At 41.5% G+C, this 71,359-nt stretch overlaps 2 long non-coding RNA genes across 2 annotated transcripts; both read right to left on the reverse strand.

Annotated features, from left to right (window-relative positions):
• Nucleotides 1–5,959: 5,959 nt before the first annotated feature.
• LOC140614410 (uncharacterized) lies at nucleotides 5,960–30,685 on the reverse strand. The gene is made up of 8 exons (XR_012015274.1): nucleotides 29,568–30,685; nucleotides 28,894–28,989; nucleotides 27,731–27,784; nucleotides 19,692–19,752; nucleotides 19,078–19,159; nucleotides 17,018–17,245; nucleotides 13,159–13,336; nucleotides 5,960–6,080 (listed from the first exon to the last, which is right to left on the reverse strand). It is a non-coding gene; the product is annotated as an uncharacterized lncRNA (long non-coding RNA).
• Nucleotides 30,686–32,883: 2,198 nt separating this feature from the next.
• LOC140613787 (uncharacterized) lies at nucleotides 32,884–48,230 on the reverse strand. Its single transcript, XR_012014664.1, has 3 exons — nucleotides 41,756–48,230; nucleotides 37,478–37,549; nucleotides 32,884–35,515 (listed from the first exon to the last, which is right to left on the reverse strand). It is a non-coding gene; the product is annotated as an uncharacterized lncRNA (long non-coding RNA).
• Between the last annotated feature and the right edge of the window lie 23,129 nt (nucleotides 48,231–71,359).

Here is a 71,359-nt window from a genome sequence, read left to right on the forward strand (position 1 = left end):
TAGAAGGTAAGTTCCAGGAATTGCCGGCATCCGGTTGGGTTGTTATACATGGGTAAGAAGGTGGCAGGTGAACAAATGTTGAAAATAGAAGATGAGAAATAGTTTGTAGGGCCTTCAATGTAGCTGGACTCACACTGCAGAGAGTTGAGGAGCCATGGGAGCTGATCAACAGGGAAGAGGTGAGATTAGATTTGTGTTTTTAGGAAATTAATCTGGCTGTTGGGATCTCTTTCCCTTTTTGATAATATATTCACTGTCTATCAAGAATTTTCTTTGCCTTAACCCAAACAATCAATCTTATGGTGTAGGTTTGAGTAGCCCCGATAGACATTTCTTTTTCCAAAAGAGCTCAAACCTGCACATGTCTAGATCAGCCTTGAATGTTGTTTTGTAATTTTTTTCAAATAATTAGTCTTTATGCTGCTCCTCAAGCCAGTAACCACATTATTTTGATGCAACACCCTGAAATTAATTCTGAACTGCTCCCCAAGGCCCAGCATGTGGTTACCAGCAAATGTTCACCCACAGCAGGGAGCGTCACTAGTGACTTCTATATGAGATTCTCTTATAAGACAACATTTGCTGATAGGAATTCCAGTCATATTTTTTACTAGAAATAATTTTTAAATGACACATTCGAATGAAATCTTGCCATTTGCAACAACATGGCTGGAGCTAGAGAGTATAATGCTAAGCAAAATAAGTCAGCCAGAGAAAGACAATTACCATATGATCTCACTCATATGTGGAATTTAAGACACAAAACAAATGAGCAAAAGTTAAAAAAGAGAGAGGAAAACCAAGAAACAGACTCTTAACTATAGAGAACAAACTGATGGTCATCAGAGGGGAGTTGTGGGGGCGGGGGGGGCCGGGAAGGGTGAAATAGGTGACGGGGATTAAGGAGGGCACTTGTTATGGTGAGCACTGGGTATTGTATAGAATTTTTGAATCACTATATTATACACCTGAAACTAATATTACATTTGATGTCTCTAAGTGGAGTGTGAATTAGATAGATGATAGAGAGAGAGAGAGAGAATACATTTGCCCAAAGAGAAAAATTATCTTTCAATGTTATAAGAACCATTTTAATACTTGATAAGTAATTGAATAGATCAACAATAAAAATTAGACCATCATCTTTGACAATTACGTATTATTCAACTCATCTGCCATAAGCCAGTCTCTGTGACAATGCATGCGTGCCAGATCAACAAGCAATAACTTCAGATAATTTTAGATAAAAGTTGTATCTTAAAATGTTAAAGTTTTACAAGTAAACATTAAAGTTAAGCATGCAAATTCGGTTGATACTTTGTTTTTAATAACATTTATTTTCTCTGGTTTCCCAAACTTATTGCTGATCTGAAAAATAAATAATTACAAAGAACATAAGTCCAATAAGGCAGCATTACTGAGCCATGTGGTATGAAAGGAGATAATGAAGCCTTTGATATTGCCCAGATGTACCTCTGGAGGCAACTTTTTAGATGTCTTATATTCAGTCATCAACATTTCAGAAAAGAAATGGATTACTCTGAGATTGAAATATTTTGAATTTGAAGTAAGGCAAATCACTAGACTTCAGTGATCTTTCAGCATTTTTTAAAACTCCAAGATGGAACATTGAAAAGACTCAAGTTGCATGATAACTGAACAAGAAGTCAACTCAGATTCTCATTTTCCTATTGATACTTGTATAAAAAACCATCCTCTCTTTTCCAAAGTCCATTCCTGGGTCAAGTAGAGGGCAAAGAAACAATCTCCCCACTCTTCATGCTGTGATATGGGCTCTTCTCTAAGAATCCAAGCGCTGTGACACAAAGCACTGTAGAAGTTTTGGAGATGGGTGGGTGAATAGATGCTAACCCACAAAGCACTGGGGTACCATTAGCCCTCCAGGAAATGAGCTCATTTTTGAGGCTTGCTGGACCTTGGTATAAACTTCCTATTTAAATTACAGGAAGTTCATCCCCTTCATCTGGTCTGGAATCATCTTTACTTAAAAATAAATCAATAAATTCCTGACAGATCTGTCCTGCTAAACTAGCCATCATGGTTTCACTTTTTGCTCCAACCTGTGTGCATCTCTCTGCCCAGTTTGGTTAATTGATATTCACAAGTTCTCTTAAATCAAGAGCTCTTTCTGATCTTGCTGGTGTCCTAGAGTCAAGTATGCACATGGGTATCTGGTTTATCAGTATTTCTACAAATTCTGTTTTTCCACACATTTCATTCATATGCACATAAATCTATGTAGCTCATTTTTAAAGTTTTGTACCTGGAAGAAGATTGAACCTATTTTTATAACAATCCAGTTAACTCTGGATAATGAAAGAGTAAATATCTATCATTTAATTTATTCTAAAAAATCTTGCATTCTAAGGTATAAGAGCAGGTATACTCTAGTTCATGTTGCTATTGGGTATTCACTATATAATCAACATAACAATTGCTTTGCTGATATCCTAATTCCCCTCATTTTTACTTTTTAAGCACAAAAATGTTTTGAAACTCAAATATTTTACTACTATTATCTAGGAAAAGCTGGAGAAAGGGGCCTTACCTTCCCCCGGGAAGATATATGTCTATTCCCATTATGAATTCGAGAAGGAACTGGGCTTTGTTCACAGTTCTTTCAATATTATCTATATGCTGCAGAGTCCTTTGAAACACAAATTCTCTTATCAAATACTCTGCTCTGAGGGAAAGTTTATGAGCAATTCTTACCTCAGTCCAAATAAAACTATCTATTCCATATAAGCATTAACAAGATGTCTCTTTTGGTCCCCACAAGGTGACTATGTTTGATGTACATTTTTAGACCAGATACCCATGATATAAAAATAAATATATTCAAGAGACAGGTTTTTTTTTTTTAATTCATCCTTTTAGGTTACTCGTACCCTCCACATTACACTCCTCATACCAAAGTATTATGAAATTTTTGAATGGAGTTGTTTATAGTTTCAATAGTAACAGGTATTCTAATTGCTAAATGGTATCTTAGAGATTTCACATTCCATGCCAGGATCATACTAGTAGAACCCAAATCTTCAGTATTACCCAGAGCATGAGCAGGCTGCAGGAGCAACCTGAAAGGGAACACTGAACCATATCACCATTGCAGCACTGAAGGACACATGTAACTCACAACTCTAGTCATCCACAACAGTTGACTCTGTGGAATTATTAAGCTTACTGCTTACAGAGGCTGAAGTCAGTTGGATGCTCTTATCTATAGTGGAGACTCTTCCACCCACAATTTCATCAGTGGTCCTTGTTGTCCTCAGCAAAACAATGAAACACTCAGGAGCAAGTACACAACGCAACAAACCATAGCTAGATGTCAAGATTGCAAATATTTCCACAGCTCCTTTGAACTTGCCTTCAGTGCTCAAGCAAGCAGGGACAAAAGAGATCCAGATGATGAAAAAGACCAGCATTCCAAACGAGATGCATTTTCCTTCATAGTAATTATCCGGCAATAGGCGAGCAACAAAGGTTGTTAGAAAGCATAGCAAGGCCAGGAAGATATCAATCCCAAACATAGAGCATAAAAACTCTATAGAACCTTTATCACATTCCAAAATGATCTTTCTAGGGCAGCCTGGGTGGCTCAGCGGTTTAGCGCCACCTTCAGCCCAGGGTGTGATCCTGGAGACCTGGGATGGAGTCCCATGTCAGGCTCCTTGCATGGAGCCTGCTTCTTCCTCTGCCTGTGTCTCTGCCCCTCTCTCTCTGTCTCTCATGAATGAATAAATAACCTTTAAAAAAATTATCTTTCTATTTTGAGATTCTATGTTCTTGTACAATATTGGGAGCTCTAATACTAAGTAGGCTAAACATATGCCAATCTCAAGTAAAACAAGAGATCAGCAAAGACTTCCCGATAATGGGAGTGGATGGATATAAGTTGGGTTTTAGAATTAGAAATCCTGTAGGCTTAAAACAGTAAAATAGTCTTTCCAAGAATGTAAGACAGGCAAAGAGAAAAACCTATTGCCAAGTGACCTGGCAGGTCACGCAGGACCAGTTGTATGGCTTGCCAATGAAGAGCATGGAAGACAGCAGTGGGATGACAAGAAAGCTGAATGAGAAAGCCTGGCTCCCGGTCACTGGCGTTCACAAGTGGCGTATGCCTGTATATCACGTACACAATTGTGACTGCCAAGACCGAAGCACCCCAAAGATGGAGCGAATGACAAGCGTGTCGCCCAGGGCCTCATCATAAGCAAAGAATTCCACCTCTTTCAGCACACACATTCTCTTTTGTGCATTTGACCAATAGTCTTCATTACATTGTTCACACTCCCTTTGACCTAATGAACAAAGAAGAGGATGGACTGCAAGAAAATCAATTGTCCCCTTCATCTGCGAATAGCTCAGAGCAGCCAAAGACCTAGTGCAGGACTCATTGAGATCTTTTGTATAGAATGTACTAATATCTTAAAAAAAAAAAAAAAGAAAGAAAGAAAGAAAGAAAGAAAGAAAGAAAGAAAGAAAGAAAGAAAGAAAGAAAGAAAAAAGAAAAAAGCAAAAGCAGCAGTACAATTGTCTTAGAGTGTGCAACTAATATTACAGATAGAGAATTATTTTCAGTGTTGGGAATTCAGTCCGCCTTCTTGGTTTCTGCCTTTCCTATACGGGCCTTTTCCAGTAAGATCCCTCTTTCTTTTCCAATTATCCAGTTGAGAAGGGAGGTGTGTATCCTCATAAACCCGAGAACAATCCACAAATGGCTTCCCACTTATGAGAAAATTAAGCTACAAAGGTGAAACAATCAAGAGGGTTGTGATAAGGTTGATTAAGATACAAGTGTTTTCAACCTTCCATTCAACATTACTCCCACCTGCTGAGAGCTTCCTCCGCTTCCCCCTCTCTACTCTCCAGATGCAGATTCCAGAGAGAATAGGCAGCGAAAGAGTGAGAATTGAGGAGGAAAACAAAAATAGTAACCATGTTGACCAAAGTTGAGAAAAAGTTGGCAGCCTTCAGCTGGCCAGAGGCTCTGAGGGAGATTATTACAACATAAGAAAAAGCTATTTGAGATGAATTCATGGCAAATTATCAAATGGATCTCTTTAAGGTTCTTTGAAAGGTGCAGCTGAAGATTGGAATTCCCTTCCAATCGCTCTGACTACTGGACTGGACTTCTCTTGATGTAGCGCAGTGCGGAGACTGTGTCACGTGGGGTCCAGGGAGTTGTTCAGGTTACAGTGCGCCTGTTTTCCATTTAGGGAAAATTTTACATGTTTAAAAATTCTCCTTGAAATAAATTGCTATTGAGGGTCTTTTGGCAAAGGACAAGGACAACTTGTGTTATCTTTAAGGAAAGAGATAAGTGGAGGTAATAGTACACCTGATCCAACATGCTTCATAAGGCTGAGCATACCAAACCCCACTAAAATCCCGGTCACGAAGAGCAGCATTTCAGCAGGTTGTGGAGAAGAATTCATAGAGCGGCAGTTACAGAATTCATCTGTAAGATTCATCCTGCAAACCTTAAGTAACTATGGCCTTGAGTCCATTGGGGATAGAATTCGTGATCCTATAATTCCATATTAGAGATAATACAGTAGAATATAGAACTGTAATTCACTTATTTTTCCAATTATTCACTATTTTTTACGTAACTAATGCTTAATCTATTTTAGAAATTGAAATAATTTTAAGTACGTTTCATGAATCCATTTATTCACATTTCATCTTTTAACATTCTTTTCTCTTAAATTCACAGTTGATCTTTTTCCCAACTGCAGCAGCTTTAGAACTAAAGCCTAAGATTATTGTTTTTTTCACACCACACAGTATATCCAACAGCTTGATAGATTATAATGATTTTTGTTATAAGTTGTTCACACCTATTTAGAAAGATGACGCCTAAAGCCCTCTTTACCAAAACATGCTTACTCTAATTGCATTTCAATATCATTGGAAAATACGGCCATCTCTACCTGGTTCCCGTGACTCCTGTCCATTAGCACATGGGATGCAGTCAAAGCGACATACGGGTTCCCCTGATGAATCCCCTTCCTTCCAGGATGACGTAGATCAGTACACACCAAATGAGGAAGCTTGCAAAGAGAAATACAATGCATGGAACAAAGTTTCTTCTCTTAAAAACAAACAAAACGCTGAGGGAATTCACATCTGGATTTCTATGGCTTTTGTGATATATTGGGGAACCCAGTTAGCTGGACAAGGATCAGACAAAGAGAATGAATGACATCTGTAGAGCCTCGAGAGGAATTTTGCTGAAAGTCAGGCTTGTGGTTGAACCTAGAAATTCAGAGTTCATCTTCAAGCTAGGTCATTCCAATTTTGGGGCCTCAGACCAGCCTCCGTGCCCATGGTACTCTGGGGAAGGGACAATTTGACCTACCTACTACTGCTTGGGGGGGGGGGGCAGTGACCCCCAAGAATTTTGTCTTAAGAACCTGGAAAAGATTTCTTCTCACAAGGTCATCCCAACATGGTCTCAAAGTCAAAGATGTGTCATAAAGGGTCAGTAAAAAGGAAAAACAAAAGATCTTTTCCATGGGAAAAATTGACAGGGCAAAAATGGATATGTGGACAAGGCATAACACTCAAATATTTTCTCATCAATAAAAAATGAATTAAAAAAAAAGAGTTTAGGGAGCTCAATGGCAAATACAAGTGTCCCTCTACATTCCACATGGATGTGCACTTTGAAACCAAGAACAAATGCAAGGCCTGTACATCAGCTTGTATCTTAATGTAAATGAAGAGCTTCATATTTCAAAAGGAGATAAAATGTCGTTTCCATGAAGAAATAAATATTTTGGAAAGTGAATGATCACATTGATGTTTATTTTGGAAAACAGAATTTTCCTATATTGAGTTTTTACATTAAATCTGAATTAGATAACAATTAAAAAAAAAAAAAACATTAGAAATCTCTGGAACCAGTTACGGTACGTAGCAGTACGAAGCGTGTATTAGGTAGGCTTCTTGGAAGGTATGTGCATGACCACAGAATGAACAGGATTTCCTCTCCCCTGACCCAGTTTTCTGCAAAGAGCTCTCCATCTATCTTTCTTTGAAAATCATCATGAACAATGAGCTGATGCCTTTCAATTCCATCTCTCAGTATCCCCAGGATACTAGCTTCTAATCCACTCAACTCACTAAAATGTTACCTGCCACGTCTGCTAGTTTTTCCTCTAGCTACATTTCTCTTTCGTTTCTCTTCAATGTTTGGCATCTTGAGCAACCCCTCCTTGAAATGCAGGCTCCCCTGGCTTCCATTGGGCCTTTTATTTATTTTGTTGGTTCCACATCCTCCACCTTTCTTGTCAACTGTGGGTATTTTCTTAGGTTTGGTCTTTAATCTGCTGCTTTTATCTCTTGATATAAAGCAGCTCATTCGCTCTTTGCCTTCAACCAGCAGCTCTAGTTAAGAACTCCCAAACCTTGATGTCCACCACCTGTCCCACCTGAACTCTAATTCCATATTCTCAACTTCCAACATGTCCCTACATTGCATTTCCACCATCACTTCAAATTCAACATGTCCAAAGCTATCCCTATTAATGCCATTCCTTCTCCCAAATTCCCCATTTCTGTCACTGACACCACCATTCTCATCCATAACCTCCAACCTTATCCTGCATTATTTGCCTATATATACCATCTCCTTCACTCGGGCCCATCTGTTCACCAACCTCCAGACTCAGTTTACCATCATGAGTTATACTGTCCTATACTGTCCTATACTGTCCACTAATTATTTGATGCAGGACACTTCCAAGTCCAGTCTATCAACAAATCCTGCAGCTTCTAACTGAAAGATACCCAGAATCTGACTATTACATCCCACGTCTGTCACATCTATCTTGGCTCAAGCCCCCACCTTATTTTGGATTATATTTTTTTGCTCCTCTAATTGGTTTTCTAGTTTATACTTTTGTCTCCCACCCCAGCCCACTCCTTCAGTTTATTTGCAACATGGCAGACAGGTGATACTTTAAAGATTTTATGTATTTATGTATTTATTTATTTATTTATTTATTTATTTATTTATTTATTTAAGAAACAGGGGGCACAAGTAGAGGGGGGAGGAGGAGCAGAGGGAGAGAGAGAGAGAATATCAAGCAGACTCCAAGCTGATCATGGAGCCCAACGTGGGGCTCAATCTCACAATCCTAAAATCATGACTTAACCCCCAAAAATCATCAGTCCCTTAACTGACTGAGCCACTGGGGTGCCCCAAGAGATGATCCTTTAAACCCTGGGTCAGACCATTACTCTCCTCTCACAAGACTCTTCAGTGGCTCCCCTTTTCACTCAGTGTAAAAGTCCAAGTCCTGAAACAGTCCGTAAGGCTCCATGTGACCTACTCCCTCTTGCCTCTCTTCCCTCTTCTCCCACTACTCCCATCCCCTCAGTCTTTCTACCCACACTGACCTCTTTGCTGTTCCTCCAAAATATAAAGCTCGCCTCCACCTCAGGGCTTTAAAGTTGCTATTCCCTCTGCTGCAAAGCTCCTCCCCCAGATAATGCATGGACAGACTTCCAAGGTCACTGCAGGGAGGCCTTCCCAGACCACATTATGTGAAGTTATAACCGTCTCCCCCATCACTCCCTATTTCAATCCTTACTACTTTTTTCCCTCGAGTACTACCACCCTTTAAAATAACACATAATTTATCTATTTGTCTTGTTTATAGCCTATTTTCTCCCACTGAAATGTTAGGTCCATTAGTAAGGGATTTGTTCTGTTTTGTACAGTGACATATCCCTCGTTCTTAGGATAGCATCTAGCATCTATAATACTGTGCTCAATAAATATTGGCCCGATTAATTAATTACACTCTAAGTGCTGTGAAGGCAATGTTTTGGGGGTCTCTGTGTGTATTTTACTTCTTTTCCTGTATCTTGTAGTTTCTGAAATAATAGGTTGGTTCCAAAGAATCCTCCAAAGCTGGTTAATTTTGGAAGGAGGAGAATATCATTTTGAACTTATGAATTTAAAAATGTATGTTCTTTTACTGTATTTATTTTCCTTATTGATGCTCAAGTGGTCCAATTTTGACCAGGGAAAACTTCTGCTTGGCTCCCATGTTCTTTGTCTTTTTTTTTTTTTTTAAGTATAGCTGACAAACAATGTGACATTAGTTTCAGATGCACAAAATAGTGATTCTACAAGTCTCTATGTTACCCTACGCTCACCACAAATGTAGCCACCACCTGTCACCGTACAACACTATTGCAGACCACTGACTATATTCTCTGTGCTGTAGCTTTCATCCCCATGACCTACTCATTCCTTACCTGGAAGCTTGTATGTCCCATTCCCTTTCACCCATTTTGTCCATCCTCCCACCTCCCCCTTCCATCTGGCAACCATCAGTTTGTTCTATTTTTTGGTTCATTTTTGCTTTTTGCTTGTTTGTGTGTTTATTTTGTTTTTTAGATTCCACATATATGTAAAATCATATAGTATTTGTCTTTTTCTCTCTAACTTATTTCACCTAGCATCTCATGACTTATTTCACGTCTAGGTTCATTTATGTGGTCATAAATGACAAAATGTCATTTTTTTTTTATGGCTGAGTAATACCCCATTATATACATATACACACCACTTCTTTATCCATTCGTCTGTGGATGGACATTTGGGCTGCTTCCATATATTGGCTATTGTAAATAATGCTGCAATCAACATAGAAATGTATACCTCTTTTTGAATTAGTGTTTTTGTTTTTGTCTATGGGTAAATACCAGTAGTGGAATTATTGGATCATATGGTATTTGTTTTTTTTTATTTTTTGAAGAAACTCCATACTGTTTTCCACAGTGGCTGCACCAATTTACATTCTCACCAATAGTGCACAAGCGTTCCTTTTTCTCCACATCTTCACCAACACTTGTTATTTCTTATCTTTTTGATTCTAGCCATTATGGTAGGTGTGAGGTGATATCTTACTGCAGTTTTCATTTGCATTTCCCTAGTGGTAAGTTACATTGAGCATCTTTTCATGTGTCTGTTTGCCATCTGTATCTTTTTTGAAAATATGTCTATTTGGGTCGTCTGCCCATTTTTTAGTTAGATTATTTGCTTTTTGGTGTTAAGTTGTATAAATTCTTTACATATTTTGGATATTAATCCCTTATCAGATATATAATTTGCAATATCTTCTCCCAAGTTGGTTGCCTTCTCATTTTGTCAATGGGTTCCTTTGTCATGCAAAAGCTTTTTATTTTGTTGTGGTCCCAATAGCTTATTTTTGCTTCCATTTCCCTTGTCCGAGGAAACATATCTAGGAAAATGTTGCTAAGATCTATGTCAAAGAAATTTCTGCCTGTTTTTTTTTTCCCTAGGAGTTTTATGGTTTCAAGCCTCACATTTAGGTCTTCAATACATTTTGAATTTATTTCTGTATATGGTGTAAGCAAGTGGTCCAACTTCATGCTTTTGAATGTAGCCTCCTTTGTCATAGATTAATTGGCCATTTTAGTGTGGGTTTATTTCTGGGCTTTCTATCCTGTTCCATTGATTCTATATGTCTATTTTTGTACCAGATCCATACTGTTTTGATTACTACAGCTCTGTGGTATATTTTAAAATCTGGAATTCTAGTACCTCCAGCTTCATTCTTCTTCTCAAAATTGCTTTGGCTATTTAGGGTCTTTTGTGGTTCCATACAAATTTTCATATTATTTGTTTTAGTTCTAAGAAAAATGCTGCTAGTATTTGGTAGGGATTGCATTGACTGTAGATTGCTTTGGGTAGCATGAATTTTTAATATTAATTATTCCAATCCATGAGAATGGAGTATCTTTCCATTTGTTTGTGTTGTCTTCAATTTTTTTCAACAATGCTTTATAGTTTTCAAAGTACAGGTCTTTCACCTTCTTGGTTAAGTTTGTTCCTAGATATTTAATCTTTTTTGGTGCAATTGTAAACGGAACGGTTTTCTTAATTCTCTTTCTGCTATTTTGTTATTAGTATATAGAAACACAACCAATTTCTGTATTAATTTTGTATTCTGTAATTTTACCAAATTCTTTATTAGTTCTAATAGGGTTTTTTGGGGGGTAGTCCTCAGGGTTTTCTATGATTAGTATCATAGCATCTGCAAAGAGTAACAATTTAACTTCTTACCAATTTTGATGTCTTTTATTTATTTTTCTTTTCTGATTGTTGTGGCTAGAATTTCCAGTACTATACTGAATAAAGCACTGAGAGTGGACATCTTTGTCTTGTTCCTGATCTTAGAGGAAAAGGTCTCAGTTATTCACCATTGAATATGACATTTGCTGTGGGTTTTTCATATATGGCCTTTATTATACTGAGGTATGTTCCTTCTAAACCCACTTTGGTGAGAGTTTTTATCATGATGGATGTTAAATTTTGTCAAATGCTGTTTTTGCATCTGTTGAAATGATCATATGATTTTTATCTTTCATTTTGTTGATATGGTGGATCATGTCAACTGTTTTGTGAATATTGAACCATCCTCAGATTCCCAGAATAAATCCCACTTGATTGTGGTGAATGATCCTTTTAATGTATTGTTCACTGTGATTTGCTAATATTTTTGAGGATTTTTGCAATAGAGTTATTAATCTCTCCTCATTTTAAAAAGTTCTTTTTTTTCTTTTTTCTGTTTTGCTTAGGTGCTTTCCATTACCCTATCTTCCAGATGTCTAATCTGTTCTTCTGTATCTGCTAATCTGTCCATTTCCTCTAACATATTTTTCATTTCCGTTATTGTATGCTTCAACTCTGATTAGTTCTTTTTTATATTTTCTACCTCTTTGTTGAAGTTCTGAGTTCTTCCACTTTTCTTTCCAGTCCCATGAACATCTTAATGATCATTACTTTAGATTTTATCTCCGTTTCATTTAGTTTTTTTTTTCTTTTCTTTTTTTTTTTTTTTTTTTGGACAGATTATTTTTGTTTAATTTAAATTCAATTTGTCAACATATACTATACCACCCAGGGCTCATCCCATGAAGTGCCCTCCTTAGTCCTTGTTACCCAGTTCATTTCATTTAGTTCTTTTTCTGAGGTTTTCTCTTGTTTTTTATTTAGAGCATAAATAAATGTCTCCCCATTTTGCTTGACTTTCTATGTTTGTTTCTATAAACTAGGTGGAACAGTGATTTCTCCTACACTTGAAAGAATGGTCTTATGATGGTTGTTCCCTGTATAGACTATGCCTGGTGATTGGCTGGCAGGCTAGAGCTATGTGGGCTGGGGGTCCCAAGGCATTCTGTGCTGGGGCTGCCCTGGTGAAATGGCGGGAGCTGAAATGGACATGGACTGGGATATTCCTGGGGCTCTTCATAGAGAGGTTACCTTGGTAGGACAGCTTAAGCTGAATGAGTGCAAGGTGGGGGGCCGCTGAGCTGTCTACACAGAGGGTGCCCTGGCAGGACAGCTGAAGCTAAAGGGAGTATAAGCCAGAATGCCCCAGGGTGCTTGGCACAGAAGTTGCCCTAGTGGGGCAGCTGGAACTGGGGTAGGATGTGGGCTGGAAGGTCCTAGGGTGCTCCATGCAGGGGATGCTCTGATGGGGTGGCTAAAACTGAGGCAGGCACAGGCCAGGTGTTCCCAGGGTGTTCTGAACAGGGAGCACTGTTGGCAAGGTAGCTGGAGCTAAAGCAGGCATAGCCAGGAAGTTCCAGAGTGCTTTGTACCAGTGGTGTCCTGGTGAGCCACCTGGAGCTGAAATGGCATGGGCCTGGTGTCTTCTGCTGTGCTCTGCTCCTGTGTCACCTTGGTGTGATAGCTGGAGCTGGAGTTGGCACTGACTAGAAATGTTCTGATATGCACTGCCCTGTGACCTCCTTGGAGAGATGGCTGGAGCTGGTGTGGGCTAGGGGCCCAGAAAACACTGAGGCAACAGGCTGGCAGGGTGCCCAGACTCTGTTCCCATCTACACTATCAAGGTGGAAGGGGACCATAAACCCTGGCACTCACTAGCCCCTCCAACCCAGAGAAAGTTCCAGCAGCTCCCTCCCTCTTTGGCACAGTTCTAAGGCTAATCTATTCATATTCTAGTTGCTTTTTAAAATCTCAGCTTTTTTTTTCTGTGCCCCAGGGCAGACAAATCTGCTCTAGGTCATCTCGGGGCGGTATCCCTCCCTACTGTAGTTCTCAGTGTCGGGGGCGGGCGTTACCTTTGTTACCACGTCTCCATCTCTCTTAGTCTCAATGTGGACTCTATCTTTTGTTGTGCAGAAGCTGTTCAGTCAGCCTTCAGTTCTTCTTCAGGAGGAAATGCTCTATAAACAGGTATAGATTTGGTGTGTCCATAGATGAGGTGAGTTCAGTGTCTTCCTATGTTGCCATCTCAGGCTGGAATTCAGGAAAGTGGTTTTTTAGAGGTGGACTCATAGTAGATGCTTAGTTAATTTGTATCAAATTCATTCAAACCGATTTCATTATATAAATATATCCCCAATTTTAATAAAGAAGATAAGAAAAATAAAATTATTATGTTCTAATGAAATATTATTAAAATGGAACTCTACTGTGGCATTTTACTATCCTTCCATCAATTTTTAGTAGAACAAGTTTTCTTTTTTTAGATTTTATTTATTCATGAGAGACACACAGAGAGGGAGGCAGAAACACAGGCAGAGGGAGAAGCAGGGAGCCCAATGTGGGACTCAATCCTGAGACCCCAGGATCATGCCCCGAGCAGAAGCCAGTCGCCCAACTGCTGAGCCACCCAGGTGTCTCTAGAACTTGTTTTCTATGAACCTTATCTAAACAAGTAGTAACATCTCTTTTTTCATGTAAAACATTATATTGAGTACTTACTATATGCTTAGCACTAGGAATACAAAGTGAAAAATCTCAGGCCCCATTCAGGTAGAGAGTTCCAGATCACAGAAGATAGTTAATACTCTAGGCCTAGGGCAGCTCTGTCTTTCTGCAATGATAGAGTGTTACATATCCAGTATGGTACTGCTAGCCACAGGTGGCCAGTGTGACTAAGGAACTGACTTTTAAATTTAATTTAATTTAATTTTTAATTAATTTAAATTTAAAAGCTACTTGTGAATAGGGGCTACCAATTTGGACAGAACAGCTCCAGGTCAAAGAAATAAAATGCAGAAGAGAGCTGTGGCTGGTACTACAGTGACCAATGCTGATAATCTTTTTTTTTTGTAACCTGTAAATAACGTACTTAAGTGCTGCCTAAGGATGGGCCAAGAAAGGAGGGAACTGGTGTGTGTGTGTGTGTGTGTGTGTGTGTGTGTGTGTGTATGCTTTTGTGAGTATGTATGAGTTTATATATGTTTACTGCCACCCATGGAAAGCAGAGAATAAAAAGAAAAAGAAAGATGAAAAGATAGATTAAAAAGATCTCCTAGGTGTCTAGCACAGCGTAGGAGCTCAGCAATCTTAATTTCCTTGTCACTTTTTCTCAGATCTTTTCCCAGTAGGATTTGGAAACTTAGATCTAGGGGATCTTAGGAAGATCCCTCAGGAAGAGAGAAGATACATGAATAGGAATCTAGATGAAAACAGACCCTACAACCCTGAAAAAAAGTCTGCGGCAGCAGCAAAGACAAACCACTGGCTGCACTGATGCCCACACTCAGCTCTCTCGCTCCTGCTGGTCCCTTCATTCTGAGATCCACATGGAAGATTAAATTGCCGTTGTTTTTCCACCACCCTATCATTTTACTGTGACCTATAGTAAACACTGAACTTGAATATCAAGGGCCCTAGAGTCCCACTCTCCTAGAACTAAGGTTTCATTAAAGGTAAAAAGTTCAGCTGTCTGGGAAGTAATGGGGTTTCTTCATGACTTCTAGTAAGTAGTGAGGTTTCCCCTTAACTTTCTCCAATACTCCTGCAGGTGCTAACTTTATGTCATACCCAGGGGAACCAATCTCTAGCTCACCAACCACTTCTCAGTCCTACATTTAAGCCCTCCTGTTGCTATCAAAGGAGGAGGATAAAATTTGTAATAAGAAGTCAAATAAATAACAATAATTCAATATCAATAATAATCATAATAATAAGGAAAATAATCATTTTTTTTACATAGGGTACCTGGTTTACCTCCAAAGATAATGCATGTAATCCTCAAACCTTATTTCTACTACCTTTCAGAACAATTTTGACAACAGTATTTTAGAAAGAATTTTGAAGCTTGTGAATCTTTCTCTCCTATAATCTCTCAATAAAAGATTTCTTGAATGACACATCAAAGCTTGTTGACATATATGTGTACCCACATATATACTCTACTGGTAAGCTAGTGTTCCCTACCCCAAATTATATTATGAATTTGTGAATTCTCCCTCACATTCTTTGACCCTGAGAATAAATAAGAAAAAAGGGACGAAGAAATGAACTTCCTCTAGAACTACCATCAGGAAGGGAAAGAAGGACTTCTGGGCTGTCCCAAGATAATGGTAGCTGCTAGACTAGGGAGTCTCTCCACACATCTGCTCAAAAAGACCATACAAACTCAAAAAAATAGGGATCCCTGGGTGGCGCAGTGGTTTGGCGCCTGCCTTTGGCCCGGGGCGTGATCCTGGAGACCCGGGATCGAATCCCACGTCGGGCTCCCGGTGCATGGAGCCTGCTTCTCCCTCTGCCTGTGTCTCTGCCTCTCTCTCTCTCTCTCTCTTTCTCTGTGACTATCATAAATAAAATAAAATAAAAAAACTCAAAAAAATAAAAAAAGTAAATAAAACCACACATAACCCATGACTTTAGCATCATAAAGAACCTGAGAATACTATGAACTTAAAGTTCTTGTATGTAGAGAAATAGCCATTAAATTCCAGCAAGGCCATTTCTAGAGTCCCTCCCTCATCCCTGGGTATGTAGGAAATGGACAGAATCTTGAAAAACTGTGCAGGACAGAGTAAGAGAAAACAGAGAACTTAAGGTTGATGGAGAGCAGACAAATCATTCCTAGAAAGAAAATGTCCCGGCCTATGTTAAAACAGGTCCAAAACTAGAGAGACAGTACCAGCTCCAGGGAAAAGTCTTGAAAGTGGGACTTGAGGTGCCAGTCTCAGGATGGCACGACTTCAACCGGGGTTAGAAGGTATATGGAGAGGGAGAAGTGCCTTTTTGAGATGTGGTAGAAAGAGAAAGAAGAGGGGAAAATTAAGAATCCTGCAGAAACAAGAGAGAACCATAAAACTGAAAGACACATTAGGCTTTCCCTTACGGCAAAAAGCCATATCTTACATGAACTACTCTTCACTCTACTAATAGAAGAAGGCAGTCTAGAATCATGCATTTGTAAAATACCAGAAGCTCTCATCCTTTGTCTATGAACAAAGATAGGTGTAAGTGCCTTGATGTGAGTTTACTGTAAGAAGAAAACAGAAAATGAAAATTAAGACATTGCAGCAGGTCCCTCCCATCAACACACAGACACACAACCATTGCCCAGAAGAATAATGTAACATAGCATTTTAAATAAATTTTCTGGCACTACAATTAAACAGTCTCCGAAACATACTTGGAGAAGTGCAAAAATATGCTGAGTCAGGTATTTTAAAATTTAAAACATAAACAAATATACAACTGGAAGAAATGGAAAAAAAAAACATTTTACTCAGGAAAGAAACTGAAGAGAAACCCAATTCAGAAACTAAAATTGATAAGGCATTCCAAAACAAAGATATTTGAGTGCAAAGTTATTAAGAGGCCTCGAATAAAAGCAGGAAAACAATGAAAAGAATTGGACAAATCAAGAAAAAGGCAAAAATGGTCAGAGAGGAAGTGGATAAAACAAGACAAAGGAAGTCAAAGCCTTTGATTGGAGTATGTGGAGAAGAAAAACAAAAGGATAGAATGAATAAACTATAGTCCAAGAAAAAAACACTCCAAAAACAAAATACCTGAATCTGTATATAGAAAAGATATGTACTGTATTTGAAAAAAAATGACTTGGAATAGCCAACTCCAGAGGGCTGATATTCCATAGTGCCTGAAACAATATAGAAATGCAATTCTCTGTGTCTATAAACAGAAGAAGATGTCAAAGTAACTCACCTTTGCTGATTCTGTCTTCCAAAATATCGTTGCATTCTTTTTCATCATGAGTTCAAACTTAGAGTTTGTGACTATATATTCTCCGACCTTCACAAAGGCAATCTCTCCGTGATCACCTACTTGCCAGTTCAGAATATCATAGTGCCCAGTCACATCTCCGTTTTCATCAATTTCTCTTCCCTCTCCATTATGGGCAGCGAACTTAAATGTCTCCAAATTGTACATTCACTAGAAAACAAAGAGAAAAAAAATAAGAATAAAAAAGCAGTTTGTAAATATCTGATTGTCTAGAGAATGGGGTTTATGAAGAAATAGGTACTAATGATAAAATGAAGAAATAGGTACTAATGATAAAATGTGCCTCTATGTTCCTGTTGTGAAAAGAGTGTTGAAAGGCAAAGGTGGGAACCCTGGGTGGCGCAGCGGTTTAGCGCCTGCCTTTGGCCCAGGGCATCCTGGAGACCCGGAATCAAACCCCACGTCGGGCTCCCGGTGCATGGAGCCTGCTTCTCCCTCTGCCTGTGTCTCTGCCTCTGTCTCTCTCTGTGTGACTATTATAAATAAATAAAAATTAAAAAAAAGAAAAAAAGAAAAGGCAAAGGTGAGGGAATACTAATTGTCTTAGGAAAATTTAGTTTTCCCCAGGAAGTAGCCATCTGAGCTAGGTTTTTAAAAATTAGTAGAAATTTGCCTGACAAATATGGGGGACATGGAGAATCTGAGCCAAGGGTATAACATGTGGGACAAGGACCCCTCCCCAAACCAGAAAGGCCAAACAACTTGGTGGAAAGAGTCTGAATTGTGATGTCTGATGATCTGACATCATATTTTGGCTCTTTCAAACATCGTGACCTTGGGCAAGTCATACATCTGAATAATCACTAGTTTTCTGGTCTGTAAAGGGAGGGAAATTATTCCTGCCCTATCTCTGTCATTAGAGCTTAATATAAATTTAAGCCTTTAGTAAGTCAATATCCCAACGTTGTGAAAATCACTATCCGTCCTGGCCACTCCGGGTCACCTGCCCTTGTACCTCTCCTTCCTTTTACCATATGTTGTTCTCAAGCAACATAAGGTCTACATCAGAGTTCACAAGCGGATGACTGTTACCGGCAAGTCCACTGGGAAGAGGCCTTTTTTTTTTTTCCTTTTCCAATCTTCAGAAGAGTTAAGAAAGGAAATGTTCAAAGGCTCTCAGTCCCTGACCGTTCTCTAGAACAACACTGACATAATTCCATCTGTTTATCACCATTGGATGGTAGGACACAGATCCCTACCATCCAGGTATGAAAGAGAATTTAGAGATGTGTCCAAATAAGAGTAAAAGGGCTTTACAAATATACATACTCTGATCAAACCTGCTAACGGAGAAGCTGAGAAGAATGAGCATGGTGTACATTGTCATTTTAGTCGTAAGTTAAAAAATTATACTTCAGTTTGTTTACGAAGCATTCTCTCTTTTTTTTTTTTTTAATGAAGCATTCTTAATGAGCCTGTTAATCCTCTCCTGTTGAGGTCTTCCCTTTCAGTTTTAACTTACTGATACTGCACGGGGTTTGTGTCAAGTAGTGTGAATCGTGCCATGGACTATCCCACCAACATTCACCCTGACACTGTGTGGCCCCAGTCTCTTCTGTGTCATTCTATTTTTTTTTTTAAGATTTTATTTATTCATGAGAGAGAGAGAGAGAGAGAGAGGCAGAGACACAGGCAGAGGGAGAAGCAGGCTCCATGCCGGGAGCCCGATGCGGGACTCGATCCCGGGTCTTCAGAATCACACCCTGGGCCAAAGGCTGAGCCACCCAGGGATCCCCTCTTCTGTGTCATTCTAATACATATTTGTTGCTCTTTGAGAAAATTTAAATTATAATATTGAAATATTCAAATAATGAATTAGAGGATTCTTATTTACCACATAGGATTCTTTTTATTCTATCAAAAAAAAAAAAAGCACCCAAAGAATTTCTTTTAAAACGAAAGAACTGCCCTATGACCTTTAAAATATAACTTAATTTCTCATTCTGAATTTGCCACAACGTCCCCCGTACCAAGGAACACACCTGGCACTCAGATCTTGGTTTACAAATTCCATTCTCGGGTAATTGGAAACAGGAGTCTTCGGAGAAACGGCCGACTACTGACCTGAGGCAGAGAAAGTACAAGATGAGCGCGGAACATCTTGAGGTTCCAGAAAATAAGGAAGTGCCCACAAATGATAAAGACGTGTCAAAAGGAAACAAAAGCCACTCAAAGTGGCTCCTAGCAGTCAAATCTGGGAAATTTTGAGCAACAGAATAAATAATGAGAGTTTTGGATTATTCTACTCAAAGAGAGATAAACATCCTTGAGTCCCTATTGATATCAGTAAATCAGAGGTGGGGAGTAGAATTCTAGCTAATAAATGTAGAAGGGATGAGGGGAAATGGGAAATCACCAGTTTTTTAAACAACTCGGTAAGGGCTGTTTCAGGCAAGAATCATCATCAATGGATGTTAAAATTTGTGGCCAAGCCATGATGAGAAACATTATTTTCAGATCCTCAAAATATTGCCCCTACGAGGTAATTGTTAATCACAAAGGGAAACAGAGATACTTTAGAGTGGAAAAGCATGGTGACATCACTGGGTGATGAAAGTTAACGTCCAGAATAATAATTCATAATGACATCACGTACCTCTTGATATGAGACATAAGAATACATCGCTTCTATGGTATTCTTGCCAGAAACGCGTAACCTTAATGTAATCATAAGAAAAAAAATTAGAAAAACCTGAAACATTTCAAAATAACTGGCCAACACTTATTAAAAAAACACATGTCCAAGTCATGAAAAGCAAGGGAAGAATGGAGAAGTGCCACAGACTGGAGGAGATGAGATGGACACAAAACTAAAGGCCTGTGGGGTCCACTGGAAAATAAAAATAAAGCTGTGGTGGTTCTTACGACTGTGGGCCCTGCTGGGAAGGACAAGCACTGTGGTGCTGCTCAAGAATAGAGTCAGGAAAGGAATGATGCCATCGAGGACGCTGGCAGTGCCAGACCGCCCGCAGCGTGCGTGGTCCCTTCTGGCGGTACTGAAGGTGTAAGCAGAGGAGCGCTCTGATAAGGTGTGCATCTTGCTGAGATCATCCGGGCTGCTGCGTCCAACCACGAATTGCGGGGCCATCAGAACTGAGGCAGGAGATCGGAGGGCCCCATGTCCCAGATGACCTTGGGTAGCCTTCTCCAGCCGGCCTCCGTGCCTTCGCATGGAGGCTGAAGTCTCCCTCACAGTAGGGATGGCCATGTAACCAGGTTCCGGCTAATGGGGTGTCAGGATGACTGTCACTTCCAGGAAGCATCCTAATACGGAGGGGTCCAACATCTTTGCCCTTTGTCCTTCCTGCTGGTTACAGGCCCGACGTGGTGGTCGACGTCCAAGTAACATCGGGAACAGAGAAACAAGGTAGAGGGAGTCAGATCCCTAGGCCATCCTCCAGCCCTGGAATGCTGCTCTCTGACTCCACTCCCATGGAGGGGAAAAAAACAAACAAAAAAACGACTTTGCATCAGGTGCTGTTTGGGAGGGATTTTCCGTCGTTCACAACGAACCTGAGAAGAGCTCTGGGAACAAACGGAGACTTAAAAATGTTCCTTCAGGTCCCACAGACAAGCTATTCCTGCAGACGGGCGTGTGATAAAATCACGGCTATTCCACACAAAAGCAAGTCAAAGGTCTTACTAGTGTGAGTTCTTTCAGTGTCAAACTACATCATGAAGTCAAACCAACCAATGGCTGAGCTGCCACGGTTCAAAGCCAGGTGCACGTGCACAGGTGCTTCCCGCAGTGAGGCCGTGTCCTTCCTCAAGGTCATCCCTTCAATAGGACCTCCTATATATGATTCCATAGCCCGATGACCGCCAATTCCTTTATAAGTGACAAACTGTTCCTACTTTCTCTTTTCTCTACTACTTGTCCTATTCCTACTCCGATAGCGAAAGTTTACATGCTTCTTTGGAATCTCACCAGCGGCAGCGGCATGGAGATCATATGTAGAAAAGAATCTCATTTAGGAAGCACAGATGCCTGATTTTTAATCCTGGCTCCATCATTAGTGTAAGATCCTGGACAAGTTCCTTAAACTCCCTGAACCTGTTTCCTCATGAGTAGAATCAGGGTGATGCTATCTACATCTTAAGTACATTAAGTACACCTAACATATATCCAGTATATTAAAATAAAATCTTGGGCTGCCCCGGTGGCACAGCGGTTTAGCACTGCCTGCAGCCCGGGGTGTGATCCTGGAGACCTGGGATCGACTCCCACATCAGGCTCCCTGTGTGGAGCCTGCCTCTCCCTCTGCCTGTGTCTCTGCCTCTCTCTCTCTCTCTCTGTGTCTCTATAAATAAATAAAATCTTTAAAATAAATAAATAAATAAAATCCTTAAAAAAATAAAATAAAATCTTTAAAATATATATATATATCCAGTATATTATAATGAATAATACACTCATTAAATTAATATATGTGATAGTACAACAATTTAATATAATCAGTATATTAGGTGGAACAACCAGTGTGAAAATGTCACATAGAAGATTTCTTTTCCAGGGGCGCCTGGGTGGCTCAGTGAGTTAAGCGTCTGCCCTCAGCTTGGGTCATGATCCCAGGGTCCTGGCCGGGCTCTCTGCTTAGCCGGAAGCCTGCTTCTCCCTCTCCCTGCTGTTCCCCCTGCTTGTGCTTTCTCACACTATCAAATAAATAAAATCTTAAAAAATTGATAATATAACATGGGTAGGGGGGAAGGACTTCTTTTCCTTCTTTGCAGATCTACTGCAAGGATTTAATTGAGAAAATCAGTCTAGAGTTTTCTAGCCAGTGTCTGGACCACCTTTGGTTTTTGATGGAAGACAGAGCTCATGGCAACCATTCCACTGAACTGCAGGAAGCACACAGCTAAGGTGTCAGCTGTGTCACCCAACCCCTCCTCTCAGTTCAGTTTCTCAGTATTTTCCTGTTCCTCCTACATTTGTATCTGCAGCTTGATAACATAAATATGCTGTAAATGCTATTTTTTACAATTACTTCAAACTCTCCCATTACTTTAGTAACACAAATAAGCTTAGCCATCAGTCACATTAATAAATCTTGGCTATGGGGATGCCTGGGTGGCTCAGTGGTTGAGCGTCTGCCTTTGGCTCAGGGTGCTTATCCCAGAGTCCCAGGATCGAGTCCCATGTCAGGTTCCTTGCATGGAGCCTGCTTCTCCCTCTGCCTCTCTCTCTGTGTGTCTCTCATGAATAAATAAAATCTAGGGATCCCTGGGTGGCGCAGCGGTTTGGCGCCTGCCTTTGGCCCAGGGCGCGATCCTGGAGACCCAGGATCGAATCCCACATCGGGCTCCCGGTGCATGGAGCCTGCTTCTCCCTCTGCCTGTGTCTCTGCCTCTCTCTCTCTCTCTGTGACTATCATAAATAAAAAAAATAATAAATAAATAAATAAATAAAATCTTAAAAATAATAATAATAAAATAAAAAATAAATCTTGGCTAGATTTTAATGACCCATCCTTAGAAATAGTTTAACAGTTTTGTTTATATTTTCTTTTTTAAATCAGAATATTTTATTTTATTTACTTATTTTTTATATTTTCTTAATAGTCCATTCTTCCTGTTCTTAAGTTAAAACATGTCACAAGTCTCTGAATTTAAAAATAATCTGGGGATCCCTGGGTGGCGCAGAGGTTTGGCGCCTGTCTTTGGCCCAGGGCGCAATCCTGGAGACCGGGGATCGAATCCCACGTCAGGCTCCCGGTGCATGGAGCCTGCTTCTCCCTCTGCCTATGTCTCTGCCTCTCTCTCTCTCTCTCTCTCTCTCTGTGACTATCATAAATAAAAATAAAAATTAAAAAAAATAATAATAATAATCTGATGGTCACCAGAGGTGGGTGGGAGGACGTGTGTAAAATAGACGATGGGGATTAAGGAGTGCACTTGTTGCAAAGAGCACAGGGTGATGTATGGAACCATTAAACTACTATATTATATGCCTGAACCTAATATAACACTGTATGTTAACAGAAATTGAAATAAAAACTTAAGGAAAAAAAATAAAAACAAAAAATATTTTAAGTAAAAAAAAAAAAAAAGTCCGTAAAGTTAACATCTCAAAATTCTAGCTATCTCGTGAACTGTGCTGGCTCATTTCAGTATGTTATTGTATGGAATACAAAGAGCAATGAGTAATAAGTTTTAATATAGGCAAGAAACACAATGAGTTCCTTATATCACCTAGCAACCAACCAACCAACCAACCAACCAACCAAGCAGTACTTTCCCATCACTACTCTGTGCCTCCCCACCAGCTACGGGGTGTGGTGCCTGGTGAGATGCTAACATACAAATCAACAACTCACAACCTCAAGGCAAAAAGTAAAGCAGGATCCGAAGGGCCGTAGGAGAGTCTGCAATGCGGGCCTGGGTGGCTCAGTCCTAAATAATCCTCAATACATTCTCTCCGTTCATTGGAAGTCCTTGATGCTATATGACTCTCCTTTCTCTCCTTACTTTCCTATAGGTTTCTCTTGCTTTCTTCTGGACATTAATTATAATAAAAATTATGAAAATACAAAAAAAAATAAAATAAATTATGAAAATACAATAATACAACACAAAATTTCTATATACTATATACACCATGACTCCAATTTATTCATTTTTCCTGCCATGATTTGATTGTTAAAGTGGAGAGGGGTTTTTGTTTGTTTGTTTTAAATTTAAATTTAATTTAGTTAACATATAGTGTATTATTACTTTCAGGGGTAGAGTTTAGTGATTCATCAGTTGCATATAACACTCAGTACCCCTTCTATCAAGTGTGCTCCTTAATGCCCATCACCCAGTTACCCCATCCCCCCACCCATCTCCCCTCCAGCAACCCACGTTGAGAGATTTTTTTAACTGAAGAATGTCTTCTTCTCACCATTCTCACATATAACCATAATTAAGATGCCTCCCCCTTTCCATCGCCAGGTATTAAAGGGAAAAATATTTCTCTTATAACCCACTACCACATTTTTTTCAATTTCTTCTCCATTGAAAAATAACTATTCTATTCCCAACTCTTGTTCTTTAAACTTTAAAAGCAAGGGGGCACCTGAATGGTTCAGTTGGTTAAACATTTGACTCTTGAGCTTGGCTCAGGTCTTTTTTTTTTTTTTTTTTTTTAAGATTTTATTTATTTATTCATGAGAGACAGAGAGAGACACACAGAGACACAGGCAGAGGGAGAAGCAGGCTCCATGCAGGGAACCTGATGTGGGACTTGATCCCAGGACCCCAGGACCTGAGCCAAAGGCAGATGCTCAACCATTGACCCACTCTAGTGCCTCTCAACTCAGGTCTTGATCTCACAGTGGTGAGTTCAATCCCCACATGAGGCTCCACACTGGGTGTGGTGTCTACTTTAAAAATGTTTTAAAATTTAAAAAATAAAATAAAATAAAATAAAATAAAATAAAATAAAGGCAAGGACCCCAAGAATTTTTGTCTTACTAGTTTCTATAGCTATAGTATCTAACTCCACATCTTCTACTCAATAAATGTTTTTCATTAAATGTCTAATAGCAAATTGCCTTGCTGGCAAATTAGATTTCTCCTCCATGTTTCTTTGTGGGGGGGGGAGGGGACGGAGGGAGGTTAGTTTAGTTTTTTTATTTATTAAGTAGTTACTGAGTTCTATGAGTGCTAGACATGATAAGTCCAACACAGAACAAGATAGACACTGCCGTGTACACGTGAAGAAACAGAAAAATACCCAAGCAGTGACCAAATCATAAAAACAGTGATAGAATGAATGTAGGGGCCATAAGATAGAAAGGATGGATTATACCCTGGAGGACAAAACAGCCAAGCTGAGGCTTGAAGGATGACATAACAGGGATGAGAGCTGCAGACAAAGGGGACAGTAGGTGTGAAGGCACGTTCTCAGAAATACAACATGAAACATTCTAGGAATGGAAAGATCGGTACTTTGAGAGGATAAAGTGGGAGTGGGTATGGCACAGGAAAATGGAGACTGGGGAACCAGAAGGTGCCAGAACACGAAGGGCTTCATCATCCTAAGGTAGTTGGTTTCCAAATTGACTCAGGGGGCGATATGCATCAGCATATATGTTTTTGAAATAAATATAGCAATATCTTGTTTAAGGTAATATAGCAATATATTTTAAGAGCTAGAAAAATGTTCACCTGCTTTGAGTCAATAATTTTACCCCTGAGAATTTATCTGAGCAAACTGTTCTTCCCCCAAGGAAAAAGCTCTATATACCCCCAAACTGTTCATTGCAAAATGATCTATAATATTGAAAAACTTACATGCAAGAACTTACATGCTCAGTGATAATAAATTACTGTATAATGACGTGATGGGAACATTTCTATCATTAAAAAACTATAATTAGAAAGATCACACAGCAGCACGCATATACTATGAAGTGAAACAGGCCATATGCAATGTTATTTCTGTCCTATAATTAAAACTACATATAAATTACATGAACATTTGGACAAGTATCACAGGGAAATTTTTATTTTTATTTTTATTAAAGATTTATTTATTTTAGAGAGAGAGGAAGAGAGCAGGGGGCAGGGGCAAAGAGAGAGGCAGTGAGAATCTTAAGCAGACTCCTTACTGAGTGCAGGGCCCTCAGGTAGGGCTTGATCTCATGACCCTGACATCACGACCTGAGCCAAAACCAAGAGCCCAAAGCTCAATGGTCTGCACGACCCAGGTGCCCCCAACGGGAAAATTTTTTAAATAAGCACAGGAGGGGATCCCTGGGTGGCTCAGCGGTTGAGCGCCTGCCTTTGGCCCAAAGCATGATCCTGGAGTCCCGGGATCGAGTCCCACATCTGGCTCCCTGCATGGAGCCCGCTTCTCCCTCTGCCTGTGTCTCTGCCTTTCTCTCTCTCTCTCTCTCTCTCTTTCTCTCTGTGTGTCTCTCATGAATAAATAAATAAAATCTTAAAAAAAAATAAGCACAGAAGAATTATTGGAAGGGTGGGATTTGGGGCAATTTTTCTTTCATTCTCTAATTTCCATTATGATATTCACAGTCCATCGTACACCATATATCTCCTCCCCCCACCCCAGAAAATTTCTCTAAATCATAACTTCATTTAGATCAACCAAAACAAGAATTAAAACACTCTCTCTCTTTCTCCTTCCAGTTCACGGCCTTTCTCTTGTCTGAGCAACATGCTCAGAATAGAAAAGCCTTCCTCCACTTGATGGGATGAGCACTGGGTGTTATTCTATATGTTGGCAAATTGAACACCAATAAAAAATAAATTAAGAAAGAAAGAAAGAAAGAAAGAAAGAAAGAAAGAAAGAAAGAAAGAAAGAAAGAAAGAAAGAAAGAAAGAAAGAAAGAAAGAAAGAAAGAAAGAAAGAAAGAAAGAAAGAAAGAAAGAAAGGAAGGAAGGAAGGAAGGAAGGAAGGAAGGAAGGAAGGAAGGAAGGAAGGAAGGAAGGAAGGAAGGAAGGAAGGAAGGAAGGAAAGAAAAGTCTTCCTTTTCAATGTAGCTGATGACCAAGCAAAACTAGTATCTTGTTAACTTTGGAGAACTTCTCCAAACCCAGCTTGAATTTCCACACCTGGTCTAGTTAGGTTAACGATGCCAAAATGAAATTACTACCAGATTAGAAACACTTTGGACCCTGAGCACATCCTAAACTGGGCCAGTCCGCTTGGGACTCTCCCACAGGGAGGGCAATTGCATCACAGGGAGGAGCATTAAGGGTCTTGGAGAACACTGGAGACGGAGATGAGAGGGGACTGCTGACAGTATGGATGACAGTGAATTGTAATTTTGAAGGCCATATATCAGGTTTTAAAACAGAATGTTAATATCCAAAATGTATAGACATATTCAAGATGGATTAAAGTGCTGGGGAAAGTTTTAGCCTCGTACGGCATAACCATGAGCAATTTGGGATTCAGTCAAAAAGGCTAGGAGACAAGCAGAAGCCCCACAATGAGGCCTTGCATGACTGAGCCACACTGGAGACAAGGAACTGACTTTTTGGATGCCCTGGACCACATGAAACAAGCTTCACACACAACATCATGAGTCACAGTGTCATCAGACTTCTCAGCAGCAACACTGAAAGTCAGAAGGTGCTGAAGAAATCCTTCAAAGACGCCTCAGAGTTCATATTAAGGTTAAAAACGGAATAAGCACACACCTTCTCTCTGCCACTGATTATAATTAAACTCGCTGGACAGAACAAGTGAAGCGACTACCAATTACTCTGAAAATTAAATAAGAACAGATGGACTACGTAGGAAAAATCAAAATATCCCTTACATGGAGAATTTTTTTTTTTAAGATTTTATTTACTTGTAAATGGAAGACACGGAGAGAGAGGCAGAGACACAGGCAGAGGGGGAAGCAGGCTCCACGCAAGGAGCCCGACGTGGGACTCGATCCCAGGACCCCGGGGTCACTCCCTGGGCTGAAGGGGCACTAAACCGCTGAGCCACCCAGGCTGCTCATGGCAAATTATTTTTTAAATGGGACATACTTACTTCTCTGTCTCTCTCTCTCTCTCTCTCTCTCTCTCTCTCTCACACACACACACACACACACACACACACTTTAGTTATGGAAAGAACATCAGGATTTCAACCACAATGGACGTGAAAGGGGGGATTTTTATTTAAAAACTTACCGATTGGCTTTTTTTCCCCAATACGCCTTGCTAGGAAGATAACCTTCAGAAATTCTGTTGAACAGTGAGGAAGAAATTAAGTGTATTTACAAAACATAAGTGTACTATGACAAACCCTAGTTTTCATTCTATATTTTAGAGACTGAATGTGTAAAGTTTGGTAATAAATAATGGACTGACTCTACAGCAACGTGGCCGTGAGCAAAAGCCCTTCTCATCCCTCTTTCCTTTGCTTCCCTGTAAGAATGAGGAGGTCCAGGAAAGAGATAAGTAGATTTATTGCAAGACTTTCCTTTTGCCAACATTACTGTTTATCCATCCCTCCAATGATACTTCAGATATGTAGCATGAAATAAGATCAAAGGAAAAGAGCTGTGATCAGTAAAGATTTAATTGTACAAGGAGTTGCTAAGGGTCTGCCTTTGGCTCAGATCATGATGCTGGGGTCCTGGGATCGAGCCCGACGTTGGGCCCTCTGCTCAGCAAGGAGTCAGATTCTCCCCCTCTCTCTCTCTCTCTCTCACTCTCTCTCAAATAACAAATCATCTTAAAAAAGAAGAAGTTGCTAAAAGTTTTACAGCATGCATTTATAATCATGATTAGCAGGCAGCATCATAGAAATGCTTACTGTATAATGTGCGATGCCCAAAATAAAATTGTGTCCATACAAACATTATATGGTCTCATTCATTTGGGGACTATAAAAAATAGTGAAAGGGAATAAAGGGGAAAGGAGAAAAAATAAGTGGGAAATATCAGAAAGGGAGACAGAACATGAAAGACTCCTAACTCTGGGAACTAGGGGTGGTGGAAGGGGAGGTGGGCGAGGGGTGGGGGTGACTGGGTGGCGGGCACTGAGGTGGGCACTTGATGGGATGAGCGCTGGGTGTTATTCTGTATGTTGGCAAATTGAACACCAATAAAAAATTTATTTAAAAAATTGTGTCCATACTGTGGTCAGAACTACGCAAAAATTATGGCTGCATTTATATACAGGGCTGAGAAAGAACATAGGAAAAAGCTGCTTTGTTATGGTAGCAAAGTAGTGGATAGTTGTTTTCCTTTGTTTTAACTTCTGGCATTCTTTTCAGAGCTGAAGTGGGGGGGGGTGTGCATGCACACACACACACACACACACACACTCACATCTAAACCTTGTTTACCTTTCTTAGAATGCGTTGTTAGTAAATTCAGATTATCGGTCGTGGATCCCGTGTCCTCAGGTGACAATTTCGGCAGGAGGAGAGGAGGGCAAAAACCTTCCAGGGAAAAGACTCTCACCATGAATCTCGGCTCAGAAATAAATGGGCAGCCCCACACTTGTGTATTTTCCCTGGAGGAGAGCTTAGCACAGTAACTATTCACAATGGAGCTGCACCGCTGCATCATTTGCATCATTCTGCGTTGGAGCTTCTCAAACTTGACTGTGCCCACGAATCCCCAGCAGGTCTTGTCAAAGTGCTGCTTCGGATTCAGCAGCGGTGGGATGCAGCCTGAGATGCCACATTCTTAACAAGCTTTTAGGGGCTGCTGCTGCTGCTGCTGCTGGTCCACCATCCGAAGAGCACTGCGCTATATTGTACAAAACCCATCTTTTTTCCTTTCTGAGGTACAGAAGTAGGAAAGGACCCAGTTGAGACCGAGCTTTTCTTGTTTCCAAGAAATCCTAGGGTGTCCACCTTTGAAGAGCCTGAGACCCAGCAACAGGAAGTACCTTTCCTACCCTAAATAGTGTCAGAGTCATGGCTCCAGTTCCAGACTCTGACCCCCCACCCCCCACTCCTCCATCCCCACCACTTATGCTTCGTGCAAAAAGAAGACAAGAAGAGCAGCTTACCCTTTGCATTTTGCTGATGCTGGCTTCAAAATACACCCATCTGCCAGGATGGTCCTGCAGTGAATAGGAAACTGTCCTCTGATAACAAGCAAATGATTTGAGGCATCTATGTACCCACTCAGCTCAAACGTGCTCAGCAAATGATGGGGGTGTTCTTTCTCTTCTTTGCCTTTGATGCCATATTCAGCCCAGAAAAAAAAAAAAAAAGCAAGAAATCCTAGAGCCAAGCATGTCTTTCTGCAGGCCATTTTAATAAGGTGGGTGTGGGAGAAACAACCAAGGTTAAAAGCTTTATCAAGGCACCTTGCTAGCGCGTTACAGTTACTGTGTGCGTGCAACGTCCCAGCGGCCTCAACTTGTCACTACCTGCCACGTAATGGTCAGGCCTCAATCCATCACAGAGCCTCCCACTCACCTGCAATGTATGAATCTGGCCTAGAAGCTGAGTAATCCTTTTGAAAAGAGCCTCATAAAAATCTCCTTTATGCTTAGCAATAATATATAAGTGACAAAATAGTGAGTTTTGAGTTTAAAAGAGTCGTTTCATTTTGTAGAACTTGTTCCTTTCTTTTTGATTACATGTCAGCCTCATTCATTTTCACGTCAGTCACCCTTGGGGGAGCAGCTCGTGCCCCAAAGGTGAGGAAGGGCATTCCACTGCATCACAAAGCATTTTAAAAAGATGACACCAGGCCAACCTGTTTACTTCAGGATACAGAAAAAGTCAAGTAGAAAACCTTAGAGGATTTGGAAGACATCATCTGGAATCTGCATTCTATCACTTGCATTAGTGTGATGGTAGGAAAGCCACCTAACCCCTGTGCCTCAGGGCCTCCTCCGTGACTAGGATCATAAGCTACCCTAGAATAATTTTGTAAAGCTCATAAGAGTCCAAGGAACATTTTTCACAGGCATCATTTTCTTTAACCTCCACTTCAAGATGAGGTGCTGCCCTCCGCTCTCTTCACTGACCTTGTCACCGGTTCAGGCACAAATGTCTGAGAATTTCTAGATTCCTTGCTGAGAAGCCCCTCTCCTGCCTTCTCGCTAGGCCCCTCTCAGAGATATCCCCCAATTTCTTTCTCCGGGTCCCTTTTTGATGCTTCTCAAACATCTCCTCTTGGAGTATAAAATTTTAGAGTATTTTCAGAGAACAATCCAATAATATGTATCAGCAGCATGAAAAATGTGTATATCCTTTGATCATGTGATTTTACTTTGAAATAGTGATCTCAAGGAAGCCACGGAGATCCACACCAACATTGTGTACAAGGATATTAAGTACGGTCTTATTTATCATAGTGAAAATAGAACTAAATGTACACAATGGAGAATTCCTAAGATTAATTATAATCTATTCACATGAATAGATTCACAAAGGAGCTATTGAAATCATATTTTAGAAAAATACTCACAAGGGAAAAACAATATGCTTAAAGTGAAAATAACAGAGAACAAAACAAAGTTTTTTTCTAGGAAGATAATTTCACATTTGGTTATAATATCCATCTCCCAACAGCTTGAAATAAAAATTTCCATGGTCTTCAATTAAACTGTATGCCACTTTCTTTCTTTTTCATTGAAATACTTTCCCAATCACTCTATGTGTTCAATCTTCTGTTTAACACTCAGGTATGGGTTTTTGGAAAGGCCGCAGGTCACCAGACTATGAAGTGGCGAACTGGTCCCTGTTTTGGAAAATCTTTCAGGTGTTTATCCAGAAATATATATATATTCATGAAATTCTGAGCCATCATCATCATCAAAACCTGCTTCATTGTTCATTGGAAACTCCCACAGCTTCCCCTCTCTCGTCCACTGGATCATCTCTCCAAAACCATTCTGAGGCAACTGTTCACTTACCTTGGCTAACTGCCTAGCACATTCTATATCCCAGAGTGAAGGTGCAGTCTCTGTTTCAGGTGCCTCTACACGAACTGCCTTAAGGTCAAAAATATTAAGTCTCTTCCCTTTGAGCATATTTGTCCTAAGACTTTTTTTTAAGATCATTGATCTTCTGGCCCATGTAGTCATCAGATCCTTCATCAAATTGAGTTTGATGGCACTGTATAAATTCATGTTCTAAATTTATAAAGTTTACCAATATGTCATAGTTCTCTTTCATCCATATATTTTTATCTAAAAGCACTGGAAAAAAAAAACACTGCAAATGGAAATTTCAAAAAATAGAAAAAAGACAAAAAATCCTTTTCCCCACCATTTTAACAAGCCAATAGTCATATTTCTGTGTTCATTTCCAGTCCAGATTGACACGCATAATAGTATTTTTAATTACTTTTTGGTGGTTGATTGTGGGTGATTTTAAATTTCTTTATATTTTTCTATTGTTTTCCAATGTTCAACAATATTCTTGGATTTCTTTTATAAACAGAAAACATGAGACTGCAAAAAAAAAAAAATCCTACCTTTTTTTTTTTTCCAACTCCTCCACACATACACCTTCACCTCCCATTCCAGCCCTGCCACACACCCCCGCCCCCATATCATTAGCACTGTCAGTCACCTGGGTTCCACCAACTTCCACACAGAAGTCATTTCCTTCACCTCGACCCACTGAAGGATTTCCAGGACGTTTGTTGGTTAAGTGCAATATCTACCTGACCCTGGGGAATCCCAAAAGACAGTCTCTCCCATTACTATTATCACCCCTGGCTTAGTCTCCCCACAGCCAACAAGGCCACCATGGGTTAGCACACCACTGGCCTTTGGGTGAGTGACACTTCCATCTGCTGAACGTCTGGCTAGTCCTATTAGTTTTCTAAAATGTGGATGGTCCATGGGTTCTACCCTCAGACTTTCAAAATGAGACCAAAAAGACTTAAGGAAAAAGATTTCCAGAGACTCTCTTCCCTGATATGCTTCAGAGTCTGGCTTCATCCAAACCAACTGGCCTTTGGGGTTACAGACCACTCCTCGCTGACAGCCCGAGAATACTCCTCTTGAGTTGTAAGGGCCTAGTGCCTGGCCTTTCTCGGAACAATTTGGGACTATTCTTCACTCGGGTTTGCTCTCTTACCAGAAAGCAGCTGTTTCTAAGCAATTACCCTCTTGTTGCCAAGAGCTACCCTTGCACAAAGATATGTTTATTACCAAGCTGCTCTGTCTTAATCCTCCAGGCAAAAGCTGTGCTAGGGACCACTAAAAAAAAAAAAAAAAAAAAAATCACTAAGTTACATGAATAACAAAACCTAGCATTTTTATAGCATTTTACATTTTGCAGGTTGTTATTCTTCCTCTAGGTCAGGAACAAGACTCCATGTCGATGAGGCTTCTGATTTGTGGGGCAGCATCTGGTACCCAATGTTTTTGTAATTCCCAGGATGACAGTATATTTCAGCAGCGCCACAATGACTACAGTCTCCGAATGTAGTAGAATTCGTCAGAGAGGAGGCAAAGAATAGGAACACAACATCGGGGCTCTTGCACAGAGGGTTTTTATTAAAGGCAGTGATGGATGCTCAACACTTCATTTTTCCCTCATAACATCCTACATGACTGGTTTTCTTTTGTTCATCGTACAAATGAAGAGTGCTCACAGCTAGCACATGCTAACATGCAGATGACAAGCCCCATGTGGTAGGAGACAGGACACTGGCCGAGTCCCTAAGGGTGAGTTCCTAGATTCGGCTTCTTCACTACTCAGCCCTCTCTTCATCTCCCTGGACTGCGAGCCCCTCCTCCCCAGACAGGGGGCTTTGGACCCAAAGGCCTTCTACAGAGTCCACGGGTCCTCAAGAGTCAGTGCTGTCCTAGCTCTGGGTGAGCCTTTCCAAGGCCCATATTCAATGATAACTTGAGCATGTGCAGTAACAAGTCGTTCTGTTAACTATCATGATGAAACTGTTCTTTCAATAATACTTTGAACCTAATTATCATTTCCATAGGACTAATTTCAGGTACTCTCCATCAAGGCAAAAGACACCAGATGAATGTTAGTGCAGATGGCCATGAATATTTAGTCTCATGCGCCCACACCCAGACACCTATATCTGAATCTGTTCATTTTCACCACCCGCCACCACCCCCAAAAGTGTTTGATCCTAGTGGCTCTCCAAGGGTCCCGGTAAAGGTCAGGCTCCCTTTGAGGAACAATGACATAGTCTGTCCAGATTTGTCTCTGGCTTCAAGCAAAGGAAAACACCTGAGCCTCTAAAGGTTATGAGAACCAACTTATTAACAAAGGCTAAAAAAGTATTTAAAGGCTCTTATATGATTTACAGGAAAAGCTCAAACTCAAATCAACTGCAGATGACACTTCTGTGCGCTTCTGAAAAGCCCACGCATTATAGCCATCGGTGAAATCTTGGCTGGATTACTGTCACTTAGTCAGACACAGATTGTCAGATATTTGACTTTTTTATTCCTCTATGTCATCCCTTTAGCTTTATAATCATTTAGAATCTTAAGTAATACCCATGCCATGCCATCGGATGAATGCACACACTAATCTACCTTATTTTCTCATTTCTCATGCAGAGTTGTCCTTCCAAACAGTCAAGAATTGAATGCAACACCTAGTTAAATATGTTTAAATTGCTGTTTTTGCTTTATAAAATAAATACTAGGCTTTTTTTAATGTATGTCTCTAACAGTTAAAGAATTACTACTTGTATTGAATTTTGTGACATTATGACACTATGGCTTGCCTGTATCTTTATTGTGAGAAGAAAGGAAGACTAAAAAGAAATCCGTTTTCATAAGTCTATTACTTCGTGAAGTGCAAATTATTGATGAGCGGCCTTGGGATACATAAAAAGCAGGCTTTGGGATTTTTTTTTTTTTTAAACACGTCAATACTAACAACTCGTTACAGATAGTCTCCTGTACATCTCAATAGAGAAAGCCCTAAATTACAGTTAAGGAGAGAGACACTGAGACACTGCAGCCATAAAAAATGTTAACCAGCTGCCTTCCTGAATTGAGAAAGCCACAGGTTACTATCTCTCCTGCTGCATCTATTTTCAGGGGAACAATCTGACAGCCTGATTAATCCCCTGTCTCTAAATCAGCAGAGTCGCTAAGCAGCAGACTCTTACCATATAAAACCTAAAGCATCTCTTCTCCTTGACTGCACCACACGGGACACAGCTCCAATGTGCTGCGGCTATAGCAAAGGTTGTAAAGATGGTCAATTGACTAGAGCTGGGGAAACTGTTATAATTACAGACTTCTAGAGAATAAGCATCTATTTTTAATAAAATCTGAAATCAAAACAACCTGGCCTGCTTAAACTCACGCCTGAAAAATTTAACATGCCTGCCTGCCTCCAGTCTTGTTCCCCTGCTACTTCCATTCTCACACCCATGGAAATTGACTATGTCAATCCCCAGTACATTCTTTAAAAATTTATGCATCTCTATTGAGATACAATTTACATACCATAAAATTTACCTATTTAGAGTGTGCATTTCAAGTTTTTAGCTATTTACAGACTTATGCGACCATCACCACAATCTAATTTTAGAACATTTTTCATCACACCTAAAAGAAGCCCGTAGGCATTAGCCATCATTCCCCACTCTCCTCCACATCTACCCTCAAACCTAGACAATGACTAATCTACTTTTCTGCTGCTAAAATTTTCCCTATCCTGGATATTTATATAAGTGGAATCAGACAATATGTGATCATTGTTACCGGCATCTTTCACTTAGCATGATGTTTTCAAAGGTTATCCCCTTCTATCACTACTTGACTCCCTTTATTATATCCTTTTTATTGCCCATTCCATTGTATAGATTTACCACATCTTATTTATCCATTGACCAGTTGATGGGCATTTGGGTTCTTTCCACTCATGGCTGGATTACTGTCACTTGGTCAGACACAGATCGTCAGATATTTGGCTGTTGTGTGCAATGCTGCTGGAAATATTCTTGTAAAAGGCTTGGTTGAGGTATACATTTTCAGTTCTCTTGGGTAGATTCCTGTGAAGAATTGCTGAGTCACATATAGTTATATGTTTAATACATTTTTTTAAGATTTTATTTACTTATTCACGAGAGATACAGAGAGACAGAGAAGCAGAGACACAGGTAGTGGGAGAAGCAGGCCCCATGCAGGGAGCCTGATGTGGGACTCAATCCCGGGACTCCAGGATCATGCCCCGGGCCGAAGGCAGACACTCAACTGCTGAGCCACCCGGGCGTCCCTATGTTTAACATTTTGAGAAAGTGCCAAAGTTTTCTAAAATGGCTGTACCATCCCCACAGCAATGTATGACAGTCCCAGTATCTCCATATCTTTTCCACTACTTTTTATTATTAGTTGTCTTTTATCACAACCGCTAGTGGGTGTTATAACATGGATATGAAGGGGGTTTGATTTGCCTGTCCCTAATAGCTAATGACTCAAAGAAAGCTATCTCTTTTCTTCTAGATACATTTTGTGTTGAGTTTAAGGATGCTATCAGGTAAGGTCTAAGTTCATGCTGTTGTTATTTAAATTGTAAATAACTAACTACCCAATACCATTAGTTGGAAAGATTATTATTTCCCCATTGTATTATATTGGCTCCTTTGTCAAAAATCAATTGGCTGTAAATCCAAGGATTTTTATTCCTTTGGTCTCTACGTCTAATCTAAAGCCAGTGTTGTGCTATTTCATTACTCTAGTTTTGGAGGAAGTTCTAAAATCAAGAAATTGAAGTCCTCCAAACGTTTTATTCCTTTTCAAGATTGTTTGAACAATTCTGAGCCTTTTCCATTTCATTTTAGGATCATCACCTCATTAATTTTTAGAGGGGAAGAAAAAGAAGGTGGAATCTCAACAGGGATTGTATGAAAGCTTTAAGTCAACATAGAGGGGTGCCTGGCTGGCTCAGTTGGTGGAGCAGGGGACTCTTGATCTCAGGGTCATGAGTTCAGGCCCCACATTGGGCATAGAGTTTACTTAAAAAAGAGAGAGAGAGAGACTAATATAGATCAATGTGGGGAGTGTTGCCATAATAGCAATATTAAGTTCATGTCTCAGAAGATCCAGGTCATTTTCAAGGGCTCTGCAATTGCCTTAAGATAAAATCTTTATATGACAGGCCTGAGGTCCACCTTGATCCAGCCCCTAGATAACTAGCCAGCTTCCTTTGCAGCATCCCTCTCCCACTGCCTACTCAAAATACACTACCAGCCACATAAACCTGATGTCAGTTCCTGAAACACAGGACACTCTCTTTTATCAGCTGGTCTCTCCTAACTCACATATGCAGCACATTCCCTGTGTCAGGATTTTTCTCCCTTAGGCCCCATAACCTGATCCATTTCTTTCCCTTCATATATTTGCTTACTTTTCACTTCCTCTGAGAATCATATCCTGAGATACACAACTCCCCACAGCCTACCTTATTTATTTTTCTTTGTCCTTACATAGTAGACTTTAGGGAACTTGTGGAAAACAGGCTAGTCAAGACCTCAAATCGGTTGAAATGTCTTGGTTAAAATGGACACCATTGGCCCCTATTTTAGGCAGTATTAGAAACTGTGGCAGTTTTCCAACAGTTTATGGGTCTTTAAACATTGTTATCACTTTTCATAAATTTTTCAGGATTTTTTTTTTTTACCTAAACTATTTTACCTGTCCACCTTGTTTATGCTGGTTGTTATTGGCTGGATGAATAGTGGCCCCTCAAGATGTGCCTGGGTTAATCGCGAGGACCTAGGAATATGCTACATTACATGGCAAAAGGGCCTTTGCAGATGTAATTAAGGGTCTTGAGATGGGGAGAGTATCCTGCATTATCAAGGTGGACCCAATAATATAATCACAAGTGTCCTCATAACAGGAAACTAGGGGGGATGCTATACAAAAGAGAAGGCAATGTGACAAAAGCAGAGATAAGAATGCTGGTGGCCTCCAGAAGCTGGAAAAGCCAGGGAAATGAATTGTCTACTCACAATCTCCAGAAGGAACCAGCCCTGCTGACATCCTGACTTTAGCCCAATGAAACTGATTCAGATTTCTGATGTCTAGAACCATAAGAGAATACGTTTGTAGTTATTTTTAAGCTACTAAATTTGTAGTAATATGTTACAGCAGTAAGTAATGCAATAGTAATAAATTGGAAATAATTTAATATCCAACATTTGGAGGGGTCCCAGGTGGCTCATGCCTCTGGGACTGGGCTCTGACTTGGGCTTAGGGCATGATCTCAGGGTCCTGGAATCCAGCCCCATGTGGAGCTCCAGTCAGGCTTCATGCTCAGCAGGGAGTCTGCTTCTCCCTTTCCCTCTGCCCCTCAACCCACTCATGCTCTCTTTCCCTCAAATAAAGAAATAAAACCTTTCTTTAAAAAAAGGGACCAGTTGGAAACAACCTGGATATCCAATAAAATGGTTAGTTGGAAACAACCTAAATGTCCACAGGATGGAATTGGTTATACAGCTTCTGACAATTTTCAAGAGAATAGGTGTATTTTGAAACAAAAGTATTCCGAGAATACTTTGTAAAATGTATTAAAAATTATCCAGCAGACTATCAAGTTATTAAAGTATATAGAATAATCAGTATTCATTATGCTAATTTTTTAATTTGTTTTATTTCTTTTCTCTGCAATAAGCCTAAGGCTCATTGTTTTTGTAATAATAAGGGAGAAAAGGCAATAAAATAAACTTTAGCAACAAAATAAATGAGAAAATAAAGGACAAGGACTTGGAATTTTTAAAAACTTGATTGGATTTCATTTCTTAATTTCTAATTTATATGCATCCATCTTTTCCTGTGTTATTTGTTCAGCATTGCTTTCAAGAATTTTTCTATCTTGTAAATTGGTTGAAAATTAGTATCTCTGATCTCCAGTTCACATTTTTCAAACCTTTGGAAGTACTATACATATCATCTTAGAACCTCTACTATTTATGCACCACAAGACACAGTGCCTGCCTAGAAACGATCATTTAGGTGGAAAGAATCAATAAAACTAAGTAAAATAGAAAAGGAGGCAATGTACAATTACATGTTAAGGTATACTGCTTGGATTTTATTTATTTATTTTTTTTAATTCCTTGGATTTTAAAAGAATGATAATATGGTGTTTCATAAAACCATACACATAGCTTTGCATGTGCTTAGATTATTTACACATATCAGGTCCCCCAATTGTTAGTTCAGAATAACAACACTAATGGCAATGATAATAGTATTATATTCCATAGTATATTTGTCTAACCCTCCCCCCAAAAGTTGTCTCACTGTTCATCAACCCTTACAAAAACTATATGCAGCAAATGCTATTTTACTATTAGTTCCACTCTATACATGAAGGACCTAAAGCTCAGAAAGGTGAACCAATATTCCTAAGGTCACAAAGGTCCTTAATGGCTTGGATTCATTTTCTAGCCAATGACCTGCCCATGGGAGCACACATATCCCAGCTGCCCAACTGTCTGTAAAGACAAAAAGTAGGAAACATCACCAGTTGGTCCCCCTCTCCATTGGGAATTTCCAGTGAAGAGGAAAATGCAGCTGGACATTGCCAACTGACATCTGCTCAAGGCTCAAGGAATTTCTAGTCCCTAAGGGGCCCGGCTGGTCAGTGTGTTTTTAAAGAAGTTACCGCTCAACTTCCAATATTGTCATACAAGTCAATATGATATAGCAGAATCAGAATGTGCAGCAATTCAAACGTGTACTAAATGTCACTTTCTTTTTCACCACTGTTACCTTGCTCCAGCTTGCTCTGGCTCCATTTCCGCTGATGGCCATTCAAGCAGAGTTGGAAGCGTATTGGGAAGGACTTGGGACTCCCCAGTGGCTACGGTACTGTTTTAGGGCTGTCCATAGAAACACCTCTCCCTGACGTTACTTCTAAACTAGGCCCATGCAGTGGCACTGTGTTGAACAAGGTGCCATAACAAACTCAGGGCTTCCTTCAAGAGTTTAGAGCCTTCCCAGCCTGGACACTCTGACAGCCCCAAACCTGTGTGGATGTTTCACCACACCCACCTCCTGTTCAACCCTAAGGACACAGAGAACCAAGAAGCTCTCATCTGGCTCTCCTCTCTTTCTCAACTCACTCCTCTCTTCCCATAGCACCAGAAGGACTTTCTACTTTCTCTTCTGGGAGGAATTCTATGTCATAGCCTCCTTCTTACTTATCCAATGAACTTTTCCCTTTTTTCTTATTAATCAAAAGATTTTATCACAGTATAATTGACAATGTTACATTATTTTCAGGTGTACAACATACTGATTTGACAATTCTCTAATACGTTACTCAACCTATGAGCTTCCTTTCTACAGGTGGATGTCTTTTCCCTTCCTTAGCACAAAAAGCCTCATGATCTGACCCTAATGGTGGAAGGATTAAAGAAAAAAAAAATTAATGACTAAAAGGAAAGTACATGAAGAATTATTTCAAAATATTCATTTCTTTACAATGGCAGTGGTTAAATATAAGGCTCTGTGTCCAGGGTTTGGAACCCCAGCTGTACAACTTCCCAACAGCGTGACCTTGGGCGAGTCACTTAATTATTCTACACTTCAATTTCCTGATATGTATAAAATAGAGACAATATACTGAGCTTGTTGTGAGGATTAAGCATGACTATTAAACAGCACGCATCACAGTCACTGGCACACAATGAAGTACCCAGCTAACATTAGAGACTGAGTGTTTCTTTGTCCCTTAGTTACCCGGGTAGTTGTTCACTCACATTATTGAATTTCAAACGTGGGAAAGAATTGCTAAACAAAGGATATCCATTATTTTCTGTTCCTGCAATAATAATAAAAGTCTACCTCCAGTGTTTTAGATCTCCCTGCAGAAGGTCATTGCTGAGAATCCTGACTAACCCTGGGTGGCAATGTTGCAATGGGTAGAATTTATTTATTAAGACCTTGGAAGCTTGCATTTCTGGCTGTCTGAGAAAGGGCATAGTTCAAATCGACAAAAATCTTGAGAGGTGCCTGGGTGGCTCAGTTGGTTAAGTGTCCCACTCTTGATTTGGGCTTAGATGGTGATCTCAGGGTGGTGAAACCGAGTCCCATGTCAGGTTCTGTACTGAGTATGGAGCTTAAGATTCTCTCTCTCTCTCCCCCCCCCCATCCCTCGGTCCCTCCTCTCTCCCTTTCTAAAAAAATTAAAAATAAAAAATCTTGACAAAACGCTTAGGTGAAAATGTAGGGTGTATCACACACACACGCACATTAAAACCAACGAGAAGATATATCTAAAAAAGGTATATGCACATTTTAAATAATCTATTTAATACTATGTTTTATTAGCATTGACAAATGTCTTTTTTATACCATTTAATAAGTGAAATTAGCCATATATAGTTTTCTGTGTACAATTGTCAAGTGTTCAGTAATATCTGATTACTCTGGCTTTATTGACCAAGTCACTTCTGAATGGATAGGAAGCACTTTGAAACCTGGCTAAAATAATTTATCTCATTGTGCAAATGCAGGTCAACGAAACAACCTAATAAATTTCCTTGGCTCACGGTCATGCACTCTCAATCAAAGTTTCTTGAATAGCAAAAGATTACGGTACAGCTGCCTTGAACCAGATGCAATTCTGTAGAAATCACCATTATGGAGATATTTGGGGCATAAAATAAATCTTATTTAATTTAGTGAGACACATATAAAAACTCAAACCAGGTGATGATATCCATTTGTTCATTAGTTGATTCATTCCAACTACGTTGAGAGAGATCCTCAAAATAAGCTAGATTTGCAATTCCAATAACCCACACCAGAATGTACAATTTTTCCATTTTTCTCTTAGAACTCACCAGTCTAAATAACAAATATGTGTTAAATGTAACTAAATATTTTAATGATATTTCTTAGATGCCTGGGATATAGTTGCTCTTATAAATGTTACTCATACCCATCCCGGACACTACCAGTATCTTATTTATAGTATTAATTTTCACCATCTATGAAGAAAGGGCTTGCAGAGCAAACTTCAGACTAGTCCCTGTGGAATTTAAACTATGCAGAGTTTGAACTAGGAGACTTTATAGCATTTAGAACCAGAGCCAGAGCTGTTCCCCTGGAGGGTATCTGTCTTTAGAAATAATACTGTCTACTTCTTTTGCTTAGCAGAGTCCACATCTAAGGAAGTGTAAACAGTATTCTAATAAACAAAAGTTTTCTAAAATTTGGGGGGAGGCGGAGGAAGGGAGGTCTTTCAAAGCAAAGAAGAGGACTTAAAAAAAACTTACCCATTTCACCTAGGGGGGTGAAATGACCCCTCGACAGGGACATGTGGATGGGCACTGCCCCCGAGGAAGCAAACAGGGAAGACTCGAACTGATGCCACCTCCAGTATGTCCTTCTTACTTTAAGTTTCCAGAAGCAAATGCCTCTTGTCTGTACACCGCAAACAAATGTTGTCAGGGAGAGGTACAAACTGGTATCCTTCTCTCTCCAAGAAGCCAGCTTTACATTTATTAAGTAAATTCATTTCACCATTCCTGGCTGTCTCTATACATGTTTTTACATTTATTAAGTAAATTCATTTCACCATTCCTGGCTGTCTCTATACATGTTTACTCTTTGAATTCTCTAGAAATCATTCAGTTACACATCTCACTGATTCTACATTAATTAGAAAATCAAATAAAATCATTGCCATTTTTCATTGATATTCACGAGTCATGATTTTTAGCTTCTTATTAAAATCATCTTTTAAATTAATCCGAGACATCCACACCATCCCCTTGAGAAAGAGAATTTCACGTTTCTCTACTTAAAAAAAAAAATTCTAAAATTACCCCCTCAGAAAGAATGACCAGTGGCAAATCACACATTCCACCATCACTGCCATTTTAACATTGTTTATTTTTTGTTTTTAACAGCTTAATTAAAAAATAAATTAACCCATGCAATTTAAATAATATCTAAGTATATAAAGCAAAGAGTGACAACTTCTTCCTAAACCCTTAGGTATTGGGACGCCTGGGTGGCTCAGCGGTTGAGTGGATGCCTTTGGCCCAGGGCGTGATCCTGGGGTCCTGGGATCAAGTCCTGCATCGGGCTCCCCACAGGGAGCCTGCTTCTCCCTCTGCCTAAGTCTCTGCCTCTCTCTCTCTCTCTCTGTATCTCATGAATAAATAAAATCTTTAAAAAATAAAATAAATAAAATAAATTAAAAATAAAAATAAACCCTTAAGTATCCCATCCCAGAAGTAACTCGGAAGTTAATAGTTTACCACTCTCATTTTTATCTACATAAAATACAAATTAAAATGAAGATTATGTACATAGATTTAGACTAGATAGAGAAGGACCATAGGAAGGTAAGGGGGTGGAAAAAAGGGATAAACTTTGTCTTGGTATTGGGGAGGAAGTCTGGTCACTGGATTTAAAGTCAGGAATAGGTTGGGGAGCATGAATGGCTCAGTGGGTGAAGGGTCTGACTCTTGGTTTTGGCCCAGGTCCTGGTCTCAGGGTCCTGGCCTCAGGGTCGTGGGGTCAAGCCCTGCATCTAGGCCCAAGCCGGGCTCCATGCTCAGCATGGAGTGGGCTTGAGATTCTTTCTCATTCCTTTCCTTCCCTCTCTACTCCCCCCCCTATTCCCAAGCACATGTGCTATCTCTCTTTCTCTCTCTCCCTCTCTCTCAAATAAGTAAATAAATAACATCTAAAAAAATTATAAAGTCAGGAAATAGGAATCCTGCACTGCTTTTGCAGACTCCTCACAAGTACCTGTGAACAGACACGTGCCCAAGGAGAAGCTGCACTCTGGCTCTGAAATTGCTTCAGGCCCACACTCCATTCACTCACACCCTCCTCCCCCGATAGGCTCCACTTCTGGGCTTTGGGGGGTAGTGGTTGTTCCCGCTTTTGCTTGTGAAACTTAATTTTGGTTCTTCACATAGCCTCCCAAACCCTGTAAGGGACGGTCTGCCTTAGTGCTCAGCCTTGGCACTCTCTAGAATATGACTTCCTCGTGTCCTGGGAAAGGGGGTGAATAAATATACCCCAAACCAGGTGAGAGAGCGGCCCTGCTGGCAGCTAGGCCATGTTCTTTCCAATTGAATACAAGCACACTCAGGGAAGAGAAACGAAGTCTAAACTAGGCCACTCCTTGACCATTTTTGGAAGGAGATTGAGATAAGGCCACTCACAAAAATGATGAAACCACAAAAATGATGAAACATCCCCCTCTTCTGTCCAAGAAGAGAGACTGCTGCTCCTTTTACCAAGGAGAACACCCATCACACTGCGGTCCTCCTATCTGATCAGTAAACGTGGTTAAGATACACAATCACAAAATTGCTCCTGCTTCCTGAAATGTCCAATTCAGAATTGGCCTCCACTCCCTTAAACTCACCCTGAATCATCCAGCGTGCACCCAACTCATCGTTCTTTTGGAGTGCTTTCAGTTTGGTTACCGCCAGAAAAATGAACCTAATTTCTTTATTACTGTAGTAAGTGTGTTCCTGATGATCTTTTGTTGGTGGACTTTAATGAGGAATAAACTATTTACTTGAAGGGAATATTAAATTTCATTCTGATCTTATAGGAATCCTTAAAAATGCTTCCCTCTGCATGCTTTGTGTGCTTCCATTTCTAATAAAGAGTTTTACTGAAATGTACTTCCATATGCATTTTCTCACTATAATCTAGCATCCAACAGGGAAAGCAAGAAAAATAAGTATTTTTGTCCCCCAACATCCACTGAGGTTGAGACTTGGGCAAGTTCTTTCAGGGAACTATGAAAAATACCATGTCGAGCTCTGAGCTCCGAATCCAGAGAATTCTCTGGATTCTCTGAATCCACCCTGAGAATACTCTAACACAGGGAGATTAGTCAAGAAAAGGGCAAAATATTTAAATTTAGCTCCTCAAGAAATACACTTGGGGATGCAGGAGCTCCTAGAGGGGCGCCCCAATCGAGCTGTGCAGGGAGGGGTTCAGGAATGGTGGCTACTGACACCTTCGCAATGGACGATCCAGCATAGAGGGAAAGGCTAGCCAGAGAAGCTACCCCCGAGAACCCTAAGCATATCACCCCATTAGGGATGGTCAGACCGGAGAGATGGTCAGAACCGGAGGAAGAACAAGACCTGCATTCAAGTCCCAACTCTGCTGTTAATTAATTTATTCTCCCAGGGGAGGAATGATTAGTGCTTCCCAATCCCTAACTCCTTTACATAGTCCATCAGTCCCCTTCTCTGACGGCCACCACACCTGGAATCACCGTATTTCCAACCCTCTACCCTCCCAGTCCCACACCCCTCACCCCCAACTTCACTAATGAAGTGGAAGCACGTAAGCACCACCTCAAAGCTTCGGACTAGCACAGCTGTCCCCAGAAGGTGATCGCCAAAGAATCTCCAGCTATGCTGCTCCCATGTGACACCAGTAACTTTGTGAGATGTAAAGTCAGAAGATGCATAGCTGGTCCTTAAGACTTTCTCCAAAGCATTGCTAAGCTCACCACCGAAGAAAAAGTCTTGATATGCCAACTTCAGACACAAGCTGTGTCCAGAACCATCTCATTCCCCAAGATAATGAGGTACTGGCATGGGGTAAGGGTCACCTTCCTAGTAAATGCCCCTGAGGGAGATCTCTAGTAGCCTTTCTTACACTGCTCATCATTTGAGATGATTTCAATCATCAGAGATGTTTTACTAACAGTTAACATGAAAAGGGGAAAGTACCAATCCTTGATCCTAGATGGTTCCATGTCCCCTATGCAAGCGTGACTATGACCATCCCAGCGAATTTTGAACACCTCATTCTGAAGGATATAGATTAGAACCTAAATCTCATTAGCTTCAAAGCTCTTGCTTTTTTCCACTGAACCTGCTGGTATAAGACCAAGGAGAATTTAAAATAACTACCTCAAAAAGAGGTTCCTGCTGGAGATCGTGCCCACATTAACCCAGCACTGTCAAAGGACACATTCCAGGTCCGCTGCCATGACTGTACCTCAAATAGCATGGAGATATGCGAATGTAAGGAAGATTTTCAATTCTTTTAATAAATAATATGGCAAAGGAAATTGCTTTTCAGGGTATACACATTAAATAAACTCTCTTCAAGTAGATTTCTATTTATATAGTTATTTGCAAACACTAGAAATAATATGTTCTTTGAGCTGTCACCAGATGGATCAAACATTTACACAACTTTCAGCTGAATGTCAACCCTAAGTCACTAATATTCATATGTGTGTGTCTTGATGAGCCTTCTGCACATCAAGTATAAATATGTTTTTAAAGAGAAGTCAGTTATTCGCTTCCGGTACTGGCGAAAGAGTAAGTTACCTCGTGCTATTTATGTTTTTTTTTTTTTTTTCCTCAGAGGCACTTTCTCTGGTGATTTTACATAAGGTCTAACATCTCATCTCCCTAACTAGACAATTAGTTCCTGAGGACTAGGACTGGGCTTTGTACCCACTGTACATTCTTCTTAGAATGCCACAGGAGAGGCTGACATTTAATGAGCATCTACTAAGTGCTGAGAACAAATAGACCTCCATTTTTTTCCAGTAACTCCAATTACAAACGTTCATATAATTTTAAGCAAACTGAGGCCCAGAAATGTTAGGCACTCACCCAAGATAACAAGGGAAGCTAATGGAAAAGTTAAAGCTGGAGCTATTATTTGAGTCTGGGGTCCACCCACTAGTCTGTACTGTACTATCCACCATACCAAGCCATGCTACACCCTGCGACACCACCCCACGCCATACCACGCCATACCACGCCTCACTCTAGCACGACATGAAAGCAGGTGATATTCACTAAAACCTAGCAGTGAAGCTTACTGCTGAGTGAAAATTTACGTCAGAGTTGCAAGACCCCCACATCTCTTCCTTCTGTTTCCAAGAACATCAACTCTCTATTTAACGGTTTGAAAGGCATGTAGCAAATTAACAGGCTGGCAACTTATTTATCTCACAGAACTATGATCAGATCAGTCCAATCACCACAATACAAATCTTATCAGCAAAGGAAGAGGACCACCTAACAATCACCTGGCTAGAGTTAGAGGCATGTTGAACATATCTGACACGTATGCTCAAAAAACAATGAATGAATGAACGAGTGAATGAATGAATGACTCAAAACTAAGGAACAAAATCTTGCTTTGATAAGCATTGTGAAATCACTTACTCCTAAACTAGAAGCAGTAACACGAAGCATATTTTTAAAAACTGAGATATGATATTAGCATAGATATTAGCAACATGTGTATCTAACAAATTGTTTATCACAAGAATCTCAGCGCTGGGTGTGATGTCCCTTCGGCTGGGGAGGTGGAGCAGGACACTTCAGCAGATGTTGCTTTGCAGCCAAGTTGGAAAAGTTCAGCAATTGTTCTTGGACTCCAGGGGACTAAGCCTGCAGTGTTTTATTACAATTTGGCTGAATTTCTCAGCTTTAAAGCTGAACTAGTAAAAAGTATTTGGAAATCCAAATGGAGGAAGAGGGCAAAAAAATCTAATAAATCCAGCCTGCCAGGAGGCCCTCTGCTGAGAAGCCTGGCAAGACCTGCCTCCCCATCCTGCACGTGTGTTCTCTCTAAATATCACAGTGGCTGCAAAACCTTAATACGGGAAAGGCCAGAAGGGGCTCCCCAGACTCTGCAAATGAAAGGCAGTAGGACTCTTTAGAGACCCGGATTCAGGCTTATCATTAACACAGTTCCTTGGAGGGTGCTTCACATACCTCGCCAGATCTGCACAGAGAAGATTGATGTAAAAACAGGCAGAAAATGAAAGAAGAGGGCAAAGGGGCCTTGTAAAATCCAACCACCATCTGCCTCTTCAAATCCAGCAGCACTAAGGTAGTTTAATTTGCAAGAATTTTCCCTCTGGTTTCCACAAAAGCACTGCTTAGGCAACAGTGGTGTAGGTCACCCGGCAGTTATGTGCAGGAGGACTTTACTGAGTGGAGATAAATGAACACAGAGAAAGCAGCAAAACTGGAAGACCAGGGATGACCACCTAGGCCACAGGGACCGGCAGCAAACCGGCTAGTGTCCCGCAGCGGAGCCGCTCAAGTCACACCAGATCATGGGATCCACCCCAGGGCCACAGGCTGAAAAAGAAAAAAAGATTAAAAGCGTTCTCTTTGAACACACTACAAAGAAATGGTAACTCCTTTGCTGATGTTTTGTACACCTCTGGGTTTACAGAGCTGAACGATCACCCTCCTCCGCTCACAGTCGGCTACCTGCCATCGGGGCACCGCAAGGCCGCATTCTATTTCAAGCTGTTTTATTTTAATTCTCTTTATTCCCAATCCCAACCTCTGGCCAGGTATATAGCCTCTCCAGTGTATTCTGAGTCTGATCTTTCACACCATCTTTCTTACATATTCGTTTGCAAATATGCAGATCTGTACTGTGATATGCAAATCTTATTTATATCAAGCTTCTGGCTGCGGCATAGTATCCTATGAAAATGCATCACCACATCCTACTTCTGCATTTCCCTAAAGACGGACACCTGCGCTATTTCTGACCTTTTGTCCGTCAGAACACGTAATGTGGCCATGAACATTCTCCTATGGCTTTCTGTGGTCATTTTTTCCGCAAAACCCTAGGCAGGTGGTTCTCTGGACGTTGCAGTTTCTCCAGGCGTGGAATTTCTAGGCATAGTGTAAGCATATTCTTACTTTCTCTCTGCCAGCTTGTGCTTTAAAATATTTTATTTATTTATTTATTTATTTATTTATTTATTTATTTATCCATGAGAGATAGAGAGAGAGAGGGAGGCAGAGACCCAGGCAGAGGGAGAAGCAGGCTCCATGCAGGGAGCCCGACTTGGGACTCGATCCCGGGTCTCTAGGATCAGGCCCTGGGCCGAAGGCGGCACTAAATTTAGCTGAGCCACCAGGCTGCCCAAGCTCTTTGAATCACAAAGTATCCTCTTTAATATTTTGATCTGATTTTTGAAGCCTTGTACTCTAGTCATTGCCAGAACAAGCAATTCTTGCATTTTTTTTCTACCCATTTATTTATTTTAGTTTGTCCATCCTTACTGTGTTCCTAATCCTGCCCATTTAGTAAATTTATCCCCATCTCTGAACAGGTGGAGTAACTGACCCTCACTCACTCAGCGTGTTTCCCCTTGCTACTTGCCACCTTCTAAGGTAAAGTCGAGGAGCCAGCAGCAGAGTGAACGTGAAGCACGGAAACAGCAATCAGTAAAGCACCGGACAGTTCTGTCCGCAACAGTGGTTTGGTCCTGAAGCTCTGAAGACAATCCTGCCAATAAAGGAAGGGTTGGTTTCTCCTAGACACCTAGAGAAACACAGAGCATGCACAAGGGCAGTCTATGTACATATCTACAAGTTTCTTTCTTTTATTTTTATTTTTGAAAATTCTTCTTTACTTCCCTTCTAGGGGAGAAAGGGAATCCTATGAGCATCCAGTTGTTAACAGTAAGTATTTTAACCTTCCAGAGCTATTTTATAAGGATACTGGATTGTGTCCACATTTTGACACTGACATTTCTAAGTCTTACAATTTTCGCATTTGTGATGAAAGTGAAATACTGAGAAAATATAGGACTTTGGGATCACAGCCTGTAATATCATTCAACAGTCAGTAGCACCTGGTTATTTAAAAACTTACAAGCACGTTTTTTTTCTAGCTTTTAACTTAATAGACCTTATCATTTGAAGATTTCTGAAAAGAAACTAGAGTTTGGGTAACGTAGGCCCACTGGGTGCATTATCAAGTTATTCTCATAGTACCTAAGAATTTATAGCTACGTGACCCATCAAAACATAGATAATTAGCCACATGTGTATCTAACAAAGAATCAACACCAAGAATAAAGAACTCCTACGGGATCCCTGGGTGGCGCAGCGGTTTAGCGCCTGTCTTTGGCCCAGGGCGTGATCCTGGAGACCCGGGATCGAATCCCACATCGGGCTCCCGGTGCATGGAGCCTGCTCCTCCTTCTGCCTGTGTCTCTGCCTCTCTCTCTCTCTCTCTCTCTCTCTCTGTGTGACTATCATAAATAAATAAAAATTAAAAAAAAAAAAGAACTCCTACAAATCAATAATAAAAAAAAAAGGATAGAGTAGAAAATGTGCAAAAGACATGAGCAGATATTTCAAGGAAGTGGAAGCAAGGATGGTGAATATAAATAAAGAAAAATATTCGATCTTCTCAAAAAAAATAGAAATTAAAATCACATCAAAACATCATTGTATACTCGCTGCATTGACTGGCAATAGCAAGTACTGAGAAGGAAGTAGATCAGTGGGAAATCCTATAGCCCTGTATGCACACAGGCAAGTATACTACATATACTCCTATATACTACGTAAAATTAAAAACTCGTACTGAAACTATAGAAGGTAATTGGACATTATCTTGTAAAGGCGAGCGTGTGTATATCTTACAAACCAACAATTCCACCCCTTAGCATTTACCCAAGAGAAATTCTTACACACATGCACCAGGAGACGCGCACAACTATTTTCATATAAGTAGTGTTAATGACAGCAAAAAACTGGGAACACCCAAAGAACCAATGACAAAAGATTGGATAAATAACTTCTGTATTCATATAATGGAATACTAGACAGCAGTTAAAATGAACCACGATTGAGGCAATGTGGATGAATCTTAGAAACAAAGCTGACTGGGAAAAAAAAAATGTTTTAAAAAAATACATGGAATACAAAAACAATTTTATAAAGCACAAAAATATGTAGTGTTACACATAAGTGTAATAAAACCACTTTTTTTAAAAAAAGCAAGAGACTCATAAATCTAAAATATAGGATAATGTCTACTTCTAAAGGGAAAAGCAGAGCAATAGACTAGAGAAGGACACTGATGGGTTAAATAGCATTGTCAAAACTCTATTTCATAAACTGGCTTGTGGATCCATCAGCGTTCCTTTTATTATTATGCCTTAGAACCTGCATCTATGTTGCATATATTTGTATATAAATAGAATATTAAATGACTGTTAAAAATTTTAGAATAGTCGACTGATTTCTTTTTTTCTTTTTTTTTTTTTTTTAGTCAACTGATTTCTGATCAGATCAGAGGATCTTTCTGGAAGATCCTCATGAAGCATGGCAGCTCCTTAGTCTCTCACTAGATAAGATTCTTTAAAAGTCTTAACATGTCCAAAGGGTCTTAACTCTTAAATATGTCTTATATAAGACAAGTCACGCACTACGTACGATCTGAATTTTGATTGCTGAGGTTAAGTTCTACCGCTAAGGTAAGAGGTTCTGGTTTCTCTTCTTTGAAAATTCTACTTCAATTAATTACATTTTCATGGATATAAGGTGACTTAATGTTTTCTCTCTTTTCTGTGTTCAGAGGATTTTGATACATCTATTTTATGTAAATAAAATACATAAAATAGCCTACCTGTAGCCTATCACATGTATTTGAGGATATACTGTTTGATTATTGGGTCGCTCTGGTTTCTGCTTTTCCCACTAAAAGAATAATTCTTAAAATGTGGTTTAAATATCACTAGGTGGTGCCTGGGTGGCTCAGTTGGTTAAGCATCTGCCTTCGGCTCAGCTCATGATCCCAGGATCCTGGGATCACCCCCGCATCAGCAGGGAGCTTGCTTCTCCTTCTCCCTCTCCCTCTAGCTCTCCCTGTTTTTGTGCATTCTCTCTCTCTCTCTGTTAAATAAATAAATAAAATCTTAAAAAAAAAATCACTGGGAGGACCAAGCCCCTTTCAAGAATTTCATGAGGGATCCCTGGGTGGCTCAGCGGTTTAGCGCCTGCCTTCGGCCCAGGGCGTCGTGATCCCGAGGACCCAGGATCGAGTCCCACATCAGGCTCCTGCATGGAGCCTGCTTCTCCCTCTGCCTGTGTCTCTGCCTCTCTCTGTGTGTCTCTCATGAATACATAAATAAAATCTTAAAAAAAAATTAAAAAAAAAGAATTTCATGAGGTCAAAACGAGTTTCATAGCAACATTAAAACACTATTTGCATTTTGTAAAGCGTATTAACATTGGCAATGCTGGTGCAGAGGCAATAGTGAGTAAAACCGTTGGCTCTTTAGCGTGAATCAGGATAGTGGCAGCAAACTAGACTAGTAGTCCCTGCATTTCTTACCCCCGGGGGGTGAAGGCATATGGGGAGGAGCCAGTTCCACTTACAAAAGTCTTGGAAGAAGGAGTAAAATACAATTACATTTTATGATATCTCGCTCCTTGAGTTTACGTCTCTTGCGTATTCTCTGGCGTGGAACGAAAGTACACAGAGAGGCCTCCTGCCTCATAGCCAAGGTTGATGGCTGTCTCGAGGAGAAACACGTGTGCATCAGTTTGCTGTGCAAGCTGAACTGCTTTTCACATGGAATACCATTTTTATTTGAAAGAATAGCTGATGGGGCGCCTGGATGGCTCAGTAGATTAAACGTCTGACTCAGGTCATGATCCCAGGGTCATGCCCCGCCTTGGGCTCTGTGCTCAGAGCAGAGTCTGCTTGTCCCTCTCCCTCCACCCTCTGCCCCCCTCTCTCTCTCTCTCAAATAAATAAATCTAAAAAAAGAATAGCTGATAGATAAACTAGGTTTTTGACATTTGGGTTTGGTAGACGTTTTCTCATAAATGAACAGTGAGCCTCTCACTTCAAGACAAACATCTGACGGTATTTGTTGCTCATAATAAAATTCAGGTTTCGAAGATGAAATCTGGACTTTTGAAAACTTGTGATGGTCACCACGAACTTGACAATTTCGCAATCCCAAAGACTTTTCTGATGAGATCAGTGGTGATTTTTTTTTATTGTATAATGAAACGTGCCACATTTGGAAGACCTAAGAATAAGCCAGTATTCTCCAAATGACCAATGCAGGATGTTATAAAATTATGCATGGATAAGAGGTGAACTCAAATTGCAAACCAGATGAAAGAACTATTTAAACAGAGTAGGAAAACTAATAATCTAGTAAATATTATCAAGTTAACTCTTACCAAGTCCAGATTATTTTAACAACTTTAACAAAAAGTTATTTCTCGTACAAAAAATAAAGTTATTTCTCCCTTTTTAACTACAGGAGACAAAAAAAAATTGCCACTTCTCTTTTTCAAACTCTTTTGGTTAATAATGAAGACTGGGGGGCAGGGGGAGAGTTGTTGTTTTTTTAGGATCTGAACACTTATAAACTAAAACCAGGCCTGTACAAAATTATAATAACAAAAACAGATCAGTGGCTGCCTGGCCCTGGTGGAGGGTGGCCACGGGACAGGGACTGCTCGTGAAGGACCAGGAGGAATCTTCCTAGGTTAAGGACCTGTTCTATAGGCTGTGCTGATGGTTACATGATTTTTGTACATCATGTAATAAGATTACTAAAATTTATCAAAATAATACCTTAAGCAGTCAGACGAGGGAAGCTGGCCTGTAGAGTTCAATTTTACTGGCAGAAATGGAAAAAGAGATGAACAGACTTTACTTAATACAAATGAAATGAGGAGCGTGGAGCGTTTTTCTTTCCTGGGTCCAGCGGTCCCCCCTGGAGGTAGTACACGTTGGGACACTGTAGTCCTAAGCTTGAAACCTGGCGTAGCCACATACTCTCTGTTTGACCTTGAGGAGGTCACTTATTCTAAGCCCCACCTTCTTCCTCTGTGAAATGAGGAGCAACATAGCACCAACCTTATTATTTTAAAAAGATAACATGCAAAAAAGGGCCCAGAGTATCACGAATGCTCAGTAACAGTAATAATTCCTTTGTTTGAACCATTTAGACACCTGATTGCCACATACATATTCCCTTAGATACTGTTATGGGTTGAACTGTGCTCCCCACCTCCCGCCAAAAAACAATATATATGTTAAAGTCCTAATGCTCAGAATGTGACCTGCTTTGGAAAGAGAGTCTTAACAGAGGAAATCAAGTTAAAATGAGGTCATTTTAGGGGTAGGCATTATGACGGACATCTTTATAAGAAGATTAAAGTTGGACGCAGATACAGGCACACACACACACACATACACACACACACAGGGAGAACACCATGTGTTTCATGATGTTTCTACAAGCTAAGCAACACAATGATAGCCAGCAAGATATCAGAAGCTGGGAGAGAGGCTTCCAGAAGCTTCCAGAGACTGGAAGAGCTTCTTCTTGACATCCTTAGAAGGATCCCACCCTGTCCACTCCTAGATCTTGGACTTCCAGCCTCCAGCGCTATGAGACCACAAATTTCTCTCACTTAGGTCACCTGGTTCAGGTTACAGCAGTCCTAGCGGAGCAGTAAGGATGCTAACTGTATAAAGGCCAACCTTTATGAACTCAGGTCACCAAATAACTGAAAGAACCTATATACTATAAACAAAAATGAGTCACCATAGGCTTAGAAGGTACAGGAGAGGCACAGAGAGGAGGAAGAGGAAAGGAGAGGGAAAGGGGGAAAGAACACAGAAACAATGATTGGGGCTCCAAAGTGGCAGAGGACAGGGCGAGAAGGAGGAGTTTGCATTAACAAGAGAAAAAGAGCACAGGGGTGCGCACGGCTGGCTCAGCCAGTAGAGCTTTCCACTCTTAATCCTGGGGGTCCGGAGTTCAAGCCACACATTGGTCATAGAGCTCAGTAAAAACAAACAAAATTTTGAAAAGGGGGGAAAAAAAGCACAGAATCCTGCAAGCATGTCCCTCCCCTTCACACTCAGAGGCCCATACACCATTTATCTCCGCATAATAATTTCATATCTTCACAACTCATAGGCTGCAGGATAATGACTGTCATTTAAGGCTTTCTTAAAAGAAATTTTTTAGGGCAGCCCGGCTGGCTCAGCGGTTTAGCGCTGCCTTCGGCCCAGGGCGTGATCCTGGAGACCCGGGATCGAGTCCTACATCGGGCTCCCTGCATGGAGCCCGCTTCTCCCTCTGCCTGGGTCTCTGCCTCTCTCTCTCTCTCTCTCATGAATAAATAAATAAAGTCTTTAAAATTTTTCTTTTCTTTTTTTTTAAAAGATTTTATTTATTTATTCATGAGAGAGAGAGGCAGAGACCCAGGCAGAGGGAGAAGCGGGCTCCATGCAGGGAGCCCGATGTAGGACTCAATCCCAGGACCCTGGGGTCGCGCCCTGGGACCCAAGGCAGACGCTCAATCGCTGAGCCCCCCAGGCATCCCAAAAGAAATATTTCTTGTTTATTTTTGTTATAACTTCCCCGGCACCTTGAATTCAAATGAATGGTCTGATTGAGGGAACCAGAATAGCTACTTATATGATTTTCTTTAAAAATGTCCCAGGAGAAAGAGTCTTTTAAGATAATCTGGGTTAATTCAACCACCAAATATTCAAATTCTAGTCAAGAACTCAAGGAGTAGGGATCCCTGGGTGGCGCAGCGGTTTGGCGCCTGCCTTTGGCCCAGGGCGCGATCCTGGAGACCCGGGATCGAATCCCACGTCGGGCTCCCAGTGCATGGAGCCTGCTTCTCCCTCTGCCTGTGTCTCTGCCTCTCTCTCTCTCTGTGTGACTATCATAAATAAATAAAAATTGAAAAAAATATATTTAAAAAAAAGAACTCAAGGAGTAGGTGAACCAGGACTCAAGTATTAAAATTCTTGGCTTTTTTTTTTTTTTTTAAGATTTTATTTATTTATTCATGAGAGACACAGAGAGAGGAATTCTTGGCTTTTGGTACGGTGCTTTCTCCTGTATATCATTCAGTCCCGACAACTTTATAGTAAAAAGAATAGGGTTTCACGATTAAGTAGGGCCCACCTGGATGCTAGATGGGTGCTTCTAGAGTAGAGACTCCCTCCTTCAAGAACAGATAGCTCTAGGCATACCTTCGCCTACTGTATGGAAAGTAGGAAGCAAATGCTTGACAGATGTTCATACAGATGTTGGCAGCCATCTGTTCCCTTCTGTTCCAAGAGCTCTGGAGGCCGAGCCAGTGTGCCTCGGGGTCCCCGCGCCTTCACAGGATGCACGGTCCTCAGGGTTGAGCAGAGCAGTCGGTCAAGGAGGGGCCAGAGAGGGGGCACACACACTCAAGCTGAACACTTACCCTCTTGCCATTGTTGGGAACAGACTTCAGCAGCCGAGATCCCGACAGGAATTCACCCCAAGGAGAAAATACAAAACGACCACAAAGCAGTCACTAGTTCTCAGAGCGCCTGGAATGGCATCTATGCTTTCCGTGAGATATGCCCAGCGCTTTGCACAGACGAGATCATTTTCTCAGCAAAACTGCCCCCTCTGCAGTAATTATTATTATTCCCCACTAAACTGATGGAGAAACTGAGGCACAGAGGGTTTAAGTAACTTGCCTGCCATAGCAAAGCTGGAGGGCAAAACCAGGATTCAAAACGAGGCAGCCCCACTCTGGGGTCCAGACCCCACGTTGCTGTCTCTACATTTTCTGCTACCCGTACATGGCCACCACCGGTGACTGTCCCCACCAGCTCTCCTGGGTGGGGGGGACAGGCGCTCACGTATAGAGCATTTCCCCATCCCCATCCCCATCCCCATCCCCGTGGCGTGAAGACTCCCAGGCGAATTTCAAGCAGTGGGTATCACTGAATGTGAAATTGGGATGAGATGCACAAAATCAGAGGCCTTGTCTGGCCACCCGCTTAAAAACAGCACCCTCAGCCACCTTCTAGCCCCTCACCCTGCTCCGTTTTTCTTCCTAGCAGCACCATCTGTCCCTACAAATTTTCGTGTTTGCTTATCGCCAGGCTCTCACTAGGAGACCGTAGGACGCTCATTTCCTTCTCCTCACTGGGGGACTAACACCCCTGCCCCCAGGATGGCCACGCCCTGATCCCTGGAACCGGGGATATGTTGCTTCACGTGGCACCAGGAGATGGGGAGATGATGCTGGATTAACAGGATTGGAGGGAATCCCAAAGTGCCTTATAAGGGGGAGAGAGGGCAGGTGAATCAGAGGGGTGCGCTGGTAATACATGCAGAGGTTGGAGAGTTGGGACGTCAGATTTAACAGGCCCACGGGGCTATGAAGACAAAGCCGCCGCCCCCCCCCCCCCCCCCCCCCCCCCCCCCCCCCCGCCATGCAGGAGGCCTCCAGAAACTGGAGAAGGGATTCTCCCCCAGGGCCTCCAGCAACAACACAGCTCCGCCCAACCTGCTTGTCTGCCCAGCGAACCCAACTGGGAGATAACAAATCTGTGTTGTTTTAAGGCATCACATTTATAATTTGCCGCAGCAGCAACGAAAAATGAAAATGCACAAATACCCTCCGCACCTAGAGCCAAACTAAGGCTGAGAGCTCCGAGGGCAGCCGGGGAAGCTCCCTCCAGGCAGAGGGGCCGCGGCCTACAGCAGGGACAGTGGCACCGTCTCCCAGGAAGGGTCTACGCAGCACTGCCGGGTTTATTAGGCCCTTTCACATGCAGTTTCTCACGTTTACTGGCAGAGACTCTCTCCTTCTCCAGTGAATGGATAAAAGCGCACGGTGGCAAGCGGGAATGCCTGGCTCCAGAGCCCAGAGGGTGTTAGATGCCACCAAAGACAACCAGGAACGGATCTATAATCAAAGAAGTCTGGGTTTAGGGCAGCCCGGTTGGCTCAGCGGTTTAGGGCCGACTTCGGGGTTTGCTGTTTTAATTCAATGATTTAAAAAAAAAAAAAGATTTCATTTATTTTAGAGAGAAAGAGCACAAGCAAGGAGAGGGGCAGAGGGAGAGGCAGGCTCCCCGCAGAGCAGGAAACCTGCCTCCACTCCGCTCGGGGCTCAGTCCCAGGACCCTGAGATCATGACCGAAGGCAGATGCTTAACCAGCTGAGCCATCCAGATGCCCCTCTGTTTGCATTTAATGCTAAATTTTGTAATTTTCCCCATTACACAGCATAAGGAAGAAGAGCTCCGGATAACAAAAGGTGTCCTTTCAAAGCATCCGCTCACTGGGCGGCTGTCAATGGGATCCCACATCTGGCATGAAAAAAAATTAGGGGGGAAGTAAATTGGTCTTGTGGGGTGGGGCTAAATGGGGCTGGTGATCGGCTGAATGACCTCCTCCACATTTTCACACTTGAGAGATCACTGTAGATCCTAAGATTCCATGATGGTTTCCTTGAACTCTACCGTAGGGGCCCTGGAGCACCTCGAGGGAAATCTAAGCACTCCCTAGAGGCAAAGGTAATCCCAGGATCTTTTCTCCTGTCTCAGAGGACAGTGTGCGCAGGGACACACACACACACACCAAACAAAAACAGAAAAACAACGAAAAAAACTCAAAGGGAAACCTGAAAGATGATTGCTTCCTCCACAGCAACCAAGAAGAGACTGAATCAGCTCTGACAGACCTCACACTAGGACCCCTGGCAAGGAACTCATTTAGAAACTGCCTCGGCCACGTGAAGCTCAAAGTGGAATCCAAAGTTGTGGAACATGTTGGAACCCGGGAGCCAGAGAAACGTTGCCCCCTGAGAACTGAAGATAGGCCTGTGGTTTTATTTATTTATTTTTTTATTTTTATTTATTTATGATAGGCACACAGAGAGAGAGAGAGGCAGAGACACAGGCAGAGGAAGAAGCAGGCTCCATGCACCGGGAGCCCGACGTGGGATTCGATCCCGGGTCTCCAGGATCGCGCCCTGGGCCAAAGGCAGGCGCCAAACTGCTGCGCCACCCAGGGATCCCAGGCCTGTGGTTTTAGAAGTCAAGGTAAGAGAAAGTCCTCCCCAAAGGGACTGTGGGATATTTGGAGGCTGATACCATGTCTTATAACCATTTTTCCAGAACTGAGCTTGTTAGGATCCCCTTAAAGGTTTGCTGAATGACTGAACTGACCTAGCTGGCTGAGGAAAGCACTACTAGGGGCAGGAGCAAAATTAGCTTCCTGGAAGATCGAGCGGCTGCCCCCCAGCACCACCTGCTGAAACCCCTGGGAACTCCAACAGAAAGCCCTTGGTCCCCTGCCTGGAAGCTCTTCAACTCTCTGCTCAGAAGCCAGGGAATTACTGACAGGAGGAACACTACAGGCTTCAGGACTGAAGCAGGGCAGGTCTTGAGATCACTGGTGAGCTCCCTAGTCACATTTTCTATTGGGGTAACAGAAAAAGTAGAGACTGATTTTTCATCAGTAGATAACAGTAGGGAGGAGGTAGGCAGCACATGCAACTAAGAAACTTTGTGGGGTTTGAGCTGATAAATGCGGTTGGAACTAGATGTAGCTTGGGGCCAACCCAACCCACGGAATGCCATGAAGACTGTTGCAGCGGGGAAGGAGACTCCTGGAAAGGATTGAACTCGTTGAGATATATTTTCATCTCTGTTTGCTTCATAATCTGGGTATGTTTGGGATGTTTGGATGGTCAGTTCCTTAACTGGCTGCTTTGGCTCTGGCTACTGTGAAAGAGGTTTCCCTGTGTTTGAGATCTGAGATTTCTAGGGGCCTGTTCTCTACGCAGGGAAGAAAAATCCTGAGGGCTGAGCTGGGTATCGAGACATATAGAAAAATGAGACAGCACACAGGGTGAAGTTAAGGAGTTTCCCTCCCCCTAGAAGGGAAAGTACTGCCAGTCTTAGGACAGGGTAAAGGGGATGATGCTCCAGAATCTCAGGGTTTCTTCATAAGGCAGAGCTTTTCAAGTGTCCAGGGTAGATGTGTGGAATGCAAAGGCCACAAGATAACTGCAGATTCGGTGAAGTAGGCTGGGCTCGGAGGGAAGATGGAGTGTTGTTTTTTTTTCTTTGCTCATAAGAAAGAGAAGGTAAAGGGGACAGGGGACACCCATGGCCATCAAGATTATAAGAAACAGTTGAGGCATGCAGCAGTCCAAGACTGTTGGAAAGATGACCACTCTATTCTAAGGCTGAGACCAGAACCAGAGGAACTGTTCTGTTGAATTTGAGGAGAGTGGCACTTGTTTCACTCTAACAGGAGTCTTTGGTGTCATTTCTAAGACCATGTAGACAAAAGGAGGGAAAAAGATGAGAATATCAAGAAGCAATGAGATGAGACATGAAGGTACCAGGAAAGGGAGAAGCTGCCAGACAATGGATATTTAACAAGGGTCTTAGCTTTACCCCTTACTGAGTATCACCTATGGGGCTATTGGGAGGATGTCCAGAGGTTTGGAATCCAAACTAGATCTGGGAACACTAGGCTGACAATTAACAATACTGATGAGTGGATTTTTGAGCATGGAACAGGTAGGAACAGGAGGACAGAAACTGAGGTGTTGGACAAGGTGTCTTCTCCAGGATGTAGAGAAAAGAATTGGGTCCCAGGAGTTGCTTTTTTATTACAGTATGCCCGAGTCCAGGAAGCCCGGTGAGGCCCACATCAGTGAGCACTGAACCTGAGGATGTTGGCCCTTCCTGCTAATGGTTAAGTTCAGGAGTGAAGCAGAGAGTACAGAAGGATGAAGAGTGAAACTGCAGTAGGACAAAACATGGGTGACCAATCTTAGTGGAGAGACACCCCAGGCAGTGCTCACATTGAATGAGGAGCTGGTGCAGGGCGGAGGCGGGCGGGGGGGCGGGCGGGGGGGGTAACTCCTTTGTGGATGATAATTGGAAGTGCTTTACAGTGGCTATAGAGGAGGCTACAGTGAAATAGATTAAAAAAAAAAAAAAACTTAAGCCAAATTGTTTATTCATAGAAACAATTCTGATTGTGTCTACATTGAATAAGGAACAGAGTACTGGAAAATGTTGATGGTAGTGACTGGAAGAGCTTTAGGGCAACTAATGAGATTGGAGTCAAATGGTAGAGCAAAACTTGGATGGCCAATTATTCATAGGGACCAGCTAGCTAATCCATGCCCATAATTAGTGAGGATCTGGGCCCCTCAAAATGTTAGCTCCTTTGTTGATGGTAATTGGAAGGGCTTTAGGGTGAATCAAGAGGAGCCCAGAGATAAAGTGGGTTAGGATAACACCTAGATAGCGAAGTTGGAGCGAAAAGGACAGGATTGGTAAAGAACTAATTTCTTAAACCTGTTGATTGGGTCAGTGGCTCTGCTCTGTGGGTGGTCAGTGAGAAGCTTCCCATGAGGTCTGATTCATATAAAAAAAAAAGTTTGTCACACAAAAAATAGGAAGCTTCAAACAAATAGAGTTGAAGTTGACATTGAGAATAAAAAGAAATGTAGATACAGGGAGGGAGAAGGGGAAAAAATGCATATTAGAAGAAAGGTAAGTGGTATTGGAAACAAAATGAGCTGGATGCTGGGGTGGCTCAGCAGTTAAGGGTCTGCCCTTGGCTTAGGGCATGATCCCGGGGTCCCGGGATCAAGTCCCACATCAGGCTCCCTGCATGGAGCCTGCTTCTCCCTCTGCCTGGGTCTCTGCCTCTCTCTCTCTCTCTCTCTCTCTCTCTGACTATCATAAATAAAAAATAAATAAAAAAATAAAAAATAAATAAAAAGGGAGGGGGGAAGCACAAGGAGACAAGAGAAAAGCACAGTGTCATACATGTAAGAGAGCCAAAGAAATTAAGGGTTTTTTTCCTTCCTTCTCATTTACTCCTTTGTTTCCCTCTTTTCACAATTATGGAATGCCTACTACATGTTAAGCTAAGCTCTGGAGATAAAATACAAGTAAGACTCCACCTCTGAACTTCAGGCCATTGCTTGGGGGCAATACTTGGGAGACCACAACTGTAAGTTGCTAGTAAAGTCGACATCAAGCTTTTAAAATGAATTAAGCACTATCAATAGAGTGAGGATAAATCATATATCCAAGAATTTGGCTACCAGGGATCCCTATCCTTGATAAAGGTAGAAAAGTGAACCTACTGTGAATACCAAACAGAGAAAAGGATACGCGGGCAGCTGTGAGAGCCAATTCCCAGGTCTCTGATGGGCCACAGACTCCCCAACCCCAATCTCCCACTCCAAGAATAATTTGTCAGTGGCTGCCATTTCTGAAGTTAAAAAAAAAAAAAAAAATGTTGGATGGCCTATGCTCAGACACCTGGCTACCAACCTTCCATCATCACAGGAGCAAGTGACTCATATTGTGCCACATCTAGTAGTTTGGCCACCTCAGGAAGACGCTGCCATCCAAATGCCTTTAGGCATGGAAAAGGTCAAGAGGATCACTCAACATTGCAGGGTGTGGGGGCAAAGAGGAGATTTCATAACCATATTTGGGTTTGGAGTTTGGACAGGGCCAACTAGAGTATCGCCAAGCCCCAATCTGAACCAAACGTTCACATTACATGGAATTTTTAAGTAGACTGAGAAAAGTTCGTATTTTTAAGCATTATCAGGGATCCCTGGGTGGCGCAGCGGTTTGGCGCCTGCCTTTGGCCCAGGGCACGATCCTGGAGACCAGGGATCGAATCCCACGTCGGGCTCCCAGTGCATGGAGCCTGCTTCTCCCTCTGCCTATGTCTCTGCCTCCCTCTCTCTCTGTGACTATCATAAATAAATAAATTTTTAAAATTTTTTTAAAAAAAGCATTATCAGCTAACATACGGTTCTTCTTCAACATATTATTGAAGGATACTTTGCTTCCAAAAGGATTTTCAGGTTGCTTTTTGTTAGTATTAGAGTCTCATTTTCACCTATAGGAAGGAAAGTCCAGGAGAAAGAGATAAATGTTAATGGGACCAATGCAGCAACTCTAAGTATTAACATCACAATGGAGACTCTTCAGAAGCTACTGGAGAAGAGGAGCATCCTTGCTCAGAAAGAAAAATGGGAAGAGGATTTCGAGAGGAAGAAAAACTTCTCTTCAGAGATCTGCAATATGCTACCCACCTCCACAAAAGGTAAAAAACATTGTACCCCTAGTGTGGACTTGAATAATAATACAGAAATAGAAATAATACATTAATTTATTCTCTTTGAAGAATTCAAGCATACAGAATACAGAGTAAAATGTTGAAACCCCAGCATGACCCCCCCCCCACTGACCTACCTCAAAGGAAACTACTTTAGACAGTTTACAGTTTTTTATACATTTACATAATTACATCTTTTAAAATATAAGCATCATTAAGCTATATAGAAGTTTTTCATATCAGCACACAGAGTGTTTTATTTTAACAGCTACAGGAATTCTAGATGATGCATGAACTCTATTTTGACATTTTCTGGATAGACAATGAATTTTTTCCTATCTTGTATTATTAAATACATGTCTACCATGATATTCTTTATGTAAGGATCATGTGCCATGAATTATTACATAAACTGAAGCATAATTAAAGTCACCTTAATAATTTTCCTTCATAAGGAGAATGTGAAATGCTTCAATAGAATTAAGACAAAAAAAAAAAAGAATGAAAACCAAAAAGCACAATTTTTATCAAATATATGGAATTTTTTAAATAAATGTAATTTCTCTAGCATGCGTAAGGAAGACACTACAGGAGGGGAGAAATAGGGAAGAGTTGTGAGGGAGAAAGGCAGAGAGATAAAATCTTTACTCTTACTGAAGCTCAGTGGCCAACGTATTACTAATACAGTTGTCAACACGTGTTCTAAAACAAAGCTTCCCAACTTTTGAAAGTTCAAAGATACGGATAAATTTGCCAAGTTTAAGAATTCCTACTTAAAATATAAAAGCCGAAACGTTCCTCAGATCCCCTATTTTCCTAATTTGCAATGAAAAATGCCTCTGTGCACCACAGAAAATAGCTTTAGAGTTTAGGAATCAGAAGTTGAATTTCATAGAATAACATCCTTGTCCTGCAATCCTCTAAACTTCTAGAATGTTGTCACAAAATGTGTTGGAAAGTGCATTTTTGTCTACATGCAGCTCATATTTAAGCCAAGGTAGAGATCAGACGGGGGTTAGTTTATCCTTTCCTCTCCTATAGTCCTCATCACCAAACTGGGAATTCTTCCAAGACTGTATTTATCAAAGAATGTGCAGTATCGAGTGATCAAGAAGCAACTGAGGATCTGAATTTAATTATTAGTCTGGACAATAACTTGATGTTAATCATCTATGATATCTCAGAAGCTGAAAGAATCAAAAACAGACAAGGTCACAGACAGACATGGCTTGGTCTTTCAATCCTCCTTTTAATGTATGTTATTTATTTAGCCAACTCACAGAACTTGCCACAGCCCAGACTCTAAGTTCCTTGCAGTCTGCCTACCCCTCATCTGTAAATAGGGATAATAATACCTACTTCATGGAATTGTCAGGTTATATGAGGCTAAATAACTTGTCTGAGGCCATATATCTCATGCTGTGCTTCATCTCCTTTACAACTGGTTCAATATCTGCTTTTCACTACTGGTTCATTCATTCTCCCAATTTACAGCAAAGAATGATGTGGGATGTACCTAAAATTTCTACTTAACTACCCTTTTTACTCAGCTGCAAGTTTTTAGTGCTTGTTCTTAATGGGTGCTGCACTGAAATTTAAGATACAGAAATTTATTCATTGAAATCTTGGTTTAAAATCTCAAATATAAAATCTAAGTGAAGAATAAGACTTTTTAAAATAATTTTGAGAAATCGTGAAACCTCCTTCCTTTTAACTGGTTATCTGACAATCAAATTTGGTATTTGAAATAGAGAAGCAAATTGTCCAGCCTTAGGTCGGTTTGGATGAGTTATAAACCAGTCTGTGCTTTCCTAAATAAACTTCCCTGGTTTGGGCAATTACTAAGCACATGTTAATTAGTGACAGTGATCCAACATTAAAATTAAAGAATCAAACTAACCAAAGACCAAGAACAATGCACGTCCCAGTATGCCTTGCACATAAGTCCCCTCCCACCCCCCTATCACTCTTCATGTACACCTTTCCATCCCCACTGTGTTTACCTTCCATGAAACGGATGGAGCAGCAGCTCCCACAGGTGGGTGATTCAGAGCCTTCCCTTCTCTAATCCAGGCCCCCAGATGTGTGGCTTGTAGCTGTGGATTTACAGTTATGCAAGTTAAATACCACGGAGCTCATTTCACCTCACACAGTGCCCCGCTTCCCCAGGCGCACTTGGTTTCAAAGACCCAGTTCCACAAGGGCATCAGGCCAAACCACTGGCTGGAGGTTTCCTGCTAGGCAACTGCTTTTCTGTAGTTTCCCCCCCACCCCACTTTTTCTTGGACTTTCAGAGACCTTATCCTTCCTTGCCAAATATCAGAAAGTTGCTTTTTATCATGACTTGTCCTTTCTCAAACTCCCCCAGGCTCTGAAAAAATCACCATTAATCCCATTAATCTCATTTAAAAGTCCTATTCCTGGTTTTAGTTTAGAGTTAAGCAAACTTATGGTCTAATTAAAGTATCAGTAGGCCTTCCTCTAAGAGGAGCCTCTATTTTGGGGGAGCTTTTTTCTTACTATAAAAGTAGCTTGTGTTAATTGTGGGAAATTTAGAAAATTCAAAAAAACAGTGGGGAACCAATCGCCTCTAATCTCAGGATGCTGGGTTAACACAACAATAACACCTTAGTGAATATCCTTATAATTTTTCCATAGGCACATTTTTACAGAAAAAATTTCCTTTAGAAATGTTTTGCATAGCAAAATATTCTTAAAGATTACACAGATGTGCTTTAATTCATTCAGCCAGTATGTTATTATCCTCAAATTTAACCAGACCCTGAAGAATTGCACTTTGGAGAGAATGAATGACCAGAGACCCTCACAACAGAAGCTACACGGTATGACAGGAGTGGCCTTCTGATGGGTAGGACAAGACTGCATTTGTGGTTAAATGTGAGGCAGTAATTATGTCTGGTAGAGGATTCTTTACTTCTTTATCACTGTTTCCATTTATGGAACCAACGGTTCTATCCGGGCAGCCCGGGTGGCTCAGCGGTTTAGCACCACCTTCAGCCCAGGGCGCGATCCTGGAGACCCGGGATCGAGTCCCACGTCGGGCTCCCTGCATGGAGCCTGCTTCTCCCTCTGCCTGTGTCTCTGCTCCCCCACCCCACCCCCCGCTCTCTCTGTGTGTCTCTCATGAATAAATAAATAAAATCTTTTTTAAAAAATGGTTCTATCCTATGCTAAGAAGTCATAACATTTCAACATTAAACCTCTTGAGGGGTTTGCCCATCTCATAGTATGTTTCTTTAAAAGTGACCCTCACTTCAAAGTCATGTCCAACATTGGGATAGATAGCAAAATAATTACAGACACGTGTGTACACCTGGGCTAAACGACATATACATACTTCCTAGTTTTGTCCACTGAGAGGGCCTAGAAATAGTGACACACACCCAAGAGCAACAAGCACCCCCAGCACCCAGATCTTGGTGTCTAAAACCATTCTCCAACAAAAGAAACCAGACTCCTTAAAGAAATGGCTGATTCTAAAGCTGATTTTGGGGGTTAATGAAAATGTTCTAAAACTGACCGTGAAACAGTTGTACAACTTAGTGGCTATACTTAAAATCATTAAACTACATGCTTTAAATGGGCGGATCTTATGGTATATGAATTCTATAACAATGAAGCCAGTATCGAAAAATAACAAAAATCAAAAAAATAAATGGTATTTAACAAAATACCTGACCAGCACACCTCAAAATCATCAAGGTAATGAAAAACAAAGTCTTCTGTATTATCACAGACAAGAGGCAGCTGAGCAAACATGAAACTAAATGTACGGTGGTATCCTGGAAAGGATCGTGGCACAGAAAAAGGACATTAAGGACAAGCCAGTGAGACAGGAATAAAAAACGTTCATAGTAACGTATTAGTGTTTGTTCCTTAGTTGTGGTGAGTGCAGCGCATGGCAATGCACTCAGCCCTGACTCAGCCTGGTGTCCTTAACCGCTGAACGCTGCCGCCTCTCTCACAGCCCGACTCACGGGAGCTGAGCCTTGCTCCTGCTTGGGCGCTGCCTCAGTCTGGGATCCCCTCCTATTCTGAGGTTGACACTGGTGGACATGGGGAGACGGGGGATAATCCTAAACCGTGTTAGGTGTACTCACCCGGGCCCTGCTGGTGGAAGCTTATCTCTATCTCATCCAGGCCTACCAGAGATCCCAGGAATCATCATCAAAAAGAGCTGTGTAAGTTTAAAACAGAAATATCACTTTCTTCATAGCTCTTTCTAGAAAAAATTAAAACAGGAAGCAGAATCCAAGTATCTGAGAACCATGTTATGATCCGCTTCTGTTCACGTGTCATGAGGTGACCACGGAGCAGGCATTCAAACATTGGTTGAGGGATCCCTGGGTGGCGCAGCGGTTTGGCGCCTGCCTTTGGCCCAGGGCGCGATCCTGGAGACCCGGGATCGAATCCCACATCAGGCTCCCGGTGCATGGAGCCTGCTTCTCCCTCTGCCTGTGTCTCTGCCTCTCTCTCTCTCTCTCTCTCTCTCTGTGACTATCATAAATAAATAAAAATTTAAAAAAAAAACAAAAAACAAAAAAAAAACAAACATTGGTTGAATAAATTATTAAATGCATTCGCTTTTGAAGGCATTAAATGTCTTTTCTTCAAACATGTAAAAAGTTAAATTCTGCTTTCCCAAAAGACCTCTAAAGACTGAAAAATCAGTGTCTATGATCTGATACAAGTTAGTTTGAGAGAGGAAAAGTTCTCCGGGGTGGTGGTTCCCTCTCTCTGCTAGAGCTCTGGTCCTGCCTCCGAGGAGAAAGCAGGGTGGATTTCTAGTTTTGTTTTGTTTTCAAGATTTTACTTATTCATGAGAAATAGAGAGAGAAAGAGAGAGGCAGAGGGAGAAGCAGGCTCCACGCAGGGATCCCAACATGGGACTCGATCCCAGGTCTCCAGGATCAGGCCCTGGGCAGAAGGCAGACGCTAAACCGCTGAGCCACCCAGGGGTTCCCCTGTGCAGCCCCACCTTTAACCAGGTGTAGTACTACCTTCCCGCTGCTGGAGCCTGCGCAGCACTTTGGGATAAAATACAACTGTTTTCCCAAATCCCATTTGTATTTGGGAAATCCCTGTATTTCCCAAATACAATTCTCTTCTATAAATTGGAATGAACTAGAGCTAAATCTCATACAACCTTGAGGCCAACAGTATTTCTTCTCCCACGAACCCCTTTATAGGCTCAAGTTTTGAAGAAATAAAATTAACCAGTCAGTAGCTATAAAATCAGGCGGCAAGAGGACAGGAAGCAGAGCGTAATCAGGCTTGCGCAGCTGAGGGATCCCGTCGATAAGCACTGAAACGTTATGGTTGTGTCAAGTCACCACGTGAGCTCCAACAGCTTGTACCCACCAGTTCATACACCCTATTTGTGTTTTTCCTAGAGGCCAAAGAGCTCCAGAAGAGTGGCAATCAATTGCTAAAAACAAAGAAAAATGGACTTCACATCATTTTTTCCCCCGGACATCTGATTGCAAATATATCTGAGACAGGCCAATGCTAAAGGATGAAAAGGGGAAGGAACTAATTAAAATAGGAACTCCTCTCCCAGCTGAATCCCAAACTAAGCCGGTAAAGAGTGTTGTGCCTCAACTTGGATGTTGGCAGGAGGGAGAGGGGAGCTGGAGACTTGGGGCGTGATTAACCTTCACTGCACAAAGAGGACCGTTGGGTCAGTCTTACTATCTCTGAATTACTAGACTAGAGTGGATGGATCGTATCGGCCCATAATTTCATTGCCTGAACTCCAAAACTGAACCAAGATACTTTTCCCTTCGTTGTTCAAGTTTTCAACACCTGTGGTATTGAACGCTGGTTGTAAATGGCACAGTCTGGGGACTCCAGTGCCAACTCCGATCCATCACAGGAGTCACGGGGGGAGGGAGGGAGGGAACTACCAGTGCCCTGCACACTTGTGCTCACACTTGAGCCTCCTGGGGAGAACAAAGACTGCTCCTCCCATGCCTCGCCAGTGCTGGAGGGTCCAGAGTCCTGGGAGCAAGCGGACCTAGAGGCCACATTGCAGACCATTCCTCAGGGACTCCCTACCTGGGAAGCACAGCAGGCGTCAGCTGTGCAGCTCCTGCGTGAGCCTGCCTGACCAGGTAGGTGCCACAACCCTAGGAGGAGAGGAAGTGAGCAACAAAGCCCACATGCCACATGATGCCTATAGAGGGCCACTCATGCCTTCCCGGCCTTCCTCCCCCAGCTTCTGCCCCAGTACATACCCCTGCACCTGCGCATCTCTTCTGTTCTCACCTGACCACTTGCCCCGCTTGCTCATAACTACACTGGGCCAACACGGCCTCTCAAAACCCTTTAATTTACCTTGAGGTCCCGCATCCCTACGTAACTCATTCCTTCACAATCCCCTAGTTTAATTTCCCAAGGCAGGAAATACTGATCAACTACTGAGGAGGAGCCTGTCGTGCCAGGCCACGTCTCAGGTCACTGGCTGCCCGGCTTCGTTCCCATCAGCCGTAGCTTGGAATGTGTAAGGTCATGAAGAACAAAACCAGTCTCCCGAAGCAGCAGAGGCTGTACGTACGACCATTCGCTGAAAAAGTGTTATGTGTCAGCGCTGCATTAGGTGCAACATTTCAAACATCGTATTTCATCTTTACGCCAATCCTAGTAGGTAAGTAGTATTTTCATCTCACTACAAGTGAGGAAAAAGGTTCAGAAAGATTAAGTAACTTGCCCAAGATTATATAGCTGGTAACTGATGATGCTGGAGAAGCAACTTCAAGAACTCTCCCTCTGGGCAGCCCGGTGGCAAAACGGTTTAGCACCTGCCTTTGGCCCAGGGCCTGATCCTAGAGACCCAGGATCGAATCCGACGTCAGGCTCCCTGCATGAAGCCTGCTTCTCCCTCTGGCTGCGTCTCTGCCTCTCTGTCTGTGTGTCTCTCATGAATAAATAGGTTAAAAAAAATTTTTTTTCTTAAAAAAAATCTCCCTCTGCCATGTTGCTTCTACTCTGCTGCTGACCTGCTTGTCACCTACAAGCTACCTTTGACCTTCCTTACTCAACCCCTGTAAGTTTGGATGATGATAGTCCAGTTTCTTTTTTAAGCAAAGACGGTGGTAATTTATAAAACCTAAGAGTTTGCTAAGCAAACTGTAAGCAACTAAAAACACATACAAAGCACAGAACACTGACCAAGCCTTTGCTGAGCACCTGCTATAGGACAAGTACCCTGATGGGTGTTGATGGGCCACCAAAATCAAGACCCATCCTCTCCGCTCACAGAGTTTACAACTGAGTATAGGAAATAAGCAAACTGCAAAGCAAGTGGATGGAATAAATGCCATAATAAAGATGTACATAAAGTGCTACAGGAATATAGGGAAAGCAAATTCCGACTTAAATGAACCAAAGGAGTCTTTAGCAGTGACCTGAGCTAGGCCCTAAAGCATGAGCTGGCTTCATGTCACTTGGAAGTCACAGCAGCCTGGGTACACAGAGTACAGCCAGGACCCCCACACAGAAGCAGAAAGGGGCCTGAAGTTTGAGGGGTGCCTAGAAGATAGTTTTAGAAGATAAAGCTGGAAAAATAATTATGTGGTAGGTAAAGCAGCCAGGGTGTTACTCCCTGGACATAGGAGGTTATTGATGGGTTTTGAACAAATAAGGTGATCAGAATTTTCTGAGCCCAATCTGTGTTTTGAAATGGAGGTGGTAGTTTGGAGAGGGAAGCATCAAAGGCTAGAGAAAAGGCCTCGGCTGCCACGGCGAGAACACGGCGCAGGGACAACAGAGGGCCTGCACTGCGGTGGAAGCCGGGAGTGGAAAGGAGCGGACTCAAGAGCCATCCTGGAAGGAGGACGTCACTTACAAGGAAACTGGAGGGACGCCTGGGGGCTCAGCGCTTGAGCCTTCGGCTCGGGTCGTGACCCCGGGGTCCCAGGATCGAGTCCTGCATCGGGCACCCCGCAGGGAGCCTGCTTCCCCCTCTGCCTGGGTCTCTGCCTCTGTGTCTCTCATGAATAAATAAAATCTTTAAAAAATAAATAAAAGCAAACTGGATCTGCATGTGGAGGGTTGGGTATGGCGAGGGGCCAGAGGAACCGGACACGACGTGACCTCCTCCAGGTCTGGGGCCTCCTTCTCCGGAGTCTGGCACAGTGCTGGGCACAGAAAAGGTGCTCAGCCCACGGTTCCTGCCATGAATGACCTCCTGTTTGCTTGGGAGTTTGGTAAATGTCAGATTATCACACCTTCCTCTTGCTGAATAAATGCAAAATGTTTAGAGTAATTATGATGATAGATAATTCATCTCTCTCGCTTCTCTACCATTAAACGACAAACTAAATGTAGCCCATGGCCGCCTCCCATTTGCCAGGCCCTCGGCAGCCTTGGTCCTCAAAAATAAACCTTGCAAGATAAATACCACTAATTCTTTTTTGAAATGAACTAGTGCTTCTTGCAACAAAAGCTGAAAAACAACACTGAAATCCTGAGACTTACCTAACCGTCTTTTCTCAAAATCTGCGTTTAGCTTTGTCAAAGAGTACTTACAAGATGTCCAAGAAGAGCTAAAGGTGGGGATCAGTGTCTGAGAGAAACCCGAACTGCCAGTTGGCCAGTCTAGCCAGAAGCACCATGGAAACTGTTCAGACCACCTGACGTCAAAACTACCACCCGCTTCTTTGAATTCTGTGTTTTTCTGCTTACCACAAGCAGGCCCTTAACCACCCAACCTCATTAAAAGAAAAGATTGAACAAATCCCTAGTAATTGCATGCTCTTCTCCAAGCATTCACATTTTAGTTTACAATTCAACTAGAATTTGCCAAAAACAAAAAAAGACTGCCTAAAGTTAAAATAATTTTTAAAAGCACGTTAAGAACACTTAGGCCTATAGCACAGATAGCTGAAGCCACACATAGGTTAAAATATAAGTGATTTCCTATATGGTGATGTCAAGTATGAAAGTAGGGGTACAGGCTAGGTTACCTGGCTGAGCTTAGTACTTCACTAGGGGTCTGATGCTTGGAATAATATTATTTATTCCTGTGAAGCAAGCGTTGTCCTCCTGCAGGTCTTTAAAAAGCATCCCATTTTTACGTTTTATGAACCAGGTTCTAAGATTTCAAAGATGCGTAGATCACTGAT

Source organism: Canis lupus, chromosome 22 (assembly GCF_048164855.1).
Source record: "Canis lupus baileyi chromosome 22, mCanLup2.hap1, whole genome shotgun sequence".
Taxonomy (NCBI): Eukaryota; Metazoa; Chordata; class Mammalia; order Carnivora; family Canidae; genus Canis; species Canis lupus.